The sequence below is a fragment of the Peromyscus maniculatus genome, chromosome X (assembly GCF_049852395.1).
Source record: "Peromyscus maniculatus bairdii isolate BWxNUB_F1_BW_parent chromosome X, HU_Pman_BW_mat_3.1, whole genome shotgun sequence".
Taxonomy (NCBI): domain Eukaryota; kingdom Metazoa; phylum Chordata; class Mammalia; order Rodentia; family Cricetidae; genus Peromyscus; species Peromyscus maniculatus.
In genome coordinates, this window is record NC_134875.1 from 26,907,359 (window position 1) to 26,964,904 (window position 57,546).

Sequence of the window (57,546 nt, forward strand, 5' to 3'; positions counted from 1 at the left end):
AAAAAGGGCTGCATGAGAAAGTGCCAGTTACTTGTAAAAAAATGGAAGTTTATTCAGGATTCTGAAAGTCAGGTGCGGTGACTCACTTGGGGGAAAGACTACCATTGGATCCCACGAATAGATTCAGAAAGGCTTAAATGCCTGATAGCCAGTTACCTAAAACACACAAAAAGAAAGTAAGGTTCTGGAGTCGGTTTTTGTGATGTGCTATCAGTTCCCATCACCAACATTGCAGTAGCACCACTCACAGCCGCCAGGCACAAGTCTCTCCTTGGACAGGTTTCCTAAGCGGCTCAACCTAATACAGTACTACTAACTCGCGGAAACTTGTAAATCCGGAGGCGGGACCCGGTTCTTTGCAAGAGCGCGTGGGGAGTTGGACGCATGCGCAGACCTCATTACCGTGGGAACCAATTGCAAGGCAGCGCTGAGTACTACGCCTGCGCAGTAAGTCTTCAGCCTCAGTGCCTTTTTCCCGGCTCTAGCGGGCCGGTTTCTCTATCCAATGTCCACTTGGGGCGAGGAGGAGGAGCCTGCGTAGTGTGCGTGTGACGGGAGGGGGAGCGGACCCGAGCCCGTGCTGTTTGACCCGTTCGACGGTGTGGAAGCAAAAGGAGGAGTGGGAAGGTTCTGAGTAGCGGTTGCCGAAATGTTCCGGTGCGGAGGCCTGGCGGGTGCTTTCAAGCAAAAACTGGTGCCCTTGGTGCGGACGGTGTGCGTCCAGAGACCGAGACAGAGGAACCGGCTTCCAGGTGACTAGCTGACCCGTCCGGGACAACCCCTTACCCTACTGCAAAGTCCAAAGGCCTAGGTGCTTTAGGCTCCCAGTCTCTCGCAGAGCTCCCCCGTCCTTCAGAAAAACAAAAAACAAAAAAACTTCCCATTACAGGAATTCTAAATTGGCGGGATACGAACCCAGAGTTTGCAAGCTGAGGAACCGGTACATTTATTCCGACCTGACCTTCAAGAGATGTGAATCCCAGAAGTCAGTGTGAGGCCTTCTGGGAGTCTTTGTATTTTGGGGATAACAGAGCTTGGCCACAGCATGTTGCCCATCGCTGCCGCCTTGCCTTTTTAAAGCATTGAGGTCAGATGGACATTGTCATTTGTTGGTTGTGACAGCCCTATGCCCAAGTTTCTCCTGTAAATCAGATTATTCGCTCTACTTTCCAAAACTCCTCATGAGAGCTGTAGATTTGAATGCCCTACGAAGTGTAACACCAGTAAGGACTTGATTGTACACCAGATAAGGAGAGAAAAAGCGCAGAATTGATTTGAGATGCCCGAACAGTTCAGTTCCTGATGTTCTTACATGCTTCAATGAAATTTTTCAGAACACACTGTTCTCTGAGAAGTTGTCTTATCAAACTTTAGAGCTGGAAGGGATTTTGTGGTAAACATCAACCCATTCAGTTTATGGATAGTAAATTGAGGAACAGAGAGGTGAAATTACTTGCAGAAGGTCACATAATTAATAGGTAGAGCTAAAGCTGCTCTGCCAGTCTCTAGGCCACAATCTATTGCTACACCCCTACTCTGCTTCCTAAAGTTTGTCCGGAAACAGTTAAGCATGAATTCGGTTCTCTTTCTAGTAATTAACCCATTGTGCATCCGATATTCATGTTTTTTTTCTGAGCATGGTTTGAGTCAGCTTATTTTCAACCTATACAAATTTGTGGGAATGAATGACCCCCTTTTACAAGGTACATTTTAAAAATCAATGATTTTTTTTTAAATATATCATCCTGGGGTAATTACAATTATAATATCAAATATTATCCTTAAGGCTTTTGTAATGTGCAGATGCCTTCTGGGTTGTTTAGAAATAAGTGGAAAATACTTTTTGATTGTTAGGATCTTTGCAAATGTGTTTGGAAAGTTTGTCCACTTGCTATGAATCAAAATGTTTCTTAGTAAGTGTTATCTGCTGGGTGTGGTGGCTCATGATTTTAATCCCAGCATTCTGGAGGCAGAAGCAGGCAGATATCTGTAAATTCAAGACCATCCTGGTCTACAGAGGAAGTTCTAGGCTAGCCATGGCTACACAGTTGAGACCCTGTCAAAAAAAAAGTGTTAGCTGAGTTATGTCCTACAAAATACTTCTCTTTAACTTGAGAATTTGCTTTAGCAAAAACAGGCAAACAAACAACAAACCCCTCTGGCTTATCTAAAAACCCAGTGAATAGAATTTGTATTTCTGTGCATGGAAGTGGTGGTGCTGTATGTAAATTGTGAAGAAATTTATAGAAATATAGATAACCTGGAGATACTAGGCTTTCTAATATCGTGTATTTATTTTGCTCAGTACATAGCTTTTGCAAGAATTCTGTCATCTAACCAAAGTTCTCATCAATTAAACATTCATTTGGTTATAGTATTAGAACTGCTGAAAAAAATACAGACTTAAATGCTTTTTTTCCCACTGCATGGCTTTTTGAAGGCAGTCTCCTGTAAAAATACTATGACTTCCTGACATACCCATCCATCTTTTTACATACATTTCTTTGTCCTTTGGCCACGAATCAGAGTATGACATCACTTGCTTTAAAAACGAGTGGGGGTGGGGTTACAATTTCAAAAAGAAATTATGATACTTTCATTGTAGGAATTAATAGTTTTATGGCTCATTTGCCAGTTGCCTTTAATCTGATTGCTTTTTCACATAACAAGAGTCAAGGTTTATATACCACTTCCCCCCCCTTTTATCCCCCCTAATACTTTGCCAGGTTGTTAGCAAACTTTTATTTTTTGCTTTTATTTTTCTTGTTTTAGCAAAACTTTAGCTTGCCTTGAAACTATGCATCTACATCTCTGACACTGTTAGGTTAATTTCCATTCTGTTTTTTTATTTTTTATTTTTTGTCTTAAAACCTCAATAGCTGCTATTCTGCTTTATTTGGATTTTCTGCCTCTTTTCAGAAATGATTAAACGTAACTAAGTCTGCATCCATTTCTGAGAACTTGTTAATAGATATTTAATGTTCTATAATATTTTATTCACCCAGTATTATGCTACCCATTGTGTCAAACTGATCACTAACTCTCTGACCTAAGGTTCAAATATTTGACTATTTTCCTTTATTTGGAATCATAGCATCTTTTCTCTTTTTTTGAGACAGTATCTATTATGCAGCCGTGGTTGTGCTAGAACTCACCAGGCTGGCCTCATAGAGGTCGGCCTGGATCTATCCCCTGAGTGCTGGGGTTTAAAGGTGTTCAGCACTAGGTGGTCAGCCTGGCCTGAATCTTTTTGTCTTTAAAAAATAAACTGAGCCAGGCGGTGGTGGCGCACGCCTTTAGTCCTAGCACTCGGGAGGCAGAGGCAGGCAGATCTCTGTGAGTTTGAGGCCAGCCTGGTCTACAGAGCGAGATCCAGGACAGGCACCAAAACTACACAGAAACCCTGTCTCGAAAAAACAAAACAAAGCAAAAGAAAGAAAGAAAGAAAGAAAGAAAGAAAGAAAGAAAGAAAGAAAGAAAGAAAGAAAGAAAGAAAGAAAGAAAGAAAGAAAGAAAGAAAGAAAGAAAGAAAGATCAAAACAAAGCAAAAAAAAAAAAAAGAAACAAACAAACAAACAAAAAAAGAAACTGAACTTCTTGTGACCTAGAATCCTACCTAGATTGTGGACACTGCTAAATGACACAATGATTTTTTTGATATTTTGAGACAGGATCTTTTTTTATAATTTATTTAAGTTTATCTTATGTGCATTGGTGTGAAGGTGTCAGATCCCCTGGAATTGGAGTTACAGACAGTTGTGAGCTGCCATGTGGGTGCTGGGAATTGAACTCAGGTCCTCTGAATGAGTAGCCAGTGCTTTTAACCTCTGAGCCATCTCTCTAGCCCCTTGAGACAGGATCTTGGTATGTATTCCAGTTGCTACGCCCTTCCCCCAACTCACTATGTAACTAAGTTTTTGTTTTGTTTTTTTTTTCTCTCGAGACAGGATTTTTCTGTGTAGTTTTGGTGCCTGTCCTGGATCTCGCTCTGTAGACCAGGCTGGCCTTGAACTCACAGAGATCCGCCTGGCTCTGCCTCCTGAGTGCTGGGATTAAAGGAGTGCACGACACGCGCACGCGCACGCGCACACGCACACGCGCAGGCGCGCGCGCGCGCACACACACACACACACACCCCAACCCCCGCCACCTGCCTGGCATAGCTAAGTTTTTTTTTTTTGTAGCTATACAATTTTTTTTTATTATTTTATTTTACAATACCATTCAGTTCTACATATCAGCCACGGGTTCCCCTATTCTCCCCCCTCCCACCCCCTCTCCTTACCCCCAGCCTACCCCCCATTCCCACCTCCTCCAGGGCAAATCCTCCCCCGAGGACTTCGATCAACCTGGTAGACTCAGTCCAGGAAGGTCCAGTCCCCTCCTCTCAGACTGAGCCAAGCGTCCCTGCATAAGCCTCAGGTTTCAAACAGCCGACTCATGCAATGAGCACAGGACTCGGTCCCACTGCCTAGATGCCTCCCAAACAGATCAAGCCAATCAACTGTCTCACCTATTCAGAGGGCCTGATCCAGCTGGGGGCCCCTCAGCCTTTTGTTCATAGTTCATGTGTTTCCAATAGCTAAGTCGTAATAAGCATTCCAGTTGAACACCCTATACCCAACTCACTATGTAGCTAAATCTTGTCTTGATCCCATGCTCCTTTTTTCTTTAGCCTTTAGAGTGCTGGGTGGCATCTTTTTAAAGCCTAGATGAGTCTTCTCTACTCATCCTACCTAATCAAGGTTTTCCCCCCACAAGAAAACCTTTGGCAGGATAAGTTTTTCTATAATCAGTTAATAAGTTAGATTTTAAAAAAATGTTTGAAGGAATTGCTGCATGTGTTAACATTCTTCTAGGTCATGCTTCCCAAAGTTGCCTGGTTATATGAATTGAGTAAAGGATAAAACCCAAATCTACTCCAGGATCTATGAAAGAGACTCGTTGGAATGAGAATAAAGTTCTCCTGGATAGAGTCCTGGAATCTGTATTTTAGCCAACTCTTAGAATTCGTATGATCGGGTAAATTTGGGAAGTATTGTTTTAGATGAGTAGTGACTCTTGTCTTTCTCTTCTTCTGACTTAAGGATTAAGAAAAGCAAACACAGCAGCCCTGCTTCTCTTGCGATTTGCATCAAGCATATTTTCTCATGTTCAGAATAACAGTAGTCACTTCCCCCTCCTAAATCCAAGGACTGGGACTTGGTCTTATCTGTTGCTGTGTCCTAAGCATCCTGTACAGTTTCTGACACATACTAAATTCCCAGCGAAGGGTTTTTTTTCTATTACCTAACGTTTTTTTTTCTGCTGTGCTTTTTGTAAGAATGGTTCATTCTGTACTATAGTTATCATTCTTATTTTTCTAAAATTCCAACAAGGGTTGATAATTTTTTTTTCGAGACAGGGTTTCTCTGTGTAGTTTTGGTGCCTGTCCTGGAACTCGCTCTGTAGACCACGCTGGCCTTGAACTCACAGAGATGCCCCTGGCTCTGCCTCCCCAGTGTTGAGATTAAAGGTGTGTGTCACCGCTGCCCAGTCAGGGTTGATAATTTTTTTAAAGGCTGATAAAATTAAATTAAATAATTGTGCATTATTTATAAAAAAGCATCTAGCTACAGCAGGCACATCAAATAGGCTGTGTTTTATCCATGTTGGAAAAATTAGCTTGATGTTTAGGAATTGAGTTTTAAGAGCATATAGACTTCTTAATCATTTGGGATTCCTAAGCACCTCAGCATTTGAATGTATTTCTGGAAAGGTCTGGGAGTATGGATAATAGGAAAATTTGAGACCCCAAAAATGAGCTTACTGGTTAAAGTATTACTTTAGTGATAGTCTGTGGTACTTAAAGTTGCTTTTTTTTTATTAAGCAACATGAAATTAATGGGATCTAGGTTAGAAATCTTCTCAAAGAATTCTTTAATGTTTAGTCAATGCCAGAGCCTTGGTTCATGCCTATAATCCCAGGAGGAAAACTGCCAAGAATTTGAGGCCAGTCTAGGCTACACAGCAAGTTCTAACCCTACTCAGTCTACAGTATGAGACCATGTCTCAAAGAAACAAGACAAGTAGAAATAAATATCCATTCAGAGTACTGGGGAGGCTGAGGTGGGGGATCATGAGTTCAAAGCAAGTCAGAGTTACATAGCAAATTCTCATCTCAAAAAGAAACAACAAAAGTTTGGTGGATATCGATCAGATTAGAAGGAATTTCTATTTAATTAATATATGTTCTTTAGCAACATATATTAAACCAGGGCCAGGTGGCAGTGCACACCTTTAATGACAGCACTCTGGAGGCAGAGGCGGACAGATTTCTGTGAGTTCAGGACCAGCCTGGTCTACATAGCAAGTTCTGGGCCAGCCAGAGCTACACAGTGATACCCTCACTCTTTTTTTTTTTTTTTTTTTTGGTTTTACAAGACAGGGTTTCTCTGTGTAGCTTTGCGCCTTTCCTGGAACTCACTCTGTAGACCAGGGTGGCCTCAAACTCACAGAGATCTGCCTGCCTCTGCCTCCCAAGTGCTGGGATTAAAGGCATGTGCCACCACTGCCCGGCTGATACCCTCACTCTTAAAAAATTATTTATACCTGCTGTGTATCAGGCACTGTTACACAAGCACAAATTGGGTTATTGGAAACTGCATTCTAAGTATTATAAGTACAAAATCTTGACCTGTGCTGCAGAACATCTAAAACAAGTGACTGGTACAGTAATGAGAAGTCAAGAGTAAGTCACCTTCTCATAAGACAAGTGAAGAAGGTGATGGATGGTTCCCTAAAAATTTTAAACTTTGAAGAGAAAGGTATGGAAAGAGTTTCATAGATTAAAATGGAGGCTAATGCCAGAAATTTCAGAGATGGAGTCTGCAGAATCACCAGTTTACTGCTAGCTCGCCTGGACAACATAGCAAGACCCTGCCTCTGAAAAAGAAGAAAAAAAGAGCTAAACTTAGGGGTTTTATTTTAATACATTTAATATATTTTTTCTTTTAGTTTTTCAAGACAGGGTTTTTGTGCAGCCTTGGCTGTCTTGGAACTGTAGCCCAGGCTGGCCTCAGACTCACAGAGATCCGCCTGCCTCTGCCTCCCAAATTGTGGGATTAAAGGCGTGTGCCACCACCGTTCAGCTTATTTTAATAAATTACTGTCTAAAACTTAAACTGTTTTATTTCATGACAGCAAAGAGTTCTAAACCAGATAAGATACAAAGAAGAGTAAAGAAAAATATATTTTCTTCCCTAGAGAGTGTAGATTTAAAGTCTCCTATGTATATTTCAGAAATTGAAATAGGACTATCACGTTTGTGTAACCCACTTTCCATTGTGAAATTTGACCTATATTGGAAAGAGATTACTTAGAATATTTTTTAGATTTATTTATTTTAACTTTATGACTGTTTTGTCTGAATGTATATATGTGCACCACATGGATGCCTGTTGCTCGTGGAGGTCAGAAGAGAATATCTGAACTGGAATTACAGATGGTTGTAAGCCACTTATGTGGGAGTTGAGAACCAAACCCAGATTCAGGTTCTCTGAAAGAGCAGCAAGTACTTTTCACCACTGAGCCATCTTTGCAGCCCCAGTTAGATTTTTTTAATACCACAGTGTGATTTCCTCTTAGAATATGAATTGGTTTGTGTCTAGATTGCTCTCCCTTCCTGTGCCAGGTATATGCACTGTATACTGAAAACTGTTCTGAGTTCTAAAATACTTATGATCCCAAGAATTGTAATAAGAGACTTGTTTTTAGCCCCTCTGTGCCCTGACACTGTGAAAGGAAAGGGTAGAATGTTGCATTTTCCATGTCTGTAAGTTTATATAGGACGCTACTACCAAAGCCTTTTTAAAAATTAAACAGTACTGGAGATGGGCCCTAGGTTCTTGCACATGCTAGGTAAGCACCCTATCATTGAGCTGTATACCCAGCCCCCTTTTAAAATATTTTTAAACCTAAGGTCTCCCTTCATTGATCTTGCTGGTTTTTAACGCATTTTATATCCCAAGAAGGCCTTGAATTTATGAATTTACCTCAGTCTCAGGAGTAGCTAAAATTGCAAGCCTAATCTACCAGGCCTGGCTCTTTTTTTTTCTTGTATGTTTTTGTTTTTGTATTGTTTTCCTTTAAGACCCAGATCTCACTATGTAGCTCTGACTAATGTGGAACTCCCTTTGTAGACCAGGCTAACCTTGAACTCAACGAAGGTCTGCCAGCCTCTGCCTCCCAAGTGATAGGATCAAAGGTGTGTACCACCGTGCCTAGCCTCTGTTTATCTTTTAAAACCTAGTCAGGATAAGAACTCAAATATCAGCCTTTAGATCTATGGTTTTTCAAAGTAGTGTCCTGTTTGCAAGACTAATGTTATCATTACTCAGGACCGTGTTAGAAATGGAGATTGGAACCCTGTGTTGGTAGGCCAAGCCTGTAATTCTAGTACTCATCAGGCTAAGGCAGGAGGGAGGACCCCCCTGGACTGCCTAAGGAGACTGTCTCACAAAGCAAAAAAGCCAGTGAGATGACTTAGCAGTAAAGGCACTTGCTGCCAAGCTGAAAAACTTGCCTTCAATCCCGGGAACCCACTGTGGGGGAAGAAAGAACCACTGCTCTAGATCAAAGCGAACATACTCAGCCAACCATGATCAGGTAGCTCCTGCTTTTGTGTACTACACAAGCGGAGTGGATTTTACTTTCTGTTGTTGATGTAGTGTATCTTTGGAGACAGTCTCACTTCGTAGCCTGAGTTGGCTAGAACCACTAAATTGAAAGCGTCCTGTCTTTCAATTTAGGATCGTCCAGCCTCACCCTCCCTCTCAAATGCTAGAATAGAAATTACAGGCATAAGCTACCATGGTAAGGTTTATGTATTCATTTATTTGTATAGTTTTTAGGTATTTTTGAGACATTCTCATACTGTAACCCAGCCTGGCCTCAAGTTTGCAGTAATCCTCCTGCTTCAGCCTCCCTAGTGCTAAGATTATAGGTGTAAGCTACCATACTCAGCAGCGTTTATAGATTTTAAATGGCCAGGAAAACCTTAGTAACAGACAGTATTATAATACTTAAGAATTATATAAAACTTGGATTTAGTAGCTATAAGTAAAATTTTCTTGGAACATAGACCTATGTATTTTGAGGGCTGCTTTTATACCCCAGGAGGGTACAATTGTTCCAGAGACCAAACTGTCTACAAAGCTGGAAAGAATCACTATTCTATCAGTAGTGAACACCCACAAGGTATAATCACTGGGAAGGCACATGCCTCGTCTGAAAATGGCAGCATCCACTGGGGAAAAAGAACTGCAAATGTCTCACATTTTCATGTTCATAGCATGTCATGATCATATGATTATTGCAGAGTGCTAATATAAAAAATGACCGTATTCTGTTGAACGAGAAACTGCAAGACATTGGTAGTCACTTTACATTTTGTCATTCTGGAATATAGTTAAGAGTATAAATTCAGTTATTATGAGAGATTAAGTTCATTGTAAAATTTTTGTTCTGACTTCCTTTTGATTTTTAATGTTTCTTTCCTCTAGGACACGTTGCTTTACACACAAGACAGAACTGTATGTTCCAGGGTTGTAATTAAGCAAGGTTTCAGCCAGGTAGATTGTTCCTGAAATAGGTATCATAATGTCCCAGGTAGCCTCTGGTCAATTTTGTGTATCTTTGTTCCTGAAATGGGTATCATAATGTCCCAGGTAGCCTGTAGTCAATTTTGTGTATCTTTGTTCCTGAAATGGGTATCATAATGTCCCAGGTAGCCTGTAGTCAATTTTGTGTATCTTTGTTCCTGAAATGGGTATCATAATGTCCCAGGTAGCCTGTAGTCAATTTTGTGTATCTTTGTTCCTGAAATGGGTATCATAATGTCCCAGGTAGCCTGTAGTCAATTTTGTATATTTTTAGCCTTCTGTATCTATTGGTTCCACATCCATGGATTCAGCCAGCTACTAATCAAAAATATTTTTTTCTTTTTTTAAATTTATTTAACTTTATGTGCATTGGTGTGAAGGTATCAGATCCCCTGGAACTGGAGTTACAGACAGTTATAAGTTATAAGTTGTCATGTGGGTGCTGGGCATTGAACCCAGGACCTCTGGAAGAGCAGCCAGTGCTAATAACTGCTGAGCCATCTCTCCAGTCCTCAACAGTCCTTTTTTTTTTGAGACAGAGTTTCTCTCTGTAGCCTTGCCTGTCCTGGATCTCACTCTGTAGACCAGGCTGGCCTTGAACTCACAGAGATCTGCCTGCCTCTGCCTCCTGAGTGCTGGGATTAAAGGCATGGGCCACCACCGCCCAGCTCAAAAATATTTTTAAACCAGACATGACAGGGCATGTACCTTTAATCCCAGCACTTGGGAGGCAGAGACAGACGCAGAGGCAGAGTTCACTACTTAGTGAACTTCAGGTCAGCCAGGCTACATGGTGAGACCCTGTTATAAAAGAAAGAAACAACAAAATAATCTGGGTGGTAGTGGCACACACCTTTAATCCCAGCCCTCAAGCGGAACTTGTGAGTTGGAGGCAAGCCTGCTTTTTTGTTATTTTCCCTAAACAATAAAGTGTAGCAGCTATTTACATTATATTAATCATTATAAATAATTTAGACATGGCTTGAAGTATATGTGATGATAAGCATAGGTTGTATGCAAATTCTGTACCATATTCTATAAGGAACTTGAGCATATGTGAAATTTAGGTCCTTCTGGGGATCTAGACTCTAAGCTTCACAGATACTGAGGGATGACTATCTACTAAATAGGTTATCTTGGTATTTACTTCATTTATGGTGAACTTGCAAAGATATTGGAGGAACTGCACTTTTTTTTTTAACCAACTTTCTGGAAGCTGTGAATGTTCTCATTGGATAATGTTTAAATTGTGCTCTTGAGAACTCCCAACAGCTTCTCTGGGTATGATAGTATAGGCTTAGAAGGATCACAAGTTTGATACCAACTTAGACTACAAAGCGCATCCCTGCCTCAAAAGCAAGTCCTATTACCATAGGTTGTACAGAAATATCTGTAGTATTTATGTGTACAGTTTTGATTATAATTTTCTTGCTCATCAAACAGTGAACATCGTACAGCCCAAGGTATTCTTTATTTCTACAGTACATTGATATTTAGTCATAAATATGTGTTAACTGTTTTCTTTGTGTGTGTGTTAACAAATTGTGTTCCTTTAGGCAACTTGTTCCAGCGATGGCGCGTTCCTCTAGAACTCCAGATGGCAAGACAAATGGCTAGCTCTGGTTCATCGGGGGGCAAAATCGATAATTCTGTGTTAGTCCTTATTGTGGGCTTATCAACAATAGGAGCTGGTGCATATGTAAGTAAAAAAGCAGCTTGTGTAGAGAAGCTGCCAGACAGCTCCCATTGAGAGACTCACTACCGCTCTGCTTTCAAACTTCGCAACTAATTCCTCGTTCTCCCGTAGGAAAACCGCCAAAAGGCCTTCTTGATTTGGGACTGATACTTACTGTCGTGTTGATTGGTCTTTGCTCTTTTCACTTGTCTTTTTATTCTTTGCTTGAAAACTGCTGTGTTTCCTGAGGCTTGACTAACCCACACAATTGTACTTGTTGTTCTCTTGATTGTGATAAAGTAACCTGTAAACCAAGTCAACATTCATTGCAGCTCCTAAGCACAATATTTGATTTTAATGTATTTGCCAATTTTTTAAAGACTTTTTCCCCCGTAGCTTGAGATTGACCATTTAAAAAACAGCTTTCACTTAAAGATATTAAGCATTCCTAAAAGGAAAACTAAATCCCTGGATCTCACTCAAAGACTAAATTATAGAAATGGGTCTAGTATCTCCAATTGTAGAATGGAGTTTTGGGGAGCTGAGAAACAGCATTTAGTTGGTACATACTGTTAGCATGGTTATATCTCCCTAAAAGAACTGATCATCTTAGCAGGTCACAGAGGATTTATTCTGTGGGTGTTTCTTTTTTTTTTTAACTTGTACTGTAACTAAGCAGATTCACCTGAAACTGAATCCTGTAAGGTTGAGTGAATCGACTTTGACGATGCCTACTAACACCCTTGATCAAAGAAATCTGTTTGCTTTACATACTAAGAACAAATGGTTCAATACCGTTACAATTTTAGTTCTTTCTCTTCTGATAATAGTAAAATTATTTTGTTCCCCTGTCACTAGGTTAAGGGGAGGCATGAAAATTATTTGAAGCTACCCATATTCTCATACCTTAACCTGATTTCAAAATGTAAAGAAGAGTAGCCAGTTCCTGCCAGTTGTAAGTCAGATCAGAGCAAGAAATAGATAAACATCTGCCTGATAACGTACTTTGGGGAAGAGTCCTTTTCCTCCAACCCTGGAGCAGCTTGTAAAAATTTTTCTTTTTCATTTTTTTGTTTAGCACAGTAACCAAAATGCTTCTCTGCATTTGCATTAAATGTTTATTCATTGATACTTAGTGCCTTTTCTATTTCCTTTTGTCTCCTTCCTGGCCTTATGTTTACCTCCAGTTGTGCAGTGTCATCTCCTAGGATCCCCTTCTAGATCACTAGCGTCTACAGGTGCTTCTGGGAAAGATGGCAGCAGCCTAGTATACTTCTTAATTGTAGGAGCAACAGTGACTGGGGCAGGAGTCTATTATGTAAGATGCTCATACTAAACTATGTTTGGGGATAGGGTGGGTGAAGCCATGGCACTAATAATAACTTGGTTCATAGAGTACAGTGAAATAGTCTCAGCATGTGCTTCCTATAGACATTTGTTAAAGGGACATTGTCAGTCACTAGAGTCCTCAGATGTCATTTTCAAACCTTTGAAGTTATACTAGACCAATCTCAACCCATAAATTTAGAGCCAAATCCTTCTATCAACCTTTTCTTTGAAACTTTTGTCAAATTTGTGCTTATTTTTACACTGCTAAATTATATTGTGCTTTAGTGCTGCATGTCTAACAAGACAGTCTCAGAGTAAATGTTGAATAAGTAAATAAAGGGAACTTGAGCACCATCAACTTGGAATCATTTTAGGTAAAATGTAATTTTTCTGTTTTGTGAGAAGCAATCAACTCGGCTTTTACTGTGAAAAGGCCTTTTATTGAATGCTTTTGACAAGGTCCTGAGAGCCGTGGAGACTGGAGTGTTTTCCCAAAGCACCCACAGCCTCCACTTCAAACTCAATTTGTTTGGCAGTGTCCCTTTGTTCCCTAATTTGGTCAAACTCGTGGCTGAAGCATTCATGTCGGGTGATTTCTTGACACCTCTCATCAGTGACTCAGATACTACCCTCCTCCGAGCCTTAACCTTTCCATTTCATGATTTTCACCTTTTCTCATCACTTCCACCTCATCTATTCAAAAATCATTTTCAAGTGTTTGCATTAGACATGTTCATAATGACTTCACTCTGTTGAATCTCTGGTTTGTGTTGCTGACCAGCGTTGGGTGGCCTGCCCCCACAGACTTGACATGCACATGCTCTTGATGCCAAGCCATGAGCTAGGCCGGCCACTGTGGCTTGCTCCTGTCTTAGAAATAGCTAAGCAGCACAAATTTCTCTCAAGTCATTCAGTTAAATGCTTCACTGCCCTCTGTGTTTGTCCAACACTGCTTGTAATAAACCTATTATAACGGCTCCAGGTTAAATGATAAGCTTTTGTCTACATTTATCAAACTAACTAGTCTGTATACTTTTGTTTCAGATTTTAAATAGTTGAAAACTTGCTATCAAGCAGCTTACATTTTTTTTCTCTGAAATTGATATTAGTCATGAAAAACAACTTAAAATCAGTGTCCAGATTTGGTGAGACTTCTCTGGTTGCAAATTTCAGGGCTGATAAGATGGGTCAGTAGGTAAAGATGCCTGTCAGTAAAGGTGCCTGCCTCCAAGCCTGACAACCTGAGTTTGATCCCCAGGACCTACAATAAGGATAGCAAGAAACACAATTCTCTAAAGTTGTCCTCTAACTGTGGTATTCACATGTGGACATGCACATACAAACACACAAACAAATTCAATAAAAATAATGTAGTGCTTATATTTGTTTCTCAGGCTCTCATAATCAAATACCACAAAATGGCTTTAAGTATAGACATTTATTTTCTTAATTCTGAAGACTGGAAGGTCTAGAATGAATGTCAGACAAGGTTAAGTTTCCGGTGAAGGTTTTCTTCATGACATGCGTGCAGCCAACCCTCCACCTTACCGTGTTTTCCCATGGAGCAGGGCAGTGTAGAAAGGAAGCGAGGTAGTGCTGCTGTCTCTTGCTCTTCTTATGAAAGCCCTATCCAGCTCGCCACCACTCCGGTCTCTGGATACTGTCATCCTGGCCGCTAGGGCTTCAGCCTAGGAATTCAGGAATTCAGTCCTTAGCAATAGCTCTTCCTGCAGTTTTTTTCATTTGACTATAATTACTCCTTCAGCAACTCCTATATCAAGAGGTCTTTACCTTCCTGGCCCTCTGTCTATGCCCCACTGGCTTTAAAGAAACACTTTCCCATGATCTACACAGTAAGAAATGTAGTTTATCTTGCAACCTATAAAACCTATAAAACTACAAATATGTAAAATGCAATGCATTTTACAACTAGTGTTGTACTTACTGGGTTGGACATAAACTATTAATCAACTCATCTCCTCTACTAATGCTGATCCTAACCTACAAGTAAATCTCATAGCCTACTAATGGGTTACAACCAGTTTGAAAAACATTGACCTTAATGGTACTATCCGCTGCTTGATACACAAACTCCTGATTAGCATCCATGTGAGCTTTTTATGCCAGTGACTTCCTCTAGTACCTCAGGTAGGTGCTTTACTCTCATCTTTTGCTAGTTTCAGTGAACCAGCCCCAGATGGCCTTTAGAATAATTACGGAGGTTGAACTTTGGGGCCCTTCACCACTAGTCAAGTGACAGAATCCTGTTGCCCCAGAAAAATGGCCTTTCTTTTCAAACTCCTTCCTATGTAGAAAGGTTGCCTCCACTAATATTTTCATATATTTGTAGTATTTCTTAGCCTAACTTGTATTTGCCTCTCCCCCTGCCCAAAATTGGAAATCTTTGTAAACTAGGAATACAGAAACCCTTTGGAGAATATAATTTGTTATTTGGTGTGTATGTAAACGAACTTTCACTTTAGAACATTGAGCTTAAAGGCTGTCTATCCACATTTAACCTTAATTTAGCCCTTTCCCTATAAACCTTCCTGTGCCAATCCTTTTATGTGTAAAATCCTCAGGAGGTATGGAATGGCTCAGACCATTTCTGAATGACCCCTCTCATGAGCATAGCCCCAGTCTCTTTCCTGTTCACTTCTGTCGATAAGAGTAAACCATCTCTTGTACTCACCTCTCAGGGCTTAGGGTCCCCATTTGCAGCACATCACTAATGAGCTGCCCTGTAAAGTGGTCATAGAAAGTCTTTTTTCTTTATTAGTTTATTTTTTATGTGGTAGTAGGGCTCAAAACCAGGCCCTTGTGCTTGTTGGCCAAACATCCCATCACTGACTCACATCCCCAACCTCCTAGGAGTATTCCTAGGATATATTTTATGATACTTGTCCTTATTTCTACAGTCAATTTGAGATTTCATTTGAGATATGGTCACTTAAATTTTTTTCTTGTTGACCATGTGGGATGCAAAAGAACAAAAATATTGTCATTAGAAGACATCCTTGGGTTGGGACTGTAGCTCAGTTGGTAGAGTGCTTGTCCAGCACATAAGAAGTCCTGGGTTTGGTCTTCAAAAGTGCATGAATCAGACAGACATAGTAATCCATGTCCATGCCTGTATCCCAGAATGGGAGGGGTGGAGACAGGAGGATCCAGAAGTTCATGGTGATCCTAAGCCACATGAGACCCTATCTCAAAAAAAGTCATTCTTGTCCACCACTTTTTGTTTTTGTTTTTGTTTTTGTTTTTTTGAGACAGGGATTTCTCTGTGTAGCAGCTCTGGCTGTCCTGGAATTCATTATGTAGACCAGGCTGGCCTCGAACTCACAGAGATCTACTTGCCTCTGTGTTCCGAGTGCTGGGATTAAGGGTGTGCACCACCACTGCCTGGCTCACTTATTTTTTTTTAAATTAATTAATCTGTGGCTTCAAACTCATATAGACCAGCCTGTCTCTTCTTGCCAAATGCTGGAATTAAAGGCATGTGCTACCACGCACAGCCCATTTTTAAAATTTATTTATTTATTTATTTATTTATTTATTTATTTATTTATTTATTTATTTATTTATTTATTTTTGAGATCAAGGTCTCACCCTGTAGCCTCACTGGCTTAGAACTCATTATGTAGACCAGATTGGCCTCAAACTCACATAAATCTGCATGTCTTTTTCATCCAAGTGCTGGGATTAAAAGTGTTGTTACCACAACTGGTAACTTTTTTGAAAGTTACTAATTAGGGCTGGGGAATATAGCTCAGTGGTCTGATAAACATAAGGCCATGGGTGGTTTCCAGCATCTAAATATTTTAAAAATAAGTTAAAAGTCACTAATAAGCCCCGGTGTTGTGTGTTAATAAAGATAAATAACAAACTAGTCATAATACTGAGATACCTTTCCCCAGTTTGAAAGTCTAGGGGAAAGGGTATATTTGAAATAAAACAGGTGTTTAATGAAGATGGTGTTTGACCCTTTATAATTGTTAATGTGTTGTGTTTCTAGGTGAGACTTCTACCTCCTCAGTTTAGAAAAAGAAAAAAGCTATTCCTGGAAAGATGAGTTACATTTTAAGACTAAGACACACCTAGCCACATATCTCAATCCCTGGCAAACTCTGAAACATCTATCAGGAAGATGGATTCCCCATGTAGATTGATTTTACAACTAGCACCCGGCATAGTCCAAAACCTCTTTCTGTACTTTAGCCATTCCTATACTTACTAGCATTACATTTCCCTTTCTTTACTTCTACTTTCTGAGTTGGGTATCAGGAGAGTTCCTTACCAAGAGTCTCAGAAAATCTGAAACATGTTTTGATCTGCTTTCAAGTATTCTTTCCTCACCAAATATGTGTACACTGAATAGTTTTCTTTCTTAAGAAAAGAGCTTTGGCCTGGGGATGTGGCTCAGTGACAGAGTGCTTCCTTAGCATGCATGAAGCCCTGGGCCCCCTCCCCAGTGCTGGGAAAGAAAACTGCCTGAGTGATTTTGGCATAGAAGAACTAACCGCAGTGTAGACAAAAGCTTCTCATTTAATTGAAATGATAGTAGCGTATGGTCTGAGTTACCTGTATCATGAAATAAACTTTCTCCGTGTTTGGGTCTACAGGCCTACAAGACTATAAAAGAAGATCAAAAAAGATACAATGAAAGAATAGCGGGGTTAGGACTGACACCAGAAGAGAGACAGAGGAGGGCCATTGCTTCTGGTAAGTATTTCCTCTGTCTCTTCTGATGGTTTGAGACTAAATAAGGGAAAGTGATTAAGGATTATGATTCGCTAATACCTTGTTGTAGTATAACAGTGTGAAATTGTAAGCTACCAGAAATTATGGTTTTACCACACAGCAGGGAGCAGTTTCCTAAAGTATTTGGTTGGCATTTTAGGCTTGAAGTAAAATTATTGTGGGCCTTTCTTTATATAGGCTTTTTAAAAGGCAAGCTTGGTAAGAAAAACAGGAAAAGATAGGAAAGCTATTTTTCCCAATGACTAAAGCTTTTTGGTCATATTAATTCCCTTGAATCTTTGGAGTTTTGAGTTGTTATAGATATGTTTATTTTCCTGTAGCACAAAGCTCTAGCCTTCGCTTCCATTTGATTCACTGGGATTTTCAAAGAGGAATGTTGTAATCCTTTAATAAGCCCTATAGATAGCTCTGGGTAGGCTGTTTGTATTGCTTTTTTCAATAATGCCGCCTTCTTCATGAACATTGTATAATAATCCTCAATTGACCTCCTAGGTGTTTCCCCTTTATTACTAACAAAAGGTGCAACTGAACTTGATATTTTCCTGGTTGTCAGTAGAAAAATAATAAGAATGGCAGAGGCCTTTTAATATATGCTTTCTAATATATTTGAGAAACAACTAGCCAGGTGCGGTGATGTACCCTGTAATCCCAGCATATGGAAATCTGTGACCAGCCTGGGATACAGAGTAAGACTCTGTCTTAAAAAGGGGAAAAAAAGAAAAGACTAATATTTAAGGTAGGCCCTAGATCCAGTATAGACCTAATGAATGAAAGAAACCAATCAGCTCCTTCACCCCATTTAAAATTTTCCCCACTGGCAAAATGAAAGGAATGCTTGCCTTTCCCACTCCCACCACGATGTTATGAAGATGGTTTGGTGTTTTGTCCCACCCCACTTGGCCTTTTTTTAAGTTCTGGCTATCAAACCCAGTATCTTGGACATGCTAGGCAAGCTTCCTAGCACTGAGCTGCATCCTAAACCCAGTAAGTTTAAGATTAGTATAGGTGTGCTAGCTTTATTTTATGTAGAGGCTTGAGAATAGTGGCCAGGGCTCGTGAGAGCCTTTAAGAAGACTTACCCTGCTTGTTCTGTTACTTACAGCTGAAGAGGGAGGGTCAGCTCCTCCAGTCAGAGTACCGAGTCATGTTCCTTTCCTGCTGATTGGTGGAGGTACTGCTGCTTTTGCTGCAGCCCGATCCATCCGGGCTCGGGATCCTGGGGCAAGGGTAAGGTGCACGGTATTTTGCTTGGTATAGAGGGTATAGTGTGCAAGTACTTAGCCAGTGTGGAGGTTTTGACATCTGCCTTTTAAATTACTTAGCTCTGATAAATACCATTTTGTGTCTAAAGGTCCTGATTGTATCTGAAGACCCTGAGCTGCCATACATGCGACCTCCTCTTTCAAAAGAATTGTGGTTTTCAGATGATCCAAATGTTACAAAGACACTGCAATTCAGACAGTGGAATGGAAAAGAGAGAAGGTATGTTTGCTTATGTACACTGGGCCTGACTGAGCATGCGGAGCAGGTTAAGAGTTTCCACTGATCACGAGTGATAAATAGGAAGGCTCTACATGGAAGTCTGCGATTGTACATATTTGGTCAGGCTCAGAGGCAACAAAGAGCATTCTAGCTTCTGTTCCCAAAACCACCAACAATCAGCAGTTTAATGCTAGACTGTGAAATGTTAGGGCTCCTATTTCTAGGACCTTTAGGTTAGATTTCTCTGTTAGAGATTAGCCTAGCCAATGTTGTCATTTCTTTATACATACCTAAGCAAGGGGCTGGAGAGAGGGCTCAGCAGTTGAGAGCACTGGCTGTTCTTCCAGAGGACCTAAGTTCAATTCCCAGCAGCCACATGGCAGCTCACAACTGTCTGTGACTCCAGTTCCAGGGGATCCGACACCTTCACACCAATGCACATAAAATACATTTAAATAAATTATTTTAAAATTTTTAAATAAATACCTAGGCAAGTCACATAAAAGCAAGTGAAACTGATTTATGGCACTCTTACTATTTTTGGGTGTGTATGTGCTCAAGCATACATGCCTGCATATATGTGGAGGCCAGAGGTCAGCCTTGGGTGTCATTTATCAGCTGCCATCTACCTTGCATTTTTGAGACCCGGTCTCCTACTGGTCTGGGACTCAACTAAATAGGCTAGGCTGGATAACCAGTGAGCCGCAAGGATTTTCCTGTCTTTGCTTCTGCAGGGTTGGGATTACAGGTGCATGCCACCTTGCCTGGCTTTTTTATGTGTGTTCTAGGACTTAAACTTGGGTCCTTATGCCTCTACGGCAAACACTTAACTGAGCTGTCTCCCCAGGCTATTAATGGCACTTCGTTTCACACTCTAGCCAGCATTGACAACTGCAGGGCTAGAGCAGGAAGACTGTAATGAAGAGCCTCGTTATCAGACTATTTGCACAAAAGACACTTGGAGCTAGCTGGACATGATGTGCATACCTAAAACCCCAGCATTTGAGAAGATGAGGCAAAACAATCGGGAGTTCAAGACTAGCCTGGGTAACAGCCTCTGTCCCAAAAATACAAAACAAACAAACAAACAAACCCTGAGTATTGGAGCTATAGGTCCAGCTTTTTTCTTCTAAAGGACTCCTTAGGTCTCTCAATTCCAGTACTGTTCTTGGAGCTCTAGTGTTTTTCTCACTAGTGATCCTTTACCGTTGAACTAAATTTTACAGACCTGGGCTGGAGCGATAGCTCAGCATTTTAGAGCACTTTTGCTTTTGCAAAGAACCCATGTTCAATTTCCAGCAATCACATGGTAATCTCACAACCATCTGTAACTCCAGTTCTAGGGAATATGACACCCTCTTCTGACCTTTGCGAGCACAGACATGCATGCAGGCAAAGCATCCACACACATAGAATAAACAAATGTAAAAAAAGTTAAATGCCAAAATGTGCTTGCCTCCCTCATGAGTCTTTACTATTATGTTCCATGTTCAAGCAGAATGCATACCTTCATCTCCACTTACAATGTATCGTAATTATTTACTTAGTTTTTTTCTTTTAAATTTGGGTTTTCACTTTATTGCCCTGGCTGTCCCTAAACTACTGGGTTCAAGGAATACTTGTTGGTTTATCTTCCTGAGTAGTTGAGATTGTAGCTACATGCCAACACACCAGCATTATTGTTTAAGGTAAAATCATTTAGGAGCAAGACCTTGCTCTATTGGCCAGCAGCACCATTCTGAGAAATTAATGTGGGTCGATATGTGAATACCAGCTCCTTGAGTGTCTTTGTTCTTAATTTGAAATGATTTTATATCTAGAGCTTTATTTCTACACCATTGGTTGATATTTGATATAACATAATTGTGATGGAGTTAAGGGCTGTCCTGTATAGCACAGGCTGTTGAGCAGTATCTTGTTTCTAGGTACCAGATACAATAGCATCCCCTTCCTTGTAAGTTGTTGTAACCCAAAATGTCTCCAGGTGTCCCGTGGAGCTAAAGTTGCTCCCAGTTGAGAACCACTGATCTATAATACTTTTCAGTGTCACCACCAAGATCTAGTGCCTAGAGACTTACTCTGGAATTTATTTTACTAAAGCTATAGAGGGAGCCTATAGCAGTTCCAGATGCTTATGATTTTCTCCTCTTTCCCATGCAGCATTTATTTCCAGCCACCTTCTTTCTATGTCTCTGCTCAGGACCTGCCTCATATTGAGAATGGTGGTGTGGCTGTCCTCACTGGGAAGAAGGTGAGCGAGTGCGAGTAGGTGCTTTCTTTGTCAGGCTTTATGTAGTTACCAACCAGAAAATACAGTGATGTGCTTCTCCATTACAGTCCATGTTTCCTCTCCCACCATAGTTCATCAAAGAAAAACCAAAGCAGTTTAGGACTAATACTGTTTAGTGTGTCTATCTGAGGAAAGTGCATAACGAACAGCAAAATCTAGAGCATGAAGCTGGCTAAGCTTTACCGGGGAAGTGCTAAAAACTATTGCTGCTTTTGTGTGTGCTTCTGCATTTGTTCCTCCTTCCTATTGCCTTTATATTTGTTTGCTTTACCTTTCTTTGGGATTATTGATGACAAGAGATTAGACTAATTTTCAGCATAATACAGCATTCATAATGCAGCATGGAAAATACTGTCAGATGTTACCAAGGTGGTTGCCTAAATATGGAGAACAGTTATTGGGCAATGCTTGCGGGGTCCTAGGAAGGCTTTGTTGCGTTGTGTTTTATTTTTATTAGTGGAAACAGTAGGCTAAGTTTGTAAACCAATGGCCGTGTTCCAATCGCGGGCATGGTGTTGTCTTAAGAAGCAAAGCTGAAAGGAAAGGGGATCAAGAGCACAAATGGAAGGCTTGACCTTTGACCACTTCTCCCATACCAGAGCTGTAGAATGTGGCTAAGCTGGTAGTGGGGCAGTATGTTAGATGTCCCTGATGTGCAACACAGGAGCCCTATTTCCCAAGGGAAAACAAAAGCAAGCAGGAACGTACACAGATAATCATAACACGGAGATGTTTTAAGAGATACGTGTCCTGGGAGTTAGGAGGAGGAGGAGGAGGAGGAAGAAGAAGAATGTACAGTACAGTGATGAATGCAAGGAAAGCTTTCTGGAGAAAATCTATGGACCTACAAGTCTTACTGAAGTATTCTTTGAGATTTATTTATTTTATATGTATATATATGTACCTGATGACCTTAAAAGTCAGAAAAGGGATGTTGGGTCTCCTGGAACTAGAATTATAAATGGTTATGAGCCATCCTGTGGGTTCTGGGAACTGAACACAGGTACTCTGCAAGAGCAAGCATGTTTATCTCTTGGTGTGTGTGTATGTATATGTGTGAATGTGGTATATGTGGGTGTAGGTAGTATAAGAAGGAGGATGTCAAGTGTCCTACCATATTACTCTTCCTAATATATTCCTTTTGTGCAGAGTGTCTTAATGAACCTGAATCTAGGCTGGTAGCCAGCAAGCTACAGGTATCCTCCTGTCTCTGGCTTTTTTAGAGTGCTGAGGGTTAGAGCTCAGATCCTCATACTCGTACATCAAGTGCTCTTACCTACTGAGTCAGCTCCCTAGTCCTAGAGCAGAAAATATTAAAGAATGAAGAGGTATAGACTACATAAGAGCAAAGAACATTCAGGAGAGTAACATTTGAGGAAGAAGTAACAGCATAAGCAAGTGCCCAGCAGTACGGAAAAACATAGTTAGTGCAAGGAGAACAAGCAGCTAGCTTCTGATAGAGCAGAAACTTCCAGTTAGGGGACTGAGGATGTAGCTTAGGGGTGGAATACTTTTCTAACATTGATAACGTACTGGGTTTGATCTCCAACTTGGCAAAAGAAATGAGAGATTGGAAAATAAATATAAGATTTTTTGTTATTGTTGTTTTGGTTTGGTTTAAGACAGGGTCTCATTACGTAGTCCTTGCTGTCCTGAAACTCACTGTGTAGACCAGGCTGGTCTCAGTCTTAGAAATCTGCCTCCCAAGTGCTGGGATTAAAGGTGTGTGCCACCATATCTGGCAAGAAGAATTTTTAAAAATATTCAAGTTAGGAAGAGGCAAAACTGGTAAGTTATTCTAGGGATTGTTTATGGAAGGCTTTTTTTTGCCATGAAGGAGAGCTTGAATTTTATTTGCACTGGGGAGCTGGTGAAACTTGTGGACAAAGATATAAAGTACTGGAAATGAATTTTAGATAACTGCTATTAACTATGACATACTGCATTTCAGGGAGATACCACTAGAGATGGAGGGCCAGAGAGATAGCTCAACACTTAAGAACACTGGCTGCTCTCCAGAGGCCTTAAATTCTATTCCCAGTATCCACATACTGTCTCCCAACCATCCAGGCACACATACGGTACACGTACATACATGCAGACAGAACACCCATACATATAGGTAAAAGTTTTTATAAGACTAGAAACAGACCATTTCAAAAATTATTGTAATAATTCAGGCAAATGATTATGATTGCTCAAATTAAGCTGGTGGTAGTGATGATTATGAAGAAGAGGAATGTGAAGACTAAGAATTCATATAGTACCTATTTTAACTGCTTTTTTAAAACCGTTTTTGTTTTGTTTTTGTTTTTTGAGACAGGGTTTCTCTTTGTAGCCCTGGCTGTCCTGGAACTTGCTCTGTAGATCAGACTGGCCTCGAACTCACAGAGATCCACCTGCCTCTGCCTCCTGAGTGCAGGGATTAAAAGTCTGAGCCACCACTGCCTGGCAAGAAATTGTTTTTTAATAAAGAAATTTTAAATAACTGGCCTAAACTTTTACAATACATGAGAAACAAAATATGAGCCCAGGTTTATCTGACAAAAGAGTTAGAACCCAGAAATTCTGACCAGAGCCCAATTTCCTAATAATGTATTACTTCTTGTATAGCACTGAGTTAGATACCCAGCATGGGGGGAAATATGTGATCAGAATGAAGGACATGCTGGAGGAATGCTTAGGAGGCAAACGTCCCTAAGGCTTGAAGATTGATTGAAGGTGGGAGGTGAAGGAGAGAGGAGAGACAGCATTTCTAGATTGTATATCAGAGTAGATAATAGTGCCCTCCCCCTAACTGAGAAAAACATTTTAAGAGGAAGATCTGGTTTAAGGGAAAGATAAAAATCAGTCTGGACACCAGGCATGGTGGTGCATGCCTTTAATTGCTGCACCTGGGAGGCAAAGGTAGACAGGTGTCTGTGAGTTTGAGACCAGCCTGGTCTACATAGAAAGTTCCAGGCCAGCTAAGGCTAGATAATGAGACCCTGTCTCAAACAACAACAGAACAACAGAAGAGAACTTGTAGAGCAGTAGATAACATTGTAAAGTTAAGCTACCCTTTGTTTTTTTGCATGTGTATATGCATGTTGACGGGTGTGTGCACATGCATGGAGAGGCCAGAGGTTGACAAAAAGAGCCTCTCTCTACCCTGTTTACTAAGCCAGAGTCCTGCGGGAATCTTGGGCTTACTGGTTCTGCTAGTCTGATGGCTGGCTCACTCTGGGGAGCCCTCTCCACCTCGTCAGCGCTGGGATTGCATGTGGGCAGCTACACCTACACAGCTTTTATGTGGATGTTGAGGATCCATGCTGTGTTCTTCATGCTTGCATAGCAAGTGCCTTATTCACCGAGCCATCTCCCTAGCCCTACACTGTTCTTTCAGTCAGTTTAAATGGGCCCAGAGGTAGCCCCGTCAGTAAAGAGCTTGAGGACTGGAGTTCAATACCTGAAACCCATCTAAAACAAATCCAGCTATGATGGAGCATGCTTGTAATACCAGTGCTGAGAAGACAGAGACAGGTGGATTCCCTAGGGCTTTCTGGCCAGTCACCCTAGCCTATTTGATGAGTATGAGACCTGTTTCAAAAAAAAAAAAAGGTATACAGAGATGGCTTGAGGAACAATACCCAAGGTTGTCCTTTGCCTTCTACATGCATGAGCACATGCACCCACACAGACATGAAAATACGCATACACGTACCCTAATGTTTAAATGAAATTTGAGCATAATAGGCCACACCTCTAATCTCAGTATTTTGGAAAGTGAGTCAGGAGGACTGCTGCAGTTTGAGGCCTGTCTGGGTTACAATATAGTCAGTTGCAGACCAGTCTAGGTGAAAGAATGACCCCATCTCTAAAAAAAATGTAAGGGCTAGAAGTGTAGCTTAGTGGTAGAGAGCTTGCATGGAATGCACAAGATCTGGGTTCAATCCTCAGTATAGTAAAAGTCAATAAAATGAATGGTTGATATATGAATGTTTCTTTTGAAAACCCTGAATTAAAAGTTTAAATAAACAGGGTAGGTGGGAATTGGATAGAATTTTGAAGGGGACATAGAATCAAAGATTTGTTTTACTGGATGTAAGGGACTGAGATCTAAGGTCTCCGAAGAGGATGGAGGAATAATGGACAGTTGTCAGGTGAAGGTTCTGAACGAGAAAAGAATGGCTAGACGCACAAGGAGAATAGAAAGGTCACCTTATTCCACAGCTGGAAAAAGGAAGTAAACAGGGTGTGTGCATATTTATGTATGTGGTGTATACATGTGTGTACACATGTGGAGTCCAGGTGTTGACATCCATTGTCTTCATCTGTTTCTCTCCACCTTATATTTTGAGACAGGGTCTCTCACTGAACCTGGAGCTTACTAATTCAGTTAGATTGGCCAGCAAACCTCGGGGGTCTGCCTATCTCTGTCTCCCCAGCCTGGGGGTTCCAGATGCATTGCCTCTGCACTCACGTTTGTGTTACAGGCTTCACTTGTTTTCACAATAAGACAGGATGGAAGATGGTTAACAGTGGGGGAATCTGAATGATTCTGAAGGAGCAGTCTGGGTGTTGAGTTGTATTGAAGAGAGGGCTTACCAAGGACAAAGGAGGCTGAAGAAGCTACTCACTTATACATACTGTTGCCTCTCGAAAACTTGTCCCAACTCAGCCTAACTTGAACACCCCCAGCCCATGTTTCTAGTGCCAGCTGCACTGCCCCATGTCTATCATATTTGTCACTCCTTATTACTGTTAGTGTCTGTAAAATTGTTGTCGTCTAATATATGCTGAAGGTGGAGAAGATAACCTGTCTTTCTCATCACTGTGTCCCATACACTTAGAAGTGCCCCTAAAGCATCATAGACATTTAACAGGTATTTCTTGATGGGATAGTCTCACAGTTAGTAAAGAATGGAGCAGATACTGGAAACTAATCTCTCAGACTCCAAAGCTCAAGCTCTTAACCCTAACTAGAGACAAGGGAATTAAGAGTGTGACAGGAGAGCCATTTGAATGATCTACCATTGGTGGAAATTATTTGGAATGGGACTACCAACAAATAAGCAGGGAATTGGAAGAAGTACAGAAGACAGCGAGGCTGGACTGAAGATGTGGTTTCATGGTACAGTGCTTGACCAGCATACCCACAGCCCTGGGCACGTTCTCCACACTGCAGCATACAAAACAAAACAAAAATGAGGAGTAAGTCACAGTGGGGATTAAGAAGCCAGCAAGGCTAAGCTTATGTATATGTGTAGTGGTGTGTTCCTTAATCCCAGTGCTCAAGAGGCGGCAGGTAGATCTTTGTGAGTTTGAGGTCAGCCTGGTCTTCATAGAAAGTTCAGGCCAGCCAGGCTACATAGTGAGACCCTATCACAAAACAACAACAGTGAGCCTACAAGAAAATTGTGGTAAGATATTTGAGACAGAAGTAGCAGTTTAGGAAATAATAAGAGTCTGGATGTGGCACAGAGGAAAATAGGAACTGAGTTCCAAGGTCCTTAGAGATAAGGCACAGTGGCAGGAAGAGGTTTACTAAAAGTGATTTAAAGGGACGTAGGTAGATGTCACTTAGAGGAGCATCAGCAGCAACCACCTCAGGAACTGTGGAACATTCAAACCCTTCTTCCTGGCCTTGTGATATGGGGTGTGGACCAATGAACTGTCTCTAAGTGTAACATCCCTGAGGGATAGTGAGTTTCAGTGAAGACTAGAAACTGGAGAAAGATTCTGCAGAGATGTTGTGATTGGAGTAGAGTTGTTAGCAAACAAATAAGGATTCCAAACGCCCAAATAGAAAAGACTTTTTCTAGTATCTGTTTCTATAAATCAGAATGGAGGTTTTGGAATCCAACTGATGCTAGTGTTGGTTGCTTGAAGAAACGGGCTCCCCCAAACTATGGCCCCAATAACTAATTAGAAACAATTTCTTGCCGAGTGGTGGTGGCTCATGCCTTTAATACCAGCACTTGGGAGGCAAAAGCAGTTATATCTCAGTGAGTTCAAGGCCAGCCTGGTCTACAAAGTGAGTTCCAGGACAGCCAGGACTGTTACACAGAGAAACCCTGTCTCAAAAAACAAACAAACAAAAGGAACAATTTCTTCAGGATCATTTTCAGTCACAAACTAATTCTTCTCATTGAGTTGACAACATAGGTTCGGGGCCCCCACCCCCAGCCCCAACTGGGCATGAAATGTTCTAGAATTAGATAGTGGAGAATAGTGTTAAAAATCCAATGAATTGTACACTTTAAAGTGACTATTATATCCCAGTAGTTTTCCATCACTTAAATTCATTTCTACTTCTTCCATGTCTGCATGTGACTGTACCAGGTAGTACAGCTGGATGTAAGAGGCAACATGGTGAAACTTAATGACGGCTCTAAGATAACCTTTGAAAAATGCTTGATTGCAACGGGTGAGTACTTCTGGAGGTGGCTTTCTTTCCTGCTGGGGTAGTTCATTCAAGCTTTAGAGTCTGGCCTTCTCTTAAAAAGATACTGCAGCTCATCCTTAAGACTGCTGATTCCCAGAGTCTCTGGTGTCGATGTCTGGTTAATTTGGGTGTGTAATGTTTTTCCCTATTTCCAATTTTTTATAATAAAGTTTATTAAAAATAATCCTCTGGTAATGACATGAGGATGCTGCTCCTTTTTCCTCTGTGCATGGTGCTCAGTCTCTGACCTGAAGGATATGTAGTGGGTTGATTGCCAATTCTCCTCCAAAATCAGGAGAGGAGGTCAGCAGTTAATGAGAGTGCTATAACCATGCTAGCATGTGAGGCCTCCTGAGACGCTGGAGATACTGTGGCAGGTGGGCATAAGAACTAATCCCAGCACTCAGAAGTCTGAGGCAGAAGGATCAAAGCAGACTTGATGTGACCTGGGATCCATAGTGAGTTCCAGACCAGCCTGAGCTACATAGTAAGACCCTCTCAGAAAATTGACAGAGAGAGACAAACAGACGCCATGAAAAAAGGAACTAAGCTTTCTGGTTTAGCCAGCCATAGAGGCAAGGTCCTCTGAAAGGAGACTCAGATCTAGTTCTTAAAGGAAATTATAAGAAGCCTGCTGTGAGGCAAGCCATCTAGTCACTCCTGGGTAGTATTAGCAGCAGCGGCCACAGCCACCGCCGCTCCTGCTGTGACACCGAGCATACTTAGCCACCGTCAAAGCGGAGAGCTCCACTTACAGGGGTCGTTTGGGCTAGCTCCTGCTTCTCAGGCTAAGGGCTTTCTTATTTGCAGGAGGCACGCCAAGAAGTCTGTCTGCCATTGATAGGGCTGGAGCCGAGGTGAAGAGTAGAACGACACTTTTCAGAAAGGTAATTGCTTTAGTGTTTCCTTTGTGTTGTTTGGAAGAGGGGACACGCTTTGGTGTCCCCCAAGTACTCCCTCCAATTGGGAGATCCAAGTCCTCTATATAGCTCTTCTCTGGACTTGTTATCTAGCTTCAAGCGAGTCACTTCTCCCTGCACCTCCAATACTTCATTCCCTCAAGGGTGCTGTGCTTGTGGGAGAAAACTACATTTGGTTTTTCTTGCTTGCTATCGTTCTGACTGCCCTTCCGTAGGGGTTTTCTCTTGATGTATTTGATCCACCAGAACTCCTTGTGGTCTCTTGGCATTTTTCATTACAAGTGCTTTGTGAAGACTTTGATGCAAAAGGTCAAGTATACAAATACAAAGGAAAGGAGATTGTTTACTTCTTAACAGTATGCCTTGCTGGAATTTTCTAGCCACACACACTTAGAGATATTGGATGAAGTTTATACTGCCTTTTAAATTCTTGATTGTTGGGCTGAATAATTCTTTGTATGGGAGGCTGTCTTTTGCTTTGTAAGATGTTGGCAGCATCACTGGCTTCTCTCCACTAGAGGCCAGGAGCATCTTGTCCTGACAGCCAAAATGTCTCTAGATACTACCACATGTCCACCTTGGACTGGGAAGAAAAACTGCTACCTGTATTGACAACCACTGTTGCTGGAAGGAATGTCACAATGGAGAAAAAATTCACATTAATAACATAGAGGCTATAATTGAGCCACTTTGTACAAGATGTTATGTGCAAATGTCTGTTGTAGAAGAGTTAGAGGAAAATATTTTCTTGGATTATTATCTTGTGCTCCTTTGGGAAATCAGTGGACTAAACTGTTATGATCTCGCAGATTGGAGATTTTAGAGCCTTGGAGAAGATCTCACGGGAAGTCAAGTCAATTACAGTTATCGGTGGGGGCTTCCTTGGGAGTGAACTGGCCTGTGCTCTTGGCAGAAAGGGTGAGTATTGAGAACTGTCCTTGACTTTCTTTCTCTATTCATATATCACACATCTTGGTGCACTGTCACAAATTCCAGAAAATACATTTGCCAGGAGGAGTTCAAGGAGTTTGAACAGTGTTTATAGAATGAGGCTTGTTGGCACATGATTATAATTCTAGCACTCCGGAGGCAGAATCAGGAAGATTCTGAGTTAGATTTTAGACTGGGTTACATAGTGAGTTCAGGGCTAGCCTGGGGCTATGAAGTAAGACCCTCCCCCATTTCACCCCCCCCAAAGAAGTTTATAGAACAAAAAGCTAAGTACTGAGATCAAGACAAGGATTTCTATCTAGTTGAGTTTCTATTGCTGTGATAAATACCATGACCAAAAGCTAGTTGAGGAGGAAAGGGTTTATTTGGCTTATACTTCAATATCACTGTTCATCACTGAGGGAAGTCAGGCAGGGCAGGAACCTGGAGACAGGAGCTGATGCAGAGGCCATGGAGGACTGCTGCTTACTGGATTGTTCCCTAGCTTGCTCAGCCTGCTTTCTTATAATACTCAAGACCACCTGCCCAGGGATGCTACATCCCACAGGATGTTGGGCCCACTCATATCAATCATTAATCAAAAAATGCTCTACACACTTGCCTACATGCAATCTGATGGAGGCATTTTCTCAATTGAGGTTCCTTTTTCCAGGTAATTCTAGCTTTTGTCAAGTCAACCAAAAAAAAAAAAAAAAAGTAAAAAAAAAAAACAAAACAAAAAAACAGTCCTCCAGTGTCCAAAATGTCCCCTAAATAACTTAACAGCAGCACTTCCTTTCCTTTCCTGTACCCTCTCTGCCTAGACTGTTTAGAAATCAAATATTTAAAGAAGTGGATGAGTAAGGTGAGAGGGGCCATGCAAACTAGAGAACTATATGGATCTGTGAATTGTTGAAGTTGAAAAAAGCCAAACACTTCAATCAGAAATGTGACGGTCCCAGCTAAACAGGCCTGTAGGTTCTGGGTTGAATGTTTCATGGCCACTGTGTTTCTGTTTTCGATTATATTTATTTGTTTGTTGGTGTTGGGGTGTGATTATAGGAGTGCCCGTGCTAAACTCAAGGCATCTTCTCAGGAGGGTGATTCCTATTCAGAGCTGGAAAAGCCCTTACGTGAGCCTCAGGTGACCGGCCACATGGGTGGGTGTGCACTAAATTCATAGTTGGTAGCTTAATCCCGGGACAGCACTTCTGACACTTGCTGTCTTTGCCTTTGAATAAACTCAGCCACCAAGGCCCTCTTGCCCTAGTGCCCCGCGGGCAGGAGCTGTGGCCTGCTTGGCAGCTTTACTCTGCGGAGTTCAGTCAGGACTGACTGACTCACCCGCCTTTATCTCCCTCCTGCCTTCCTGGGATTGGCGCTTGCTTCCATAACTAGTTCTCTTTCTTCTTCCTAGCTCAAACCTCAGGCATAGAAGTGATTCAGCTCTTCCCTGAGAAAGGAAATATGGGGAAGATCCTTCCTGAATACCTCAGCAACTGGACCATGGAAAAAGTCAAGCGAGGTAGAGACTGTCCATAACTCCCCTCTTTCTTTTGAGAGTAACTAAAGGCAAAGTTGGCTTTTTTGGGAACTCCCTTGATGTAATTCCTGACATCTGGCTGAGGAAATGTTTCGCTATTGCTCAGTCAGACAGGGTCACAGGCATCCAGATTCTGAGACACCACATTCCCAGACATGCTAAAGATGGACTGACTGTATGTGAAGGCTCTTGTAGCTCCTCAAGGCTGCCTGCATCTGAAGAGAATCGATTTGACTAGAGGGCAGGTCTCAGGCTTGTGAGTTCCAACAGTCACTGGTCTCATTTTTCTCTACAGAGGGAGTGAAAGTGATGCCCAATGCAATTGTGCAATCAGTCGGGGTCAGTGGTGGCAAGTTACTCATTAAGCTGAAAGATGGAAGGAAGGTAAGGATAAAGAGACCGTGTCAGAAGGCCTGTCTTCCAGTTCTTCATTCCCATTTCCTTATTCTCATTCCCTTACTTGACATCATTGATTTGTTTTCTTAGCAGCCACCATTAACATCTCCTAATTCTCTGAATTCATCATCCCTTCATCAAAATAGGGTGGTGGGAACCAGCGTGGACACCTGTGAACTGTTTGCCCTTAGTCTCTTCCTGATTGTACTAGACCTCAGTCCTTGCTAGGGCAATAGATTTCTGTTCAGGTGATTCAGAATATGTACGGGGCTGGAGGATTCTTTGGTTTTTTTGGGGGAGGGGTTCTTTGTTTGGTTTTTTGAGACAGGGTATCTCCTTATATAGCTTTGGTGCCTGTCCTGGATCTTGCTCTGTAGATCAGGCTGGCCTCGAACTCACAGAGATCCACCTGGCTCTGCCTCCCTGCCTCCCAAGTGCTGGGATTAAAGGCGGGTGCTTCCACTGCCCGGCGTGGGCTGGGGGATTCTTATAAAAGCAGAACTTAAATCTGTTTAATGAAGGTAAGTTAACCCATGATTATTTTTAAAGCTCTAATATTGTTTTCTTTATTTTCTTTTATCTTTGTTTTGGACAGTGTTGGGAATTGAACCCAGGTCCTTGTGCATGCTACACAAGCTTTCTACCCCTGAGCTACACCCAGCCCCTTGATAGAAAAAGCCTGGGCCGGGCGTTGGTGGCGCACGCCTTTAATCCCAGCACTTGGGAGGCAGAGCCAGGCGGATCTCTGTGAGTTCGAGGCCAGCCTGGGCTACCAAGTGAGCTCCAGGAAAGGCGCAAAGCTACACAGAGAAACCCTGTCTCGGAAAAAAAAAAAAAAAAAAGAAAAAAAAAAAAAGAAAAAAAAGAAAAAGCCTGAGCTATTGGATTCCTGAGGACATTAACTTTTTGAAAGTCTAATTCTTTTTTATTTTATTTTATTTTACAATACAATTCAGTTCTACATATCAGCCACGGATTCCCTTGTTCTCCCGCCTCCCTCCCCTTCCCCCCAGCCCACCCCCTATTCTCACCTCCTCCAGGGCAAAGCCTCCCCCAAGGACTGCGATCAACCTGGTAGACTCAGTCCAGACCGGTCCAGTCCTCTCCTCCCAGACTGAGACATGTGCCCCAGCATGAGTCCCAGGTTTCAAACAGCTAACTCATGCAATGAGCACAGGACCAGGTCCCACTGCCTGGATGCCTCCCAAACAGATCAAGCCAATCGACTCTCTCACCCGTTCAGAGGACCTGATCCAGTTGGGGGCCCCTCAGCCATTGGTTCAAAAGTCTGATTCTTAATGATGTGATATTATAAGGTTTATGATAGGAATGAACATCAGTGAAAACTGCTAATTGGTAATTGACTAAATTACTTTTTTCCTTTCAGGTAGAAACTGACCACATAGTGGCAGCTGTGGGCCTAGAGCCCAATGTTGAGTTGGCCAAGACTGGTGGACTGGAAATAGACTCTGATTTTGGTGGCTTCCGGGTAAATGCAGAGCTACAAGCACGTTCTAACATCTGGGTGGTAAGTGTGCTACAGCATAACCCATTCATTGCTCCCAGCCTGTGGGTGAGTGTGGCCGTGTGCCAAAGCTCAGTAGGTATGGTAGTTTACTCCTGTAAACTCAACACTGGAGGCATGGGCAGGAGGATCACCACAAGTTCAAGGCCATCCTGGGCTTCAGAATAAGACCCATTCTCAAAAGGAAGGAAGGAAGGAAGCTAGCAAGGAAAGCCAGCTCATTAATAGAGTTTGATGGCCAGAGGAGAAGCACTAGAAACCAGTTAAGTGCTTGAATTAGAAGAGCGCATGTGGGGCTGGAGAGATGGCTCAGTGGTTAAAAGCACTGACTGCTCTTCCAAAGGTCCTGAGTTCAATTCCCAGCAACCACATGGGGGCTCACAATCACCTTTAATGAGATCTGGTGCCCTCTTCTGGCCTGCAGGGACAAGAATACCGCATACATAATAAATAAATAAATAAATAAATAAATAAATAAATAAATAAATAAATAAATAAATAAATCTTAAAAAAAACATTTATAAAGAAGAAGAGCGCATGTGGCACCCTCTGCAAGCTATGGGAGAGTAAAAGGAGCAACATGTATGGCTGTAGGAATAGAACTCATAATAATTCAGCTGGGCACGAACACAGCTCACAGACACACCTCCTGTTGCAGACGATGTAGGATGAAGTAGTTTTCTAATGTGCTCCCTGGAAAGGAAAGTGCCTATTTTCATTTTCCTTGAGTCCTTCCTATTTTCAGCTATTTTTAAAACCTATTATGACAAAACCAAGACTTGAACATGTAGGAACTATGAGGTAATTTCCCCATTGCTAGAACATTGCGATGTATTGTGTTTGGTTATGGATTCTGAAACTAAGGCCATAGGTGCCGTGAAAGGGTATTTTCCTCCACTGAAGTCTCAATGTCTGGGGTTTTTTCTTGGCCTATTGTACCATGTATTCAATGCAGAAAACACCGACAAGAAGGAGAAAAGGGGGCCAGTCACCTGTAGCAACGAGGAATGTTTTAGTTATTTCCTTCCCTTTGTTTTCTTGAACATAAAGGTCTTTCCCCCTTTGTTTTATGTGGTTATGGTGAGCTACTATATATAAACATTTGTATTCTGCTACATCTCACTTAACATTATAAAAGGAAGCCTTTCCTTGTTGCTTCAGACTCTGTAAACAGTTGAATGATTACATAATATCCCATTAAATAGACTTCATAGTTTACTTTGCTGTTGTTCACTTATTGGATTTTTAGGTTGCTTTGGGGGCATCTGAATAGCTGTGAAAATGAACAAGCGTTAGAGAGCCCTGTTTACCCCTAGCTGAGGGTTCTCTGAGACACTTAGCTTGTTGAATCTATGCCTCTTCTAGGGTACAGTACTTGTTTACATTGCCCTGTAGTTAGGAATAATGCTGTCTCTTTCCTGTTCTACACTAGGTTCTACATACCCCATAGGAAAGGCTTGTGTCGCTTTTATCTCACCAACCCATATACAAAAAAGGCTTTTACAGGCCGGGCGTTGGTGGCGCACGCCTTTAATCCCAGCACTCGGGAGGCAGAGCCAGGCGGATCTCTGTGAGTTCGAGGCCAGCCTGGGCTACCAAGTGAGCTCCAGGAAAGGCGCAAAGCTACATGGAGAAACCCTGTCTCGAAAAAACAAAAAAAAAAAAAAAACAAAAAAAAAAAAAAAAAAAAAAAAAAAAAAAAAAAAAAAGGCTTTTACACATCATAAATACTCCGTGAAAATGTGTTGACTGACTACTGAATCATGAAAAAACAAAACAAGACAAAGCCACTTACCTTAGAAAAGATAAGAGACAGTCACATCTGAAAACTGGTTTCCACATAGAGAAGAGAATATTCTGAGTTGCGTATGGGGGTAAAGGTTTATGATCTCAGCACTAGGGAGACTGAGACAGGAGAATCATTAGTTTGAGGCCAGCATGGGCTATATAGAGAGACCCTATCTCCAAAATAATGAAAAAAATATTCTTGAATGCTCCATTGTTAAGTAGCCTGTCTGCTAGAACACAATGAGCAGAAACAGGCATGTATAAACTGAAGCAAAGAAGACTTAGGATAGTTTATGGAAGTATAGTGTCTTAGGGTTTCTATTGCTGTAAAGAGACACCATAACCATAGCACTCTTCTAAGAAAACATTTACCTGTGGTAGCTTAAATGCTACATCTTGATCCAAAGGCAACAGGAAGTGAACTGTTGGGGCTTGGATTGAGCATATATCAGACCTCAAAGCCCACCTCCACAGTGACACACTTCCTCCAACAAGGCCACACCTCCTAATAGCGCCACTCCCTTTGGGGGGCATTGTCTTTTAAGCCACCATCTATAGTGGTATCTCACTTGATTAGGAATGATTATAGCCTGTAAATGGAAAACATTACTTAACACTGCTAGGGTCCTTTGAGGCCCAAAGTTTATATTCTGCTTTTAACTTGTTTTGTTTTTTTAAAGAGTTGTTCCCATAATGCATTTGTTTCCAAAGGCAGGAGATGCTGCATGCTTCTATGATATAAAGTTGGGTCGAAGGCGAGTAGAACATCATGATCATGCTGTTGTGAGTGGAAGACTGGCTGGAGAAAATATGACTGGAGCTGCGAAGCCGTACTGGCATCAGTCAATGTTCTGGTAATAGTTCTGTGCCTTGGGGACACAACTGCTTCGAACTCTGTATTAGCGAGCTCAAAATACAGAGATTTGTATCTGCTTTATGATTTGGCTTCTTTGTAGTCAATATACCTTTCTCTAGAAGGGAAGAAGTTCCACCCCATGTCCATACCGACCCTGTGTGAGATGCATAAAATGGGTGGAAACTGCACCAGTGCTTCTGGAAAAGTACGAGTTGGAGCTCTAGTGGTTGGTTCAGAAGTACAGCAGTTAGACTGGGCAGCTGTGTATTTTAATTTTTCTTTCCCAGTTTCACTAATGGTTCCAACATACTGGGAAAAACACAGCTCATTCATGTGTAACCTTTACGATCAACAATTTGCCGGGAATGGTGGCATATACCTTTAATCCCAGCACTTGGGAAACAGAAGCAGGCAAATTTCTGTGAGTTCAAGGCCAGCCTGATCTACATAGCAAGTTCTAGACTAGCTGGGCCTATATAGTGAGACCTATTTCAATAATGTAACAAAAGCAGATCAGGATTCACAGGCCTAAAAGACAGTTATTTGAATTTAAGGAGGTTAGAATGGGCTGGGATCTAACACACTACTCTGGCCTCCATGGGCAACAGGCATGCACATGACACACAGACAACATACACGTAAGAAAACAAAACCACCTTGTCTCTAAAAGGAAGAAGAGAAAGAGGGAGGATGATTCAGTGATTGATTGATTAGTAGTAATTAGTACTGAACATTCTCAAGTCCTCGGGGCTGACCCTGTTTAGTACACTTTGATCTTGATTGATTTCACTTGGAAGATAAGGTAAGCTGGAACTGTGCCTGACTCTCATGCCACCTACTAAAGAGCTCAGGTAGAAAGACCTCAAGTTTGAGGCTAATCTGGAACAATCGAGCAAGATCCTGACTCAGATTTTAAAGGGATAGGAGTATAGCTTAGTGATAGAGAACTTAGCATGGACAGGATCCTGGGCCCAATGTCCAGTACTCTAAAAAAAATGGAAATGTGGAGTACAGAAATATAATCTTGAAGATTTCAGAAGACTAAGTTGATGCTGGAGATAACCTTTTAGGACAGTCCCACACAGTTTTATGAGGGAGTTGCTAAAAAGTGACATACGTTTCTAGGTCAGCACATACAAAACAGGGAAAAATGAGTCTATACCGTTTTCAGTTAGGGCCGAGGTACAGATTCTAAGGATTTGTTGTTTATTCTCCCCCAAAGATACAATTTAGTGATCTATTGTGGCAAAGAAGATAAAATGTGTACTAGCGGAAGGAGTATCTTAGGTTATTACCCCAAACCATAATAATGATGTGGAATAGTAAGAAAGATGTATATAGCCAGGCAGTGATGGCGCACACCTTTAATCCCATCACTCAGGAGGCAGAAGCAGGTGGATCTCTGTGAGTTCGAGGCCAGGCTGGTCTACAGAGTGAGATCCAGGACAGCCAGTGCTCCACAGAGAAACCCTGTATCAAGAGGGAAAAAAAGAAAAAAGATGTAGGTAGTAATGGGGTGCAGTGAGATAGCCCAGCAAGTAAATAGTTATTTGTTGCCAAACTTGATGACCTCGATTTAATTCCTGGGATCTACATGGTAAAGAGAACCCACTCCCACAAGTTGTCTTCTGACCTCCACATGCGCCATAACACATGCGTATATCTATTCATGCACATACAAGAAAGAAAGCATTCCAGGTGAAGGCCAAGGGTGGTACTGTTAGGTTAATGAAACTCTAGTCATTAAATTCCAAATTTCATCCAATAGGGACACATTTTAAAGCTTCAAAAAGGCAGTTTTAATGTGAGTTAAAGAAAATTAGATGAGCCGGGCGGTGGTGGCACAGGTGGCGCACGCCTTTAATCCCAGCACTCAGGAGGCAGAGCCAGGTGGATCTCTGTGAGTTCGAGGTCAGCCTGGTCTATAGAGCAAGATCCAGGAAAGGTGCAAAGCTACACAGAGAAACCCTGTCTCAAAAAAACCAAAAAAAAAGAAAGAAAGAAAGAAAGAGAGAGAGAGAGAGAGAGAGAGAGAGAGAGAGAGAGAGAGAGAGAGAGAGAGAAAGAAAGAAAGAAAGAAAGAAAGAAAGAAAGAAAGAAAGAAAGAAAGAAAGAAAGAAAGAAAGAAAGAAAGAAAGAAAGAAAGAAAAAGAAAGAAAATTAGAAGAGCAGTGGTGGTCCACGCCTTTAATCCCAGCACTCAGGAGGCAGAGGCAGGTGGATCTCTGTGAGTTCGAGGCCAGCCTGGGCTACAGGACAAGTTCCAGGTCTATAGAACAAGTTCCAGGACAGCCAAGGTTACACAGAGAACCCCTGTTTTGAAAAAAAAAAGAAAAAAGAAAAAGAAAGAAAAGAAAATTAGAGAGGATCAAAAGTAGGGAACCTGGGCCTGGTATGGTGGCTGGTGCCTATAATCCCAGCACTCAGGAGACAGAGGCAGGCAGATATCTATGACAGCCAGGGCTACACAGAGAAAGTGTATCTCAAAAACAAACAAAAAGGTGGGAACCTATTCCACCCCAAATGTTGCACGGAATAAAAACATAATAAAACTCCAAAAGTTTCAATCACTGTATGGTTATGTGTGTAGTAGCTTCTTGAGAGGAAAAATGCTGTCTGAGATAGACAATCGTCCTCCCTCGAGCTTGTCCTCAGATGTCCTGGAGACAGTAAATCTGTGTGGCATTCCTCTTATGAATCCTGGGTTATTTGACTGGCATGAAAGTACAGTGTCACGGAGGGAATGAGCTACTATGCCATTCCTTCTGGTCCTCTGACAAAATGTCCTCTTTCCTTCCATAGGAGTGATTTGGGTCCTGATGTTGGCTATGAAGCTATTGGTCTTGTGGACAGTAGTTTGCCCACGGTCGGTGTTTTTGCAAAAGCAACTGCACAAGACAACCCCAAATCTGCCACAGAACAGTCAGGTAAGGAAGTCCAAGCACTTCTCTAGGAAGAATGTTAAGAAGCAGTGTGTCTCTGTTCTCCTGAACAAGTTGGTTCTGCATGGGCCAGAGGGAGCTGGCCTTCAAAGCCTCTATATTGTGCTTTAAAAGTAACCAAACCCACCAGGCAGTGGTGGCACAGGCCGTTAATCCCAGCACACGGGAGGCACAGGCAGGTGATCTCTGTGAGTTCGAGGCCAGCCTGGTGTACCAAGACAGTTCCAGGACAGCCAGGGCTACACAGAGAACCCTCTCTCGGGGAAAAAAAAATGGTAACCAAACCCAGACTTCCATTCGTTGGTGCTCCGAGATCCTGGTCAAAGCACAGACTCCAATATTATAGGTATCCATCCTAAACAATGGGCAGCAGCCTGCTCAGTGACGCCAGTTTGTCTCTTGGGGCTGAGAAAATCTCAGTGGTGAAGCAGACCTGAATGTTTTAGTTATTTTTTCTTTATATTGCCTGCTTCATAATAATCTCAAGAACCAGGTGCGGCAACCTCTTAGGGCCTCTAGTGTCTTCTCTGGACCCTGGGAAGTAAACAATTGGCCTAAGGAGTTCTTAAGCTGACTCTAATTCCAGTTGTCAGATCTGGATGCCAGGTTTGCTTCAGATGGGAGGCACCACTCTTGGAATGGGCTTTCCTCCTACACGTATCTCTTTCATTAGCTCCTCGGCCTTATTCTATGACCTTGGCTTACATTATTTTTTTTTTATTTTTTTTTATTTTTTTTTTGCCGGATGTTTCATGGGCAAGTTAATTTTTAAGAAAGAGAAAGCAAGGCATTATCTGTAAGTTCAAGGTCCGCCTGATCCACATAAGACCCTGTCTCAGAAAAGAAAAAACAACCCCAAATTCTATGCTTTATTTTTTTGCAAACAATTTTCATGCAGATAGCTGTGTATGTGGCAAGTAGCTACTGTCCTGAATCCTTGTCCTAGTTTGCTTTCTATTTCTGTGATAAAGACCATGACCAAATGCCATTTGTGAAGGGACAGGTTGATTTGGCTTAAATGTCCTGATCACCATCCATCACTTCATGATGCCAACACAGAAACTCAAGCAGGGCAGGCACTAAAGCAGAGACCGTAGAGGAACGATGTTTATGGGCTTAACCCATGGCTTGGTTAGCCTGCCTAGACAAGGGAAGACCACCAGCCAGGGAGTGCTAACCCCCAACACTTGCTATGGGCTGGGCCCACCCACATCAATCATTAATCAGGAAAAGTGCCCCACAGACTTGCCTACAGGCCAGTCTGATGGAGGCAGATCCTGAACTGATGCTCTTCTGTCTTCCCAGATGACTCTGGTATGTATCAGATTGACAAAGAAAACTAACCAGTACAATTGCGAATGCTTCTGAGAGGAGAGATGCAAACCCTTGATAGTTTGGAAAGATCCAGATACATGGACATGTCTGTATCATAAAATGTAAATGAAGTAGAAAAGTACAAGGTCAGGTTCAGCAGTGCCCAGGAGATGGCAAGAAAGAACTTCACTTGGCCTTTGTTAATTGAAAGTGGCTAGAGAGCCGGGCGGTGGTGGCGCACGCCTTTAATCCCAGCACTCGGGAGGCAGAGGCAGGCGGATCTCTGTGAGTTCGAGGCCAGCCTGGGCTACCAAGTGAGTTCCAGGAAAGGCGCAAAGCTACACAGAGAAACCCTGTCTCGAAAAACCAAAAAAAAAAAAAAAAGAAAGTGGCTAGAGAATATGCTGAGGCATATTGGAAAACAGACTATGTAGAAGCAGCTTTAGGCTAGTTTCAAAAGGAACTTTCCAGGCTGGGGAAACAGCTCAGTTGGTAAAAGTACTTGCCTTGCAAATATGAGGTCCAGAGTTCAATCCCCAGAATCCACATTGGAAAAGGTAAGTATCGTGGCACATGAATCTAATGCCGATACTGGGGCTGCAGAACCAGGCTTGCTGGCCAGCTGGCCTAGCCTGTTGAGTTCCAAGGCATTGAGAAGGACCCTGTCTCCAAGAATAATCCTGAGGAATGACACCCAAGGCTGTCACATACACATACACATGTACCTACACACACATACAAAGACACTTGCCTTCTAGAATTTTCCAAGTTCAAAATAACTGAACTTTGGGTTTTGTATTCCTTTGTGGGGTTGGCCACAGGGACCAGTATCCGCTCGGAGAGTGAGACGGAGTCAGAAGCCTCTGAAATCCCAGTTCCGCCCAGTAGCCCTGCAGTCCCACAGGCCCCTGTTGAAGGGGAGGACTATGGCAAAGGTGTCATCTTCTACCTCAGGGACAAAGTAGTCGTGGGGATTGTGCTGTGGAATGTCTTTAACCGAATGCCAATCGCAAGGAAGGTAGGTGCCTGGCAGAGCCCTTGGGAGAAGATGGGAAGTGGGGATTGAGAGCCGTCCCTGTGACTTCACTAGGTGCCCTGAGACGCATTGTCCACCAAGGTCAGAGTGCACCTAAGCAGAACAAAGGCCTAACCTTGGCTCATGCACATTTCTTTTCAACTTGAGACTTGGCTGGGTGTTCTGAGAGTTGTCGAGCTCATTTGGGGCTAGTAGAAAGTTGTTCCCACAATCCCCTCCCAGTGTGTAACTGGAGACTAGCCCAGGCAGCCCCATTGTGTGGGCCAGGGCTGGGTGCACACGGAATGAGCTAAGAACTTTTGTTCCTCTACCCCTCAGATCATTAAGGACGGTGAGCAGCATGAAGATCTCAATGAAGTAGCCAAACTCTTCAACATTCATGAAGATTGAAGCCCTCTCCTGGAATACACATGCACTTTTCCATCCCTGACGGGGGTTGGGTGGGTAGAAGAACCTTTTTTATTTAGCATACTTTCTCTTTATGTAGGAGCAGGAATCGAACAAGCCTCTGTGAATATTTTCATCTATATAGATGCACATCACAAATTAAAATCTGATTCTTTTAAATTCAGTTGTTTTATTTTAAAGGGAGTAGGTAAAAAAAAAAGGAGGCAATGTGTGCATATCAGCAAGCTGACTGCAGCTACTAGCAAGTATATGATTCTTCTCAGCCATGTATTCAACAGTCCACATTAACCTCCTATCAGCACTCTGTAATCATGGCCCGCCATACCTCTCAGCTCACAGCACTGATCTTATTTCATGTGTATGGGTGTTTTGCCCACACATGTATCTGTGTACCACTTGTGTGCCTGGTGCCCGTGGAGGCCAGAAATGGGCAGTAGATCCCCTCGGACTGGAGTCACTTCCTGTTAGGAGCCACCACATGGGTGCTGGGAAGTGAACACTGGTTCCCTCCCCTACAAGAACAACCAGTGCTCTTAACCACTGAACCATCTCTCCAGTCCCAAAAAGGAAGATTGGGTTTCTGAGATAGGTCCTCACTGTAGTTTTTCTGGCCTAGAATTTGCTGTGTAGATGTGTTAGCTCCATGATCTGCCTACCTCAGTTTCCCAAGTGCTGACATTAAAGGTGTTTACTACTGTGCCTCACCTGACCTAATTCTTCTGTAGGCAAGTTCACTATTTCTATGAAGGCCTTCTTGACCCAACCAAGCCTAACCCTATTTATGTCTCACTAACTGACCTATGGCTTCCTGCAAGCAGGCACCATGACATTAAGGTCTTGCTCATGGCCATATATGCAGAAGCAAAAGAGCTCTGGTTCAGAATATGTGCTTAATAAATTACCATTGAATGAGTGAGCAAATAAACATAGAGAATAAACTCAGCTTTACGTTGAACAACTAGCTGCTCCAGAATTGAATTGGTCCCATAGGGGACAGAAAGAATATATAGATATAGATATATAAATATGTAGATATATAGATACAGATTGAAGTGTTTAGAAGCCAGTTGTGGTGATGGCACATGCCTATAATCTTAGCACTCAGGAGGATGAGGCAAGAGGGTTGCAGCAAGTTTGAGGCCAAACCTGGGCCATACAGTGAGATCTTGTGAAATTAAAAAAGAAAAGATGGGGGGGGGTGGAGAAATGGCTCAGAGGTTAAGAGCACTGTCTGTTCTTCCAGAGGTCCTGAGTTCAATTCCCAGCAACCACATGGTGGCTCACGACCATCTGTAATGAGATCTGGTGCCCTCTTCTGGCCTGAAGGGATACAGGCAAGCGGAACACTGTACATAATAAATAAATAAATAAATCTTTAAAAAAAAGAGAAAAAGAAAAAAAAGATCGGGAGGCAGAGCCAGGCAGATCTCTGTGAGTTCAAGGCCAGCCTGGGCTACAGAGTGAGTTCCAGGCACAAAGCTACACAGAGAAACCCTGTCTCAAAAAAAAACGGAAAAAAAAAAAAGAAAAGAACTGGAGAGATGAGTCAGTGGTTAAGGGCAATGGCTGCTCTCCCAGAGTACCTGGGTTTGTTTGATTTCCAGAACCACATGGAAGCTCACAATAGAATGTAACCCTAGTCTCAGGAAATCTAATATCTCTCTGGCTTCCATGGACACCGGGCACTCAGGTGGTGCACAGACAAACATGGAGGCAGAACACCCATGCACAGAAAAAAGTTAAAAATGAATTTCAAAATGCTTCATAAGTCAACGAAGATTTTTTTGGTATTTTAAAGTACTTAACCTCGTGTGTGTGTGTGTGTGTGTGTTACATTCTAAGCAAATAGATTACAACTGAGCTACATCCTGACCCCTTTTTGCATTTATTTGAAAACAGTCTCATGAAGTTGCCCAGGGTGACCTGGAACTCACTCTGTATTCATAGCAGGCCTTGAACTTGTAATCCTCCCGCCTTAGCCTCCTTGGTAGCTGTGATTACAGGACTATACCACAAGGCCCAACTAAATGGTGTAACATTAAAATGGAATCTCATTTTCCTAATGGTAGCCTAGTAGTAGAATGTGTGCTTAGCATATAGGCAGAACTGTGTTCAATCCTCAGCACCAAAAGTAAATAAATAAGTACAAATTTAAAGTAAAGTCTATTTCCACCAAGAGAAAATTGGTTTACTACTTCTGAGTGTCCTCTGTCCATCAGCTCAATGGTAGAGCACTTGTGTAGCGTGTGTAAGGCCCCATGTTCTATCCTTGGCACCACAGAATTGAGAATGCAGTTGTGAATATTTCTGTAAGCGGAAAATTGCTGCTTGCCTGATTTTTAAAAAACTAAAAATTAAAGGAAGTTTGCAATTGGTTTCCCTTCTGAATACTAGAATAGTCCATGTTTTGACTATAAGAATTGTGTGCATTAAGACAGATTCTTAGTATGTGGAAACAGGTTTACTGAACCATGATCCCATGCATGACATACCCAACTTGTATATAGAAACTTCTTCCGTGTCCTCTGAAATAGGAATCATTCTGCAGTAGTAACTGCTGCTTACATAGATGGGGGTAGGCCATTTCAAGTCATTTTAGAACATCACATTTTCACCGGGCGGGGGTGGCGCACGCCTTTAATCCCAGTGCTTGGGAAGCAGAGCCAGGCAGATCTCTGTGAGTTCGAGGCCAGCCTGGTCTACAGAGCGAGATCCAGGACAGGCACCAAAGCTACACAGAGAAACACTGTCTGGAAAACAACAACAACAAAAAAAAATCACATTTTCTCAGGAGGCAGAGGCAAGCAGCTCTCAGTGGGTTAGAGGCCAGCTTGGTCTACATAGCAAGATGCATGACAGTCAGGGCTACGTAGTGAGGCCTGTCTCAAAAAAAAAATCAAGTTTTGATTGGCTTTTCTGTTTACAGTTCAGTTTAGTTCTCTGGCAGCTGTTGTCTTTGCATCACTGTAGTGCAGAGAACCAAAAACTAAGTGACCTGTTCCATCTAATCAATGTCCATTGCCTTCTATGAGCGAAGTAGAGGCCATAATTGGAAAATGCATTAACATATGACTATGGCTAGGCACAGTGGTACATGGTTTTAGTCCCAGTACTCGGAGTCAGTTTTGAGGCCAGTTTGGTCTACATGGCAAGTTCTACATCAGCCTGTCCAAAAATGTACAGTAGGGCTGGGGTGATATTCAGTTATTGAAGTGCTTGACACACAAGCAGCAAGCCTGAGGACCTGGACCCCCAGAACCCATGTAAACACTAGGTAGCTATAGCAATAATTCCAGTGCTCTGGAGGTGGTGGCAGAATTTCTGGAGCGAATTAGCTAATTGATTAGCTGTGTCAGCGAGCTCTGAGTTCAACTGAGACCCTGCCCCAGTGAATATGATAGAGATACATTGAGAAAGATTCCTGACAAACCCTTAGCCTCCACATGCATGCTCATACACAGGCACACACACGTTTATACTCACATATGCAAATATGAATACTTACAAATAGCAAATACACTTGAAAAAATAAAGGAGCTGTGCATAATGGTGCACACCTTTAATCCCAGCACTCAGGAGGCAGAAGCAGGCAGTTGGAAGCCAGCCTGGTCTAAGTACTGAAATCCAGGCCAGAGAAGGTGAGATGTTACACAGTGAGATTCTATCTCAAAATGAAAGAAAAAAATGAAGTGCCTGTTTGTCATCAACACATCAATTCCAAAGTATCATAACAGTCCATGATCTCAGCTCACCCTTCCAGTCTACATTCTATCTCATGACTTTTTTTTGAGACAGACCCTAGCTGGCTAGGGACTCTTTGTAGATGAGGCTGGGGTCAAACTCTGAGATTTGCCTACCTCTGCCTCCCAAGTGCTAGGAGTTATGTGCCACCATCCCTGGCCTTTTTCATCACTTTTAATATACACACATGTGCGTACAAACACACATACACACATCTGGTTTATTATACATTCTAACTTGGCTTCACCCCTTTTGCATATGAAATGCCACACCCCTTCCCTTTCACTCTCCAAAGCCTGTTCATCTTTCAACCCAAATTAAGCCCTGCCACGAACTAGTTAGTGTCCATGTATGATTTTCCTTAGCTCTGAGTTCCAATTGTAATTATTACCTTAATGTTTATTGTTCCTTTACCTTTTCAAAATTCTTTTTTTTTGTGACAGGGTTTCTCTGTGTAGCCCTGGCTGTCCTAGAACTAGCTCTGTAGACCAGGCTGGCCTTGAACTCACAGAGATCTGCCTGCCTCTGCCTCCCGAGTGCTGGGATTAAAGTTGTGTGTACCACCCGGCTCAAAACTTCTTATTACGCTTATTTATTGTGCATATAACATGCCATGGCTTGTGTTTGAGGTCAGAAGACAACTTGCAGGACTCAGTTCTCCAGCATGTGAGCCCTGAGACTCAAACTTAGATTGCCAGGTTGACAGCAAGCACCTTGACTTCTGAACTCTCACCAGCTCTGTTCTTTGAATTTTTATCAGTTCCTGGCTACCATGTTTTATGCATGTTCAAATGGTTTAATGTGGCTTTTACATACATGCAATGGCATACACTGATCAAATCAAAACCCCTTTCTCCACTCCCACATCTCCCAGCTTTCAGTAATCATTATTCAACTTTCAGCCAGTTATTTCTAGCGTCCTCCCATCTATGATATAGAACATAGCCAGGCAGTGGTGGCGCACACCCTTAATCCCAGCACTGGAGAGGCAGAGGCAGGTGGATCTCTGAGTTCGAGGCCATCCTGGGCTACCAAGTGAGTTCCAGGACAGCCAGGGCTATGTAATAAGATTCTGTCTCAAAAAAACAAAAGAAGAGCTTAGAGAAACGGCTCAGCGGTTAAGAGTACTGTCTGCTCTTCTACATTCAGTTCCCAGCATCCACATGGCAGCTCGCAACTGTCTGTAATTCCAGCTCCAGGGCATCTGAGAGCCTCACACAGACATACAGATACAGGCAAAACACCAATGTACATGATTAAAAAAAACCTGAAAGGAAAAAAAAGAGAAATAGAACAAAACTCTTAAATTTTCTTAAATTTATTTTTATAGCTGATACATCACAAAAGTTATGAGTTATGATGTTTTGATTTTGGTTTATGTATATACATTGTAGTGGTATTTGCTCTACCCAGACCTTGGGTTATAAGGCCCAAAGGAGGCCGTGCTTCCTGCCGTTGTGACCTCTTTTTTTTTTATTTTATTATTTTTTTTAAATTTTATTATGTAAACAGTGTTCTTTCTGAAAGTTTTGCCATACGCCAGAAGAGGGCATCAGATCTCATTATAGATGGTTGTGAGCCACCATGTGGTTGCTGGGAATTGAACTCAGGACCTCTGGAAGAACAGACAGCACTCTTAAACTCTGAGCCATCTCTCCAGCCCAACCGTTATGACCTCTTATAAGGAGTTGGAGAAGAGTCACATGTTCCTTCACCCTGCTCCTGCCTGCAAGGTGGATTCACTCCCGGTCAGATCAGAACATGACATCTGCTGTCTACTCTGTTCTGTGTTCATGAGTGTATTTCCTCAATTTCTATCTTAATAAATTCTGTTACCCATTTAATAGACTTACGTGGATTGATTGTAGTAAGTGCCGCCCAACATACAAAACATGGTTAAAAAAAAAACCAAAAGGAAAAAAAAGAAACACAATAAAAACTCTTTTAATTTTTTTTAAATTAATTAATTTTTACAGCCAATACATCACAAAATTTATGAGTTGTAATATTTTGATTTTGGTTTATCTGTATATATTGCATAATTTTCAAGTGAGGGTATAGATGGTCCTTTCCCCAGCCCCCATGCTAGCTATGGAGCCAAGCCTTGGCTGCCATTGATCCATACCCTCAACCCATAGCTACTGGTCTTTATGTCATTCTAAATGAATTGCAGGCTATCCCAGAACACACACTGTCCCCCTCCACCACAAGATGGTGACCACATGCCATAACCCTGAACACCCAGGCAGAATGCGCAGAGAGTCCTTCCTTGCTTGATTGAATGATATTAGCTAACAGGTTTGGCTGTAAAGTGAGTCTCTTACAGGCTCTGATCTCTGCAATTCAGATTGTTTACGAAAAGACGTTCAAACCCCCATCCATCACGTCACCCAGGGCCATAAGTTGCCACTTACCCAGGATACATTTAATCAGCCTCGGCCATGGAAGATCCGAGTCGGATTTCTGACTTCACAGAAAAGCAGTGCCAGTTGAGGGTTAGCCTCAAGGACCAGCTCTGTCATTAGCAGGGCCATACCACAGTGCAGGACAGGGCAAGACACGCCCTGGGATGAACAGTCAGCTTTGCCAGAACACTGAGCAGCTGGAGCCCACCCTCTTGACTTCAACTCTGTTCCTTTTGCCATTTTCCAAATGCTGTCAGATGGTACCTTGGCACCTCTTAATGATGATGCTGGCCTTTGCTTGGCTACTCCTAAGGCATGACACGAGATGTCCCAATATTTTAAGACTGGCAAGACAGAACTAAGAGGAGGTTCACTTGATTGGAAAGGGGTCAGATTAAGCCTCTGTGTGAAGGATGAGATCAACACTTGGGGTTTATTTTTTATTTTTTATTTTTTGTTCTAATCAACAAGGCCTGTTTTGGAGACAGGAGACTTAGAACAGAAAGGGATGGGGGTGGGAACACACAGTGACCTACTGCAGGCTGCTTCCTTGAAGGGAAACCAGCAGCTTCTCTAGAGACCCATTTGTACAAAGGAACTCTTCCCTTCCCTTCCACAGCTACCTCTTCCCTTTCCCGCTCCTCTCAAATTTGGCCGCTGCAATAGCCCTTCTGTCCCTTTTCACTGACTCCACCCAAAACGGAGGACCCTTGCTGTCCCGGAGATGGCTGGGATTCCATCCTAATACCTCCACTCTGGGCAGAAGCAAAGTCCGGCTGGAACCAGAATAGAAGTAGGTCTGCCTCTGGCTTCGTTCCTATCAGGGAATTTCTGGTGGGCACAGACACATATACACAGTACCACACACAGATGCACACACACACAGCCCAAGCCAGAAATGACGTCTCCCTGCCTGGCTGGTTCTACATATGGGTGTGACTGGGTCATAGTACAGGGAGGGTCTAAATACTTAGATACTGGACTGCCAAACTCTGGTTGTAAACCAGAGATCATCTCAAAACAGACAGTTTAAGAAGGAAAAGTACCTCTGACACCCGGAAGCTGGCTTGGTACTGCCAGGAAAGGCCTTGTTATGGCTAGCAACTGACCTGGCATTCATAGATCCAAGTGTCCTTTTGAACATTAAGTCACAGGACATTGACATCACCCAAGGTTCTGTGTGACCATGATGAATCTAGACAAAAGAAAAAAAATGACCAAATCATTCTGGCAATGGTGGTACGCACCTTTAATCCTAGCACTCGGGAGGCAGACGCAGACTGAGTTCTAGGCCAGCCTGGTCTACAGAGTGTTATTCTGGGATGGCCAAAGCTACACAGAGAAGCCCTGTCTTGTAAACAAAAGAGACAAAAAAAAAAAAAAAAGACCAAATCCCCCTCTAGCCTGGGTAATCTGAGAGATTGTTACTTTTGTTACCAATCTTAGCTTTAGCTCGAGTCTGTCCTCCTCTTGAATAATATTTGTTAAGCAAGCCAATCCAGGCTGGGCATGGTGTTGTACACCCTTTACCTCAGCACCTGGGAAGCAGAGGCACATGGATCTGAGTTTGAGGCCGGCCTGGTCTACTAGTGAGTTCCATGGCAAACCAGGACTACTAATGAAGCTGTCTCCAAAAAAAAAAAAAAAAAAAGTCAGTCAATAAAACCAAACCTAATCATGGGATGACTTCTGATTCCTGACAGCAGCTAGTCCAGAGCAAAGCCCAGCTTCCTTAACCCATGTCCTTTCCCGCCCTTGGCACACCCTCTTAGGAGCCTCTCCATGACGCTCATCATGTGCCACCTTTCTTGCTGCAGTGAGTGGTAAACATAACCCATCCCACCATGAGGGTGTTCTCTTGGGCTTTGGCTAGAAAACACTGACAATTTGGAGACAAAAAGCTAACTCCTCAGCAGGCCAGAGACCCAGGGGAGTTTTGCCTAGTCTTAATCTTAATCACCTGACATAGTCCTCCAGGAGCCTTCGAGGTCTGCATCTCAGCTAAGGAAAGCTCAGGAGTCACATCTCCAGGCAGATTCCCATCTCGAGTGTCTTGACACTGGCTCACTACCCACAGAGAGTGCACGGGAGCAGTTAACATGGGTGTTGAATTTGGAAATAGCTGCGGGAGTGTATTCACTTGTGTAACTTTTGTTCAACCTTTTCTGACAACTGCTGCATATCACGGTGCTATGTTAAGTCCTGGAGATAAGGACATGAGTCATATATAGGCCCTGCCTTCAGTGGCTTTATAACCTGGTGGCAGACACAGACAAGGCAAAGGGACTATCAAGGGCAGCCCAGGTGCTGGGAGGATGCTGTGTGAATGTCAGATGGAAGTTCACTGCCTCTCACATTGCTTTATTGTCCTGCTTCTACTTGACTGACTGAAGCAGTTTTGTTTGCATCTGCTCTGTCATTCCCTATGACCCAAACATGGAGTAAGCTATGCTTAACAGAAGACAGAGGCTGAAGTCCTTTGGTTCAGTGTGGTTCATCTCTCTTCCCTTTCCTCCAGGCCTTCCATTCTCTTGCTTTCCTCCTGAAACCCGGCCATTCTTCCTGCCACCGCCACGGGCTTGCCTTCTCACTGTGGCTCTTCCTCTGGCTGCAGCAGCTCCTCTCTGCCTGTGTGTTTTCTGCCGAGGCAGCGGAGCACAGGGAAACCCGTGTGTGTGCATTCGAGTGTCTGGTCTATTGGCCACCACTTGCACGGCCTTGGGTGACCACTCTCCTAGGCACTGGCCTTCCCATAAACAATGTGAACATAACCCGCTAGATCACCTCTCCCCTCTGCCCTGACATCCTACATATAAAAGAAAAAAGTCGCTTCATGTCTCATTTGTCCACGGTCTTCATCACTTGTCCTTCCTGAAGCCTACAGCGGATGCTAAGAGAACCTGCCCTTCCCCACCACGACTCTGCTTCCCTTGACTGAACTAGACTCTACAGTTTTGTTGTTTTGTTTCAGAGACAGGGTCTCATTATGGCCTAGAACTTACTACTTAGATGAGGCTGGTCTGAAACTCATGGCGATCCTCCTGCCTCAGCATTCTGAGTGCCAGCATTATTGGCATAGGCATACAACTCCACACTTGGTTTTTAATCTTAGTTTCAGATTATGGTTTTTGAGTCTTTTTTAACCTAGCAAGTTACATCTGGATCTGGAAGCCCTGGAAATTGCATCCTGTCTGATTTTCCTTCCATGGAGATCCTGACAGCTTCAAACCTGGTCTCTGTGAAATATGACATCCTTTTAGCCCTTAAAGTAGTGTTTGGCTTCAAACCCAGAATCACACCCCCCCCCAAGAAAGCTGAGCGTAATTCTTCTCAGGCATGACATTGTGCATACATTCCCACCCAGCCATTTAAGAGCTTACACCTTACACAGATGGTCGGTAGAAAGCTCCCATAACCCAAGCTGGTTCTCAATTCAACGTGAATATACCATTTCAGAAAACCTCCCCCATGCCATCCATATAAGCCCAAAGCCAAGCCCTTATACCACCCTCTTGCTATTTGTCCGTGGCCATTTCCACATTGACTATGGCCTTGGCAGTACCATGCCCTGAAGTACAACGTGATACGAGAGCCAGGAAGCTTGTAAACTTCTGTACTGAGCTGTTAACCATACACATTCGCAAAAAGAAACTGCGTATAGGGAGGGGGTGTACAACCTAGTCCCATGATTTGCTAGTAAGCAATTAGGTTTTAAGGGTCATGCCTCTTGGGGCTGGAGAGATGGCTCAGTGTTAAGAGCACTCGTTGCTCTTGTAGACCAGGGTTCCATTCCCAGTACCCACATGGCTGTTTTCAACCATGTGTAAAATAAATGAAATCTTTAAATTAAAAAAAAAAAAAAAAAAAAAAAAGATCAGCCGGGTGGTGGTGGTGCATGGTGCAAGCCTTTAATCCCAGCACTTGGGAGGCACAGCCAGGAAGATCTCTGTGAGTTCGAGGCCAGCCTGGGCTACACAGCGAAACCCTGTCTGGAAAAACAAAACAAAGATCCTGCCCCTCAAGAAGGAAAGGACAAGTTTTGTGTTTCAGCTATCAGAGGTCCAGCTTGAAGCTATCACTCCTCCACACACTCGCACCCTACCTGGGCCTGAGGCTAGGCTACCTTGTTGAAAGACTATTCCAAAGCCACAGATGTGGGGTTCTGGCTTCCACCCAGTAAGACAGGCCAGTTTCCTAGCCTTCCACTATCCTCGTATAGTGGTACAAAAGGATGTGGTGAAAACCACCTCCAAGTCTCCTCCACCACAACCTGAACCTGTCCAGTACCAGGTTCCAGAAGGAACAACCAAGGTGACAGACACATCAGGCAATCATCTTGACTTGATTAATGGGCCCAGGACAGTTCAAAGCTCAGAGCACTCCAAACTGGTTCCCTTGGTGACACAAGCCTTTTTGGGCCACCCTTACCCCAGCAAGCTACATTCAATGGTACAGGGGGTTCCAATAAGACCTCAGCTTTCAAGAGAATTTCCCAGGCAACCCTGAAACTCTTAAGAGGGAAGAGGTCTGTCTCTCCAGCAATCCTCTCAGCAGGCCCTTCCCGTAGGCGGTGGTTAACTGGAAAAGGATACCTAATGGGAGTGTTGCCCAACGTTGTAAACATGCTACTGCTCTCGGGGCGGGGGGGTGGGTGGGGGGGGTGGCACCCTGTGCGCCTTAGGAGAGTGCAGCTCGGTGGGGGTGGAACAGAGTGCGGGAGGTCTCCACGTGGACGTGCTAAACACTTTGCTCCCAGCCGCCCCACGGAATGAATCCTTTCCCAGGAGCTCAGCCGCCCCTGCTAGCCTGCGGGACGAAAGGAAGGAGATGGAGGGGCGGGAGCAAGAAGGAAAGAATTGAGGCGAAGTTTCAAGGGGTGTGCCCGGCAGGGCGGAGGATTCTAGTTCTCTTGAGTCAGCGGATCGGGGGCCCAGCGTGACTTCACTGCTTCCCAGGAAGAGGCGCCCTGGGGCAGGAGGCCGCTTAGAGTGCAGCAAGCAGCAAGCAGCAAGAGTGGAAAGGTTAGAGCACGGCTGCCTGAGCCGGGCAGGGCTCGATCTTGGGGCTAGGCTGGCCAGCACACTTGGGGTGGGGGGAGGCTAGGAAAGGCAATGCGCCATCCAGGAAAGCTGGAGAGTTTAGGGGGCAGAGGAGCGCTAGACCGGCGGCTGCGGCGGCCAGAGTCAAGGCGCCATGCTCATTCTGCCTGTAGGTGGCGCTGCAGAGGCGTCTGCTCAAGAAGAGTGGGTGGGAGCGCTCAGCCCCCCACGGGGTGATCTTGGGATGGGGAGGTCCTGGCGCCTAGAAAAAGGATGGCGATGAAAGGCATGACGGGTGTCAAGAGCCCCACCGCTTCTTGTGGCCTCCTTCTTCCCAAGTAGCAGGAGAGCTGCTCCTGTAGATGAAAAGTGCGAGTTTTTCCGTAATCCCTCGGCCCACGTCTCAGGCCCCCGGCAGAGCTCGAGGCCCGGCTACTCTCTTCAGCCTAGGTACTGCAGTTTCAGAGCCTCTTGACAATCTGGGGATGGTGCTCTTGACCTGTGGGCAGTAGAATGGAAACTTTGAGTCACGTCTCGGACGCTGGGGGTGGGTTTCCCTGAAAAGCCACTCTTTAGCCTGGCTCCCGTGAGACCACAGAGCTCCAGCACAGAGCTCCAGACTGTGGTCAGGACTGGGGTGCAGGCTGGGGACCAAGGCTCAACCTAGCTGAGGGTTCAGCCTGAGACTGGATCTGGGGCGACCATTAGGGATTCCATGCTGATCGATTCAGGCTTCTGCAACTCTATAGGAAGAAAAGGCTCATCCTGGGGCACAAACTGAGCAGCTTTTCTCTCTGCAGACAGTTGAATTTCTCAAAGATTTATTCTTATTTTTAATTAATGTCTACATGTGTGTCTGCTTGTGGCCGTGTGCGTGTGAGTGTAGCTGTCGGTAGAGTTCAGAGGAGGTGTCAGATCCAGTGGAGTTGGAGTTACAGTTGGTTGTGAGTGCCCACCCTCCACGTGGGGGCTGACACTTGAACTCTGGGCCTCTGAAAGAACAGTGGGTGCACTTAACTGCTCAGCCCTTTCTCCAGCCCCATAGCTACAGCTTTACCCTAACTTCATGGGCCCTGAACTCGGAGCCATAATGCTGGTTAGACCTCCCATTGTAGTTTATGGCTATGTGGTGACTGTTGCGACCATCAAGGGCTCAAAATTACCTGTGGCCAGACACCTTTGAGCCGGGGGGACTCCAACCTCATCCCTTCCAAAGGCTAGAGGGCCAGTTTCCATGATAAAACTTGACAGATAAAATATAGGAGCGGAGTAAGTCCCTCTTTGCTGAACCACAAGTAAGTAAATAAATAAATAGTAAAAGCAGATCCTGTCCGAACATTCTGGGGGCCTCTTCTCCCCTGCCAGTCCTTCCAGCGCTGTGCTTTCAGGGTGTCCAGTCATCTGAGAAAGTTATCTACAGATTTTCCATAAAGAGGAGGAAAGAGGAAAAAAAAATGAAAAGGATCCTAAACGTTCCCAGGTTTCACTGTGTGCCAGGAGAAATATAGTCTGTCTCTTGCCCAGACCTCAGAACCCCGGCCTCTTTCCTAGGGCTGGTGCCCAGCTAAGCTATTCCTGGAAGTCCCTCCCTCCTGCTAGCCCCCTCCCCAAGGTGTCTCTCCCAGAGCGTGACTGAAAAGGAGCATGTGAGCAGATCTTGATGCTCCCTGCCTCCCTTTCTACCTCCAGAGCCTGCTCCCACCTGACGCCTAGCTGTCAGCCTAGGGTCCCCAATGTCACTGTGTTGTCTTCTCTCTCCAACCTGGCCCGATGCCCTGCTAGGTGACTGGGAGACGATCTGATATACTAATTTGTGTTAATGTGCTAATGGATGCTTAATGGGGTCATGTGCTAACCATGGACCAAACTCTAGCTCAGCTTCTTTGCCTCGATGTCAAGTCCAAGCTGCAGGGATGGGGAATCTGGGAATCTTGGGCTGACTAATCTCCACTACCGGCTGGGGGAGTAGGGGAGTGGAGGAAGTCAAGGCCAGGGAAGATCCCTGGGTGCTAGTGCCTTAGAGCTGCCTCGGTTTCAGTTTCATCCTTGGCTGACACTTTCCTCTGTCCAGTGGAATTGCTTTGGTTTGCCTCCAACCCCTCTCCCCTCCCCTGCTACCCCCCTTTTGGACTGCTTCCTTCCCTCCGTCAGCCCTTCACTCTGTAAAGAGAGAAATGGGAAGATAATTTGCCAGCAACGAGGGAAAAAATGTACACGTAGTCACCCTCAGATACACAGGCTCACATACCACATTGCCTTGCAGACACACAACACACGCACCCGCCCTACACACACACACACACACACACACACACACACACACACACACACACACACACACTTATAGCCATGAGACCCATACAGAGGCACATTTAAGCAAGCAAGGCTCTAGCCGAGATCTATGCCACACACAAACCCACAGGCACACTCCTTCTCTCACACACAAACCAGCAGCAGCCGAGTTGGATGGCTTCCTCAAAAGAGGGCTGGAAAGTTTGTTTTCTGCCAGCAAAGGGGCCTAGACATTCCATGAAATGACTCACAGTGCACCTTTATAGACATTAAATATTGCATTAAACAACAACAACACTCAAACCCTGCTGTGGTGTCAGGGTGGGCAAACTGAGGAGTGTCTGTCTTCTCCACGGGCTACGGCTTTGCCTCTGTGTAGCAAATGTCTCAGGCTTGTCCTTGATTTCCCGTGTGATGGGGCTAGTCCAAAGAGAACAGACTCATTCACCTCTTGCTACTACCCCCAACCTGGACCCACCCCTCAGCTGGATATGCTGTGGGTGCGAATGGCCCCCCCGCCTCTTTCCCATCCCCATCCCCGTCCTGAATCTCTGGGAACTGGGCCCACCCCTCACTTTGCATCCAGTTAGTGCTCTTCATAATCACTGTTCCTAAGCAGGCTCTCTCCCCAACTTCACTAGGTCTGTCTTTACTGTTGCACAACCTGGGGGCGCACACATTCGCCTCATAAAATATGGACAGTCTCGTGGATGACTGGGGCCCTTTCCTCTTCCTTGATGCTCCTCTCCATCACGGGAGGGAACACCAACTTCTTGGCTACTGTGTCCCTAAGCCCCAGAGCACCCCTCTGGCAAGAACAACAAAAGAAAAACAACCTTTCCGTGTTGTGATATTCTGGTCCACTCACACTTGTTATGGGCAGGTTAGTCAGGCCCAAGTCTCTGCAGTTCCATTCTAAGGACACATCAGAAGTCAAAGGGATAACTCAGTATGCACGCACGCACGCACGCACGCACGCACGCACTCACTCACTCACTCACTCACTCACACGCATATACCATGCACACACACACAAGAATTATAATTTTTATTAAAAAGATGACACTGTTGAGGAGTGAAGGGTAAACTCTGGTTACATTCATCAGTGGCCCTGAACCACTTCTGCTCTACTACCTCCTGGGGATTCCCAGAGCAAGGACTGGAGACCCGCAGTATTGAGACTCCAGGGCCTTTGCCCTACTTTGCCGAGCTCTGCCTGAGGCCACTTCTTTCTCTTTCAGGTGAGTCATGGGCTCATCTCTTCCCCCCCCCTTCCCACCTCCCAAACCTCCCTGTTCCCATCCCTGAGGTGCCATGGCAAACGAGTATGGGATGTTTCCCAAACACCAACCAGGATCCTGGATGTGGCTGGGATAGTCCTTGCTATTAGCCACAGCCTCTAGGCTTGACATGCTGGGTGCCAGCTCAAGGCTCATAGCATCAGCTATCAGGCTGCCAACTCCCTTCAGCAGCCTCTGGAGCGGCTGTCCAGCCTACCAAGAAATGAGACACAGGGTTCCCCTAAAGTTGTTGTAGGGGCTTCAGTGTCCCGGGGACTGTCAGGAGAACTAGCATGTACTCCTTTTTAAAAAGTGTTGAATCTTTTAAAATACATGTGTATGTGTGGCCATGATGCATACGTGAAAATTAGAGGACAACTTTTGGGAGTCAGTTTCTGCCTTCTACCTGTTTTGCAGCAGGGTCTGTCTCCTTATTCTGCTATGGCGAATTCAGGCAGCCCTGGAGCTTTTCCTGAGTCAGAGTTCCCCATCTCCACCTCCTGTATCAGCTTGGCATTACAGATGTGCACCACCCATTTCTGACTTTTTGTGTGGGTTCTAGAGATCGAACTCAGTTGGTCAGGCTTGTGTGGGGAGAGCCTTTTAAAAAAAAATGTATCACTCTGTAGCCAAGGCTGTTCCTGAACCTATAGCAACTCTCCTGCCCCAGACTCTTGAATGCTAGAATTACAGCAGTAAGCTACTGCAACTTGCTTGGAATCTCCATTTTAAGAATGGAAAACTGATTTTGTGTATGTGTGTGTGTGTGTGTGTGTGTGTGTGTGTGTGTGTGTGTGTATCATCTGTTCTAAGGGCCTTGATTTGGTGCTAATCACGAAGCTTTTCTTTTAATTGCATTACATTAAAAACATAATAAAATTGTGTGTGTGTGTGTGTGAATGTATGTGTATGGGTGTGAACATGCTCTATGGTATGTGAATGGAATCAGGACATCTTTGGGGAATCAGTTCTCTCTCCCCTTCTTCCACCGTGTGGATCCTGGGGATCAAGCACAGGTCTTCGGGGGTTAGCAGCAGGTGCCTTTACCCATTGAACTGTCTTGCCACGTCCTCAACAAGCTTTATAGAATGAACACTGCCTATGCTGATTAGCCATAATCTGAAGCATCAAGATTTCTGCCTGTCATTTGGATACCGAGACCTTTCTGGAAACCCTATGACTACAAATGTGTGGTTACTGAATGCAACTGAAAAATGACGGCTTGCTTTACAGGGCTTCTCAGCTTCAGACTCGGAGGAAGAGTCCTCTGAAACTAACTTCTCTTCCTGATCCAGAATAAGCTTTTCCTTCCAAAAGTCTGATTGATCCATAGCTTTTCTAGCACGTTTCTGTGGTAGAAAGCAAGGGCCACAGAAACTAGCTTTGCGGTATTTTGTTCTGGCCGCAGGTTTGAACAGAATTTGTTGAGGCCAGTGATTTAAGTGAGGAAGGGAAATAAGAAATCATTGTGCCTTTAAACAACCTGGAGTGATGTGCAGCAGAAAACAGACGATGGGGCACTGCCT

General features: G+C 43.4%; 1 protein-coding gene across 2 annotated transcripts; it reads left to right on the forward strand.

The window, feature by feature from the left end:
- Positions 1 to 438: 438 nt before the first annotated feature.
- Aifm1 (apoptosis inducing factor mitochondria associated 1) lies at positions 439 to 41,422 on the forward strand. 2 transcript variants are annotated; one of them, XM_006996633.3, is made up of 16 exons: positions 439 to 752; positions 11,198 to 11,340; positions 17,268 to 17,367; positions 18,509 to 18,633; positions 18,758 to 18,888; positions 21,049 to 21,139; positions 27,503 to 27,587; positions 28,416 to 28,492; positions 29,335 to 29,443; positions 30,873 to 30,980; positions 31,294 to 31,382; positions 32,782 to 32,922; positions 35,419 to 35,561; positions 38,366 to 38,490; positions 40,641 to 40,837; positions 41,174 to 41,422. In XM_006996633.3, the coding sequence occupies exons 1-16, from the start codon at positions 650 to 652 to the stop codon at positions 41,243 to 41,245; spliced, it is 1,839 nt and encodes a 612-aa protein (XP_006996695.1). In that variant the 5' UTR covers positions 439 to 649; the 3' UTR covers positions 41,246 to 41,422. The 2 variants fall into 2 exon arrangements, with proteins under 2 accessions (XP_006996695.1, XP_015845441.1); XM_015989955.3 differs by lacking the exon at positions 11,198 to 11,340 and adding an exon at positions 12,504 to 12,634 and having other exon boundaries at positions 535 to 752.
- Positions 41,423 to 57,546: the final 16,124 nt, after the last annotated feature.

Coding starts and splice junctions, on each gene's coding strand:
- Aifm1 (XM_006996633.3), top strand. CDS start 650: ATGTTCCGGTGCGGAGGCCTGGCGGGTGCTTTCAAGCAAAAACTGGTG. Junction 21,140..27,502: donor CTGTCCTCACTGGGAAGAAG/GTGAGCGAGTGC, acceptor TGACTGTACCAG/GTAGTACAGCTGGATGTAAG. Junction 30,981..31,293: donor CATGGAAAAAGTCAAGCGAG/GTAGAGACTGTC, acceptor TTTTCTCTACAG/AGGGAGTGAAAGTGATGCCC.